This window comes from Euwallacea fornicatus, chromosome 28 (assembly GCF_040115645.1).
Source record: "Euwallacea fornicatus isolate EFF26 chromosome 28, ASM4011564v1, whole genome shotgun sequence".
Lineage (NCBI taxonomy): Eukaryota > Metazoa > Arthropoda > Insecta > Coleoptera > Curculionidae > Euwallacea > Euwallacea fornicatus.
The window spans coordinates 948,341-1,000,992 of NC_089568.1; the positions used below are offsets into that span (position 1 = coordinate 948,341).

At 37.2% G+C, this 52,652-nt stretch overlaps 1 protein-coding gene and 1 pseudogene across 3 annotated transcripts; one reads left to right on the forward strand and one right to left on the reverse strand.

The window, feature by feature from the left end:
* Positions 1–3,612: 3,612 nt before the first annotated feature.
* RunxB (Runt related B) lies at positions 3,613–39,997 on the reverse strand. 3 transcript variants are annotated; one of them, XM_066297271.1, is made up of 5 exons: positions 39,866–39,997; positions 32,779–33,629; positions 19,999–20,199; positions 5,062–5,241; positions 3,613–4,488 (listed from the first exon to the last, which is right to left on the reverse strand). In XM_066297271.1, exons 2-5 carry the CDS (start codon positions 33,143–33,145, stop codon positions 3,869–3,871), a joined length of 1,368 nt encoding a protein of 455 aa, XP_066153368.1. In that variant the 5' UTR covers positions 33,146–33,629; positions 39,866–39,997; the 3' UTR covers positions 3,613–3,868. The 3 variants fall into 3 exon arrangements, with proteins under 3 accessions (XP_066153368.1, XP_066153366.1, XP_066153367.1); XM_066297269.1 differs by having other exon boundaries at positions 32,773–33,629; XM_066297270.1 differs by lacking the exon at positions 39,866–39,997 and adding an exon at positions 39,678–39,753 and having other exon boundaries at positions 32,773–33,629.
* LOC136347369 (histone-lysine N-methyltransferase SETMAR-like) lies at positions 15,598–16,612 on the forward strand (annotated as a pseudogene).
* Positions 39,998–52,652: the final 12,655 nt, after the last annotated feature.

Sequence of the window (52,652 nt, forward strand, 5' to 3'; positions counted from 1 at the left end):
CCGCAGTTGCCACAAATTTGTGAATTGACAAATGTATTTGTTGGCCGCAAAACTAGATTGTTTTTCACACGTTTTTATTGCACTATGGATAATTACTTAAATTAATGCTATTCGCCGAGGTTTATAAAACCCTGGTGTATGGGGCAATTACAAAATCACTGCAGGTGAACCCAAACAGAACGTTCTAAAAAAAAACATACTTTACTTTTTATGATTTTTACTGATTTTTGTTCAAACGTTCTTTGCAAAAATGGAAGTTTTCTTCATACTAATCCCACACCGTAACTTGTGATCCGATTTTATTCTGCCGGCAACTTTTCCATTTTTGCCGTGCAAAATAATGACGTTAGTGAGATTGAGCAATGTTCTTACAATGTATGCGTCGCGCTTCTCAAAATTGCGGAATTTTTTACTAAAAGAAAATGTATATCATACACATCACGATGATGTAAGATCTTGCTTACGTAATAAATGAACTGAATAAATAGTACAAAATGAATGAATGAGTTACACATACTGTTAGTGAGCATCTACAGTCTCAGAAATTTAGTAGAATATTTATTTAATACGTACACGAGGTGTCCGCTTCTTGAGCTCAACCATGAAAATTTCGGTAAATAATAAAAGTTACGAGGTCAGTTGCTAATAAATTGAAAGTTCTTTATTTATTCGTTTCTAATTTTGTTCTTTGCAAAAACAGATTTTGTTTATATTTTGTATCTATACAAAAACGACGACACAGAGTAGATCTCACTCTCTTACTGTATCTGGTTTCAGGGAAAAACCCAGAAAATCAGTGCTGGTTCAGCGTATTGTAAACGTGGAAACGTGTCTCGGAGTAGATGAATTCTGGCCGTATCTTAATTTATCAGATTAGAAAAGGACGCTGCTTCATAAATTCAAAACTAATCAGAAGTCAGCTTCATAGTCGTGGTCGATAGCGCGGCAAATCAAATTTCCAAGTAACAAATGTCCCGTTTCTGAAGTTGTTTGTTGGCGAACCAAACTGGGCCCAGAATGTGACCGAGTGGGGTCGCACTGCGGCTGACCAGACCTACTGTCGGAACATTCTCAGCGGTCAGCCCAGCCAAACTTTAGGCGAGCAGAAAACATCACCCCTAAACACTATTTTCTGAATAATATTTATTTAGTTGCAATCGCGGAATAAAGAAAAAATTCTAACAATTTTCCTAGAGATTTCAGTCATTTTATTTTGCAGTCTTACGTTCATGCTGCCTCATCAACGCTTTCAAGAAAAACCGGCTCATCTAATGATGGATCTATGGCTACAGGATTTGCGATATCGGTTCAACCCTTGACACGATTTTCACCCCAATTACATCCAGCAAATTCTTAGAATCCATAATGGCGTGTATGGGTAGAAAATACGAAGTTTTCCGAGACGTTACCCTGAAACCTTGCCTGGAAATTCCAATCGAAATTGGGAAAATAATTCACAGCGAGTGCCTCGGCCGAAAACAATAAGAGCCCCGCTGGGGGCCTAATCAAGAAATTGAAGTTTCAATAAAGGCGATCATTAATTCTGAATTTGGGGTCTCTAAACATGACGATACTTGGCGCAGTCGGCCACGAACAGTGCTGCGCCTTCTTTTCGTAACAAATGAAGGTCGGGTCTTGGCCTAGCCCGCTGGGACCGAAACGGTCGTCTCTGCGTAATTTGAACAAATGAACGCAGGCATACTAAGCAAATTAGATTCACACATGGGTGTCCATTTGGGGCCTTCCTATCAACCTCTTTCCTTTCTTTCACTTTGTTTTAGGGGATTAGACGACTATGGCAGTGATTCGATAAGCGGAAAATGTGTTGTGTTTAACTTGGAAACACGCCGGAAATTCGTTATTTTCCTACGGCCACGATGAAAGACACTAAAAAGACTAAAAGACATTAACTAACTGGACACAGTGTTAGTTAATATCGGTTCTCGTACGTCCTCTAAATCGCAGAGAAATAAGACACTTTAGATTTTAGTTTTTCTCGATCTGTCTAGCCCAAATTTTTAACATCGTCATAATAAATCCTGATTAAAGCGATGAATTCTACTTCTAATTCATTTATCTAACAATTTACCATGGAAATGTGGGAAAAATGTTCTCCCATCATACCTCGATAAATGTTTTGATACTGATTTACTCGAATATCCACCTTCAAGCTGGATGGCAAGAACAGGAATGTCATAAATTGGTTAGTGAGGTGGGATATTAATATGAAATATTCCTGGCGAGAAATCTTCGTCAACTGCCAAATTGATGAGAAAAAAGAAACCAGCAAAGAAAACCTTTATGTGTCTACATAATCCACACGTTATCAATTTTTATATATCTAATCTAATCTCTTGACGAGATTTTCCCAGGAAGATGGATTGGTAGAAGAGGCGCGATAGAATGGCCGCCCCGCTCTCCAGATTTGTCCTCAATTTATTTTTTGAGGTATCACTTAAAAAATTTCGTTTACAAAAATAGACCACAAAATTCAAATGATTTACGTGTTAGAATTCTGAGATAGAATTGATAATAGAAACAACACTAAATAATTGCATAAAAGCATTCCGGTCATTGTCAAATACATATTGGAGTCTATCGACTACGCATTTTGAACCAAGTTGAGCATTTATGGTAGAAATTTCAATTTTACTTGATATAATAGTGAGTTACTTTATTTTGTATGTAGTAAATGTAGAAAACTGTTGATCCAATTTCAGTTCTGAGTCCATCGTTGTATTGACTTTCATTTGACATACTACAATGGGTACGTTTCCATTTGAAAATGAAAACTTGGAAAGAGTAGCTTGACAGGGGTGAAAATTTTTAGCATTGAAAATAATGCGTTAAATGCTTTTTAGAAATAAAATTATACGTGTTTAAGAATTTCTTTTTTAATATCGGGATGATGAAAATTATAAACGTGTTGCAATGCTTTTTACAAGCATTCTACGCTGGGAAGTATACCCAGCACAATGTCCGACATGTTCTTTTTAAGAAACCAATTTATTTGGGCCATGCAGTCGCAGTCAGAATGCGGTAAACAATCACTTTCGGGGCTTGTTAGGTAAGTAACCATTATCTTCTCTACTAGATTTTACACAACAAAGGTTACGCGTTGCGGTCGCCTTAAGCCTGAACTAGCTGGCGTCATCTAACTAAATTACTTACTGATTTGTTTGCTGACTGCGCCTGATATTTATTTGAGTAATTACATTGAGGGCCATCTAAGCATTCCCAATATTCAGGGAAAAATTCGAAACAAAGCAATTCCCGAAGAAAATTTAATAATATACAATCTTGCAGGAACGAACATAAATCTCGGGGGCAAGGCGTCTCAGCTGAATATTTAAACCGCACGCACCATTTAAGAATTTAAAAATCCGTCTGCATTTAAAGTTTACTGCGTGACTGTATTCCTTTAGGGGAGCCTGATGACAGTCGTTTGTTTTTATTATGCGAGAAGACAACCAAGAAAAAATATTGCAGTTTGGATATTAAAAGTCCCCCCCGTTGGGAATGAGTTCTGATTCGATTACTCTTGAAACAATACCTTAGAAATAACATTCCATGAAAGGTTGTCGGAACAGTGTTTATTTACAAAAAGTAGGCTATAACAAAGAAAAACAAACGATAGATATTATTTACATAACACTCAGTACATACATAGATATACATTTCTTTAAGTATAGGTTATTAACTATACAAGGTGATTTATAATGCACAATTCCCCGGATATACGTGTTTAATACGCTACACTTAGTACAGTGGTGCCTGAACCAAAAATAAAAACAGCCAAACTCAAAGGTTGGCGGCTTCAATGTGGTTTTGCAACAAAATGTGCTCAAATGGTAAACCTCGAGTAGAATTAATAGGGCCTCCACACATCTGAGTTCTTCACCGCTCCGTTTTTAACAACCTTGCCAGTTTCCTTGCCCAATTCCTCCTTCTGTTTGATCAAAGTTATGGCTGCTTTTCGCGCTTTAACGTCGCTCTTCTTCACGGACTTTCCCTCCCCGTCACTGCTGCTCTTGTCTTTGTCATCGTCCACCTCCGTAACATCCACCTTCTCACTTGAGCTGTCAGGGTGAGATCCGACCTCGTCAGGAGGCGACAGAATCGACGACACTAAAGAAGGATGTCTCAGATTCATCCAATTCCACTCCCCGGGATAAAACTGGGAGTAAAGCCACTGACTCGGAGGAGGAAGGAGTGGGGTATTCAAGAAGAGACTAGCGGCCAATGCGTTGTTAAAGAGCTGTTGCTGGTTAGCTTGTTGGCTGGTAGCCGCTCCAGCTACGGGGAACGTGGAAATAGCTTGAGGACTTGGGGTCGGAGACGCAGTGACTGATATGTCATCTTCTTGTGTAGATTTAGAGCTTTCGGCTGTTGTCAGCAGTCCTGCGTTAGGTGACGTTTTCGGGGATGTAGTGCTATGGGCGGAGCTGCAGTTTATTGATATGGGTCCAAGGGACGTTGAGGACGGGTCTGAAAACGCAGTTAACTGTTAGTCATTCGATAGATATTTGGATAGATCGATTTGACAAGAGTTTACCTTCAAACTCGGCATACTTATCAAAGGTTTCCTGCAATTTTTTACAGTAAATCGAGTTTAGAGTTGAACTCGCGCCAAATGTCACGAGGGCGATCACCGTTTGGGGGATAAAGCTAAACTTTACAAATTTCCTAGAAAAGAGGTGCCGCAATATGGCCAAAATGATAAAGGGCGGACGTTAGAAATGATTCAAGCAAGAGTTTCAATATCAAAGACACTTCTTGGATAGATCCGTGTGTTATGATCATTTGTCCGATAAACAATAAATAGATTAATCAACGCTCTGCGATTGAGATTTGCCGCATGTTGGGAGTTCTTTGCTTATTTACCACCCGTTACGTTGCAACATAAATCTCGGTCTTGTAAAAAAAACCGCACGAGTATGAAGTGCATGGGCAACCTTGAATATAGAACCACGTAAATATCGAAATATATGGATAACATTGAATATAAAATGCATGGACAGCTATTATTACGGCACCACTTTTAGCTTTATACAATATTACCATTTGCTATCCTCGGTGAGTTTAGCGGACGGTCTAAGGCGGCGAAAACGTGGGAGGGAAAGTGAGGCGGGTGATGGTGGTGGTGCGGTAAGAGTGGACCATGAGGGTATGGATGTCTGCCTCCCAGAAAAGCCCATTCGTGGGGATGGCCGGGCAAACCAGCGAGGTGATGGGCGATGCCTGGAAATAAAAAAGGAAACACGTGAAAATAATTCAGTTTTTTTTTTTATTTTGAGTAAGCCGTGGAAAATCTGAAACTTCAGATGGAAAATCTGATTCCACCGCCGTATTAAACAGAAACGGAAACAGGAAAAATCGTCTAAGATGATCAAATTTGTTTTGAAGAAAGATCATCATATCAGCATGGTAAAAAACCATCAATCCATCATCTTTTTTATTTTTGACATTTTGGCTGATTATTTTAATGTTTTCTATCGATCGGCGATGTTTTGCTAACATAGATCGATACACTGTGCACTCTTCAGTGAATCCAAACTAATCCTCCAGAAACTCTAAAAATGTTCTAAACCTTAAACTCAAACTAAGGCATTATCCTCAGCATTCTGCGTCCCAAAGTTCTTCTTCTTAAATCCCTTCAAAACTGCAGAAACAATCAATTTTGCCCATTGTCTGCGCATGTTTCAAATCTTTATTTCATTGGAAACTAACATCTCGACATTTTAATATTATATTTTTAGCAAGTCAACAGTTGATTCCACATACCTCGCATACCACCCAACATCGAGCTTTCCGTTCCGCTTTCCAAAGGCAAAGCTTGACTTTGCCGGAGCTTAATCCCCATATTTCCTGGGAACAATAACCGGAAAGTTCGCAGTTTCCTAGAAACCATCCACGCCGTCGGATAAGAATAGACAGTTTCGTTAGCCCGAGATCAAATCCCGAAATTCTAAATTACATTGTTTTCGGGTCACTTTGGGAAAGTAAGGCAATAAACTGAATTTCGTCGAATATATTAAATACAAATTGATTTAAGAGCCGGTTTGGACCTGTCATTAGGGTAACCAATTAAAAATGTAAAAGTCAACCTTTAAATAGTTAAACTAATTATTCGTAAACTGAATTTATATAACTGATAAATTACCGGCGAAAACCTGCACAATCCGCATAATTAATGGAAGATATGCATGCTGGGTCTTTATTAAAATCGGGAACTTCACTTGGTCCCGCACTATTTGCCGGCATAGATCTTGATGGTGGCAGTGCTGTGGGCCTCCAATGGCGTTGCGGCTCTCCCTACCCTAACCAATGAGGCATCTTAGGCAACCCGTGTTACGTTGCTCGGTTTCGGGCCACGAAAAAAGGTCAACAAGCAAACTAGACGGGATAAAGTTTTAACGCCATTAATTATTTTTAGAGGCCCGGAATTTGCTGCGCGAATGGGAGGCATTAGAGAGGACCATTTCCATTAGCAGTATTAATTTCAAGCGTCTTTTTCTACACGTCCTTAGGGCATGAGTTATTAACGAAATGATTAGGGTCTCTTGTCTTGTTCGCACCAGAGAAATTCGCGTATGAATTTCCTGGAATATAGACTTAATAACTGCCGAAGGAAATAATCCAACTAAGACTAACGAACCGCGTCGATCTTAACATTTCGCTGAAGACGCCGCCCATCAGAGCACCCTTTAATACCAGAGTGGCATTACTCGGTTCCGTTTTAAAGGGTTTGAATAATCGCCTTCGGACGGGCACAGCTTATTCTGCCTTGCCAAGATAAATGTCACCCGGTCGTTCTAATTAAATCCATAAGAAGGCTAAAAAAATCTTTAGGGCGTTTGTTAACACGGAGTAACGGTTTTATAGGGGGATTAAAAAGTTCTTAGAGCCAAAGTAGTAAGATGGCTGTAATTCTTTTGTCTTTTTCTGGAGAATTAATCCTGCCAGGGGCAGCTGGAAGTTGAGATTGCACAAAAAATTACGAAAGGAACTTCCGTTAGTTTCAATAGCTCTTTTAAGAATGTTTTGGTGATATGCGAAAATTTTGCACAGATGGAGATTTGTTTCGACTTGACGAGGGCTTCGGATTGAGTCCAGATCATATTTGAACAGAAGACAAAGGGATGCTCAAGTGCCTTGTTTAACGAATAAGTCGGTTTCTTATTCAGAATATTTTCTACAGGCCCTGCAACTTGGGAATATTAAAATTCATTTTTCTTGGAATTTTTAAATGGGACACCCTGTATTTACGAATCCTATATTGAGCATCCCTTTGTCTTCTGTTGTGTCAATTTTTGTGAAAATAATTAACGTGCTTTGAAAGTTATAGCGCATGTTATGGAACCATGTTTTGCTTCAAATTTAAACATTTTTCGACATAAGCAGACAACGTTCCAATTTAATTTAAAACTAATTATCCTACCATGGAGAGAATTTTACGAGGAATCCAAATATACAATAATATATAGGGGGTTCTGTTAAATAAAATGCATAAATATTTTGACCTGTCTTTTTGCAACACCCTATATGATAAAAAATATTTTTAAAATGTAGGCTGTATGTTCACGTATAACTTTTATACGAACAGTTTTTTTTAATTTTGTAGAATAAGGAAGATATGGTACTTTGTCACACTATTGCGCCACCCTGTATGTACACGTACGTATAATTTTCCGTTTTTTATTTTTTATTTTTTTCATTTTGTTATCAAACCCATCGAAAAGTCATGTTATCAAAAACAAAACTATTACATCAATACATTTTGTCCCAACCACATTTCCAGAAACAATAAATAAAAAAAAGAATAGTTGGAGTCCATAAGCTGTTTTTGAAAGAGTACTGAATTTTATTCATATTTATTGTTTAAAATGTGTAACCACTTTTCAGAGAAATTAACAGGAAATTCGAATTTACAGGTCGCTAATTAATCTATAATAGAAGGAGGGTAGTGTTATATCCATAAAAGTATGTGTGCTGTTGAATATCATTTTTCCTCGATTTTCTGCAAATGTACAAAGGCTTCAAATAACCTAAATTATTTCCCGACACAAGTGGATTTTGTCCATATTTTATTTAGCTTCGATTCAAGCTTTGAGGAATTTACAGAGTCTCTAAATATTTTGAAAGTAAGAAATTAGTGTTTTCTTCACCCATTTTACTCTACATTTTGACCACTTTTCCAGATAAATAAAATGGAGGTGAGAGACGCAAAAGAAAAGAAGTTTATATAGAAAAAATTGGATAAATTTAAAACATAAATATAATATAAAAATAAAATTTACTATTTTTTTCAATTTTAAAACATCGAATAAAGCAACAATTGTTAAACTCATTGGCATGGTATTAGGGAGTTGGGATCCACATCACTTTAACCCCCCAAAAACGAATTATTTCTTGTTTAAAAAAATGGTTTCCTTTTTACTTTTCATACACGTACCCATAAGCTTTTGGGACCGTAAAGCGGATAGGAATCCTGGGTGAGGTAAAATAAAATGAAACAAGAGTCGAAAAATATAATAAATAATATAATGAAACTTAACCTAATACTACCTAACCGCAGTCAAATCCATCAAAATCTAAACTACCCTAGTAAGACCATTTTAACCCAAATAAAAACAAACATAATTCAAAAATAATTAAAATAAATATGGCGGGTGTGGCTATGGCGAGGTTAGGTTTCGTTATATTATTTATCATATTTTTCAACAGCTCTTTTTATTCTATTTCACCCCACCTTCGTACCTCCATCCACTGCACGGTTCCGAAAGTTTGCGAATGCTTATATGAAAGATAAGTAAAAAATCAGCATTTTTTTCTGAAGAATCACGTATTACAACATCGAAAAAATAATTTTTTCAATGCATAAACCATTAATTTTTGGTGGGTTAAAGTGATATGACGACGGGAATTACGATAAAAACTAGGCCCAAGGGTGAAACTACCCTTCCATGATATGCAGGCGCCACCTACATTCAGGAAGCCGAAATTATCACGTTCTGTTTCGATCAAAGCGTAAATTACGAACATATGCACAATGTACAGAGAAAGGGTTGAAATTCAGATATCTAGAGCAAAATCAATACTCGAAATCACCCTGTCTTTGTTATCTACGAACAGAAGTCGCAAGAAAAGAATCGGTACAATGATTATATTTGTCGTTCGATATGTGAACATGTGAGAATTCAAATAAACGTCATCTAAAAGCATATTATCTTTAATTAGAGAACGATATTCTCTCCGCTCTCTGTACTTTTTGAAATCCCCCAAAAAACATCCATTAATCACCTCTGTTATCACAAATAGGACTATAATGATTGCAAAATATAAAAATCATTATCTAACACTAACAGAGACTACAAATGGGTGTTATAGCCAACGCGGCCTTTTGGGGGGTGAAATCGGTACACGTATTACAGGAAATTTCGTAAATGAACTTTTAATAGACTTTTTGAATGTTGGACATGTAATAAATGGACGGCGAAAATCCGATTTTCCCATTTTTTTGGGTGAGGTCAAAAGTCCCTAAAGTGTCACAGGAAATAACGCTGCGGTATTTTTTTCCATAAATCCAAGTTTTTTCTTCGTCCGACTCATTCACAAAAAGGTCCGTCGTGGCAGGTGGATATTCAATATCCAGCTCTTTTCGATTCAAGCAGAAAATTAGGAAAATACGCCGAACGTTTCAAGTTCCAAAAGACCCTTTCCCTTCTTAAATTATCCCTTAAAGGGTCCTAAAAAGGGCTTCAAGTAATTAAACTGCACCTATACCGTTCAATTTACTTTTACAGCTCGTATGGCTTAAGTCATAAAATCTTCGGCTGTAACATATCGGCCATTATACGGGGCTTAAGATAAGAATAATAGACGATGGAATTACCCATTTGTATTTTAGCCAATAAAGCAGGTATTATTACCCTATAGCAGCATTAGAGTGTAGGGCCAATAATGTTTATGGGAATCCGTGGATACTGTAGATGTATTTCTATACTTTCAGCGATATATGGAATTGGTCGGGAGCTAGTTCACGCCCCAAGCGGACAGTCCAGTCTCTACTTAAGCTCGGGGAAGTTGCTGTAAGGTGAATTGTGAGTTATTCAAACGTCCGGCAAAATCGATAAGATATTTACGTTGTACTGGTCAACGCTCACTGTGAAGCCAATTTTTTACACTTTATAATAAAATTAAAAACCATATGTTAAATTGGCGTTTCACGTTATTTTTTTTCGCTTATAATTCGATAAGGGGATTAACGTTCCGGCTGGAAATAAAATTAAAGTTGAAAATAAATTTAATAATTGGCCCGTGTAAAAATGCTGCGAGTTTTACGGTTATAATTTAGTTCGCAACATTTACAATAATTACAAGAATTATCTGGGAATACTCAGTGTTTTGAAGTTTGGCTCTTCCATCATTGATAATTCCACGAATTTAAATTAGTTTGAATATGTGTTTGTTTCATCGGTAAAAAATACATAACCTATTGTAAATACAGCGCGAGCAACAATGATTGACGTGTCCAATTCGTCCTATCGTCGGAATCATAAAAACTTCCTTCGTCCACCATCAAACACCAATCATTAATCAGATGCGTGGAGATCGTTTTTTACTCACATTTGACTTGGACGTCCATCATTCTTGTGCCAACTTACGATAGTTTTTTTGTTTATTATAATCATAATTTGGGGTTGTAAACAACGAAGAGCCAACCTCATCCGGGTTTGTTTGAACAACTTCCAATTTGCATTTGATTTGTAAAAGCGTTCGATCAAAATTTATCTCCCTACGCACCAATATTGTTTAAACGAAAATAGAAGAGTCGAAAATGTAGCGAGTACGCCACTGGAGGGCGTCTTAGTTATTGACCTTGGGAAGTAGTGGAAAAGAGTGTTGAAGACGAATTTCAATCATTGCCCCTCACGCTACATAGGTTTCAACTCAACTTTAACTCCCAAGGTAAATTATCCTCCCCGCCATTCTGGCGGTTTGAACATGAACTTTTTTCAATGTATTCATCTTTGTTCTGAGTTTCAAATGAAAAAGTTCCTTCGATTTAGACTAACCCCCATATTCTCCGCAGGTCCGCAAGCCGAGCTTAAATCCAAACGTAATTTCTAAATGTCGCCTGTACATGAAAAACTACCAATTTAAGCCATACTCAGATTTAAGCTCGACTTGTGGACCTACGGAAAACGTAGGCGCTTAAAAGCAATTTACTACATAGCAGATCACTTATTCATGACTTGTGTGTGCTTTGATATAAGTTTTGACGTAGGTTCACTTCAACAGAGCTTACAAGAGATCTCCTTAGAGACCAACATACAAAACTAGATTTTCCTTATTAAGTATAATCCGTTTGCTTTTTATTTGCCCCGTAATAAGCCATGGATGTTTTGTGTATGACCCACTGTGTCCTACGACCGGCATTGGCATTCATCTTAAGGTTATATTTCGGCGGGCACAGCGTTGTTAGTCCGGTTAATTTAAGAGTGATTTAAAGAAATAAATTGTGATTTAGTTTTTACATTTGTGAATGTTCACATCGATCTTAGGAGCCTTGACTACCGTCGACTTCGAAATTTAAGCACAACAAATCACAGGAAAAGGGCAAGTTTTAAATCGGTGATATACAGGGTATTAATTAAGTACATGAACTTATTTCAAGGAATAAACCTTTAACTGATTTTATCAACAAAATTCCTATGAATGTACATATGCAATGAATAGAAATGCAACGGCTGCGTTCATGAATTCGAAGGTGTTGGACTTTTTTTTCTTTTTTTGGGGTATTTTCGGAGAAATGTAATAATCAGACACAATTTGGTACGCAGTTTTCTTTGTGACGCAAAATCCAAATTTTTTTTTTTTATCACTGGTAGAGGAGGCCGCGTACATGGTTTCATCGCATTTAGTTGGGCGTAACTTGTTTGCATTACACTGTATGCAACATTTGTGCTAAAAGGCTTATTCTACATCTACTTCTATTGAAAAATGGCTCTCTTCGAAATGTGCATAGAGGTAACTGCTTCGGAGAGAAAAGGGGTTTGCAATTACAATGACTCGGGCAAAGTGGATTTAATAATAATTTTCGATGTCATTAAAAATGAATTATATTATAATAACAGTTGAAAATGGCCACACGAGAACTCTACGCATTTATTCTTTTATTATATACAGGGTGTTTCCAAAGTACGGTTCATAACTTCGGGAGCGTATTCTACAGCTAAAGTAAAGGTAATTTTGTTATATGAGCTATATCTCAAAAATGCTTCGTTGCGGAAATACAGGGTGTGAATTTTTTTTTTTATTACAATTTTTTTAAGTATTTCCAAAACTACTTGAGGCATTTTAATGAAATTTTAATAAAACAGGCAGGTACGCAACAAAAAAAATTCATATCTTCATACAGGTATTTCTTCTCTTAAGAATAATAAAAAAGAATGGAAAAATTTACCTGCAATGTTTTTATTTACTTACTCGAAAACGATGCGTCCTACGAAAAAAAGTCAAGAGACATTTTTCCTTCCAAATCGAACACAGTTAAAAAAGGAACAAAATATTGGAAAAGAACAGTGGCTTACCACATTTTTCCTTTAGAATATCCAGCAATTATCCTGCCCGCACACCACTGGTTACACAACAGCCACTGTTTTTAGCGTAAAATACGCACCGTTGCTAACTCTCAAACCCCGCAAAATTTCATTAAAGCGTGTCAAGTAGTTTCGGAAATGTTTAAAAATTGTAATTTTTTAAAGAAATTTTCACACCCTGTATTTCCGCAATGAAGCATTTTTGGGCAATAGTTTATATAACAAAATTACCTTTATTTTAGCTGTAGAATACGCTCCTGAAATTACGTACCGTACTTAGGAAACACCCTGTATTACATCTCTGTCTGAAAATTAAAAAAAAAAAAAAATTAATTAAAAATGAAATTTGAACACCCCTCAATTCTTAAACGAAGACGTTGCGGACTTGCATTCGTAGAGACTTCGCGTGATAAAACCAGTTACAGAATCATCCTTTCAAATAAGTGCAGGCACTTAATTAACACCCTATACAGGGTGAGTCGGGAGGATCGTGCCAAACTTCAGGAGCGTGTTGTACATGAAAAATAAATGTAAAAAAACTCAAATGTTGTTATCCGATTTTCGTTTGTTTACAAGTTGTAGCGTAAATAAAATTAAACCATAAAGGTTAAGCAACATTTAGACGAAACGTTTCCTGGACGTTGGATTGGTCGTGATGGCCCTATTAGTTGGCCTCCAAAATCTCCAGACCTCACACCACTAGACTATTATTTGTGGGGTTGGTTTAAAACTGAAGTGTACAGAGTAAAAGTGGACACTCAAGATGCACTAATTCAACGCAATAGAAATGCTGCAGCTGCTATTGAAGAAAGACATGAAACAATCAGGAGCGCAAGGAATGCTCTTCATAGACGAAGCCGAAAATGTTTAGAAGTTAATAGCAATATTTTTCAACATTTACTTATGATAACTAAACGTTAATTTATGGAATTTCTTATAAAATTTATAAATTTTTTTAATTTTGTGTTTTAATTTTATTTACGCTATAACTTGTAAACAAACGAAAATCGGACAACAACATTTGAGTTTTTTTACATTTATTTTTCATGTACAACACGCTCCTGAAGTTTGGCACGATCCTCCCGACTCACCCAGTATAACGCAACTCAAATTTACGCGGTGAGCATCTTGGACGCCACGAGGGCTATAAGACTGATTAAACGACGAAAGTTGAAAGGACGTCGCTTTCAAAACGATTTTTAGTGGTTTTTAGTGTTTAAAAATCACCAAAAACATTTTAAAAAAACCTGTAATTTCGCGGTAATTACGTATTTTTCATATCTGTAAAAAAAAAAAAACTGTGACAGTTCGTTCCGAACTATGCACAGCAACAACTTGTCTCTTGTTCACTTGTTGATATGCTATGCCGGCCTGCGGTTCTTCGGAACTTTCCCATATCTAAGGCTAATTACAAGCTCCCAGAGTAATCTCGCAACTGAGTGCGACCATTCAGGATAAAATTCCGCCTAAGAATTGCACGGCAGTACACAATCGCCCCTAAAAAATATATATAAGTTGAAACAGAACTAAAGTGGAGAGACGGATGGATAATGCATTGTGAAACAGGTGCGAGTCGCGTGATGGACATCAAGAGTTCAAAAACCAACTGAAATTTTTAACACTCTTTTATATCCATCAAATTAACAGCTGAAAATATTTTTAATTAAACCCTGTAAAGTCCTCAAAAGCTTAAATACTCCGGTCATCCTGCAGCTCGTAAAATGCTAGATTTACACACAAAAAAATTGGAGCTCTAACATCGAGTGCCAGTAATACCGGGCCGAATTAAATAACGTTTCATTTTCAAGTAGTGAATGTTTTATTTTGGACGTTCAAACACAAATGAAAAGTGCACGGGGAAATGAAGTCGGTTTATTTGGCCAAGTTGGCTGGCGAATATTTTCCGTTTTTGCATTTATTGAGGCCATTATTCAATTTAATCTGAGCCTAAGCGGATTTCACTGCCAGTCCTGTTGACCACGTTCGGCGGGTGCATTTCCGTGTAGGTAGAAAAATAATTCGAAAAATCTTTGGGCCCTTTATTCCTCTTTGAATTTTAGTTCCATTTTTGAAGCTCGATCAATCCAGTCACTTCACATGGTTCGGGCAACTTCCCAGCGGCGGACGTGCCGCCATTCGGACAACACGCGAAATCTGAGAAAGCTCAGGGGGAATCAGAAATCTAACAAGACACCAGGCGTGCCGGTATGAGGCGAGCGTCAGGATATACAGCGGCGGTCATTGAAATAGAGCCAGCTGATTCTACTTTTGGTAGATTTCAACTTTTTAGAAACACTTTGGTGAACCCCCAAATGATTCCTGAGCATGTTCCATAGGGATTGTTTGAGATGTGCACAGCAGCAAAAAAATATAAATAAACACGATCAAAATTTCAACTCGTTAAAGAAACAAACAAATGTTTGCGTGGTCATTAAAATAGAGACGTGATTTATTCGTTAACGTTTAGTGAGGTACTGAAGAATAAGTTAGGTAAAAATGGGCCGCGGCGGTCACTGCACGACAGAGGAAGAGGTGGCAATTTTAACATTACCGAAAGAGGGAAAGTCGCTGAAAGAAATTGCAAGACTTGGGTGCTCAAAGAAAACGGTTGAAAATGCTTTAAAAAAAACACCAAAACTGGAAAATCGTGGAGCTAGAAGGAAAACAAGTGCTCACGCAGACACACAAATCGTTCGGATCTCCCAAGAAGATCCTTTCAAGACATCTACCAGTATTAAAACTCAACTAGGTTTGGAAATAAGTACAAGAACTCTTCGAAGAAGGCTTCAGACGAATAATTTATTAGGTCGTGTAGTATGAAATGAGTAGATTCTCGAAACGCCACATTCAACTGCGAATAACTTCACTCTAAATCTATATTTGGACTTTTTTATGTGGAAAAGGCACATTCTTCCTCTTTCGATCAGAGTTTAAAGTGTTAAAAATGATTGAAAACTCTTATTTTTATAAAAATTTTTGTGCAGCCGTGCAAAATAATGAAATTCGTGTGTTAATGAAATATGAGTACCACCGTGGAACCACGACAGCTCAGACGGCTCGCAATATTAATGATGTGTTTGGTACTGAAGTCGCTTCACTGCAAACAGTATCTCGTTGGTTCATGAAATTTCGTTCTGGCAATTTTGACCTAACAAATGAACCACGTGGACGACCTGAAACTCAAGTGGACAACGATCATCTGAAAGCCGTGGTGGAAGCGAATCCACGTCAAAGTGCGTTCGAATTTTCGTTAATGTTCACTGTAACCAAAAAAACAATATTGACTCATTTGGCTGAAATTGGTGAGGTGAAGAAGCTGGACAAGTGGGTACCGCATGAGTTGAGCGACATACAGAAAGAACGACGTCTCGAAGCTTGTGTCTCTTTGTTGTGCCGGTACAGTAACGATCCATTTTTGAATCGGATTGTTGCTTGTGATGAGAAATGGATCCTATACGACAATACCAGACGTTCATCGCAGTGGTTGGATCAAGATGAACCACCAAAACATTGCGCGAAAAAAAAATCTTCATCAAAAGAAGTTTATGGTGTCCGTTTGGTGGTCCGACGCAGGTGTCATCCATCACAGCCTCATGACACCTGGTGAGTCGATTACGGCTGATGTCTACTGCCGACAACTGACCGAAATGACGAGGCAACTGACGGTTAAGCAGCCAAGATTAGTCAATCGAAGCGCACCGCTATTGTTGCACGACAACGCTCGGCCACACACCGCACAAGTCACCTCGGCCAAGCTACAGGAGTTGGAATTGGAAACTCTTCGTCATCCACCGTATTCACCCGACTTAGCACCCACTGATTACCACTTCTTTCAAAATTTGGATAACTTCTTGGTAGGGAGAACATTAAACTCCGACGAGGCTGTCAAAGCTGCCTTCCACGAGTTTATCGACTCCCGGCCTGCAGGCTTTTACAGCAGGGGAATCAAGGAACTTCCCGTTAAATGGCAGAAGTGCATTGATAATGGCGGTGCATATTTCGATTGACGATAAAAACATTTCATATGAAAAAAAATGACTAAAATTTCAATTCAATTCTACTCATTTCATACTACACGACCTAATACATGGTAGAATAGCAAGAAAAGTTCCCCTGTTATCCTCTAAGAACATTAAGCAACGTTTAAAATTTGCCCAAGACCATTTGAATTGGGATGGTGAAGGAGGAATAAAAAAATGGCGCCATATTTTATGGAGCGATGAAACAAAAATAAATCTGATAGGATCTGATGGGAGACACTATGTCAGAAGACCACCTAACCAGGAATTATTACCAAAGCACACCATTAAAACAATTAAATTTGGAGGTGGTAATATAAAACTTTGGGGAGCCTTTTCATGGTGTGGTGTCGGAGCAATTTACTGGATCAAAGAAACCATGGATCAACATGAATATGTCCACATTCTTAGGGATATTATGTTGCCTTTTGCAGAGGAGAGCATGCCGCTAATATGGAAGTATCAGCAAGACAACGACCCAAAGCACACGTCTAGGAGAGCGAAGACATTTTTAAATGATAATAATGTAGATTTATTGACTTGGCCCTCTCAATCGCCGGACCTCAATCCTATTGAGAACATATGGACTGTCCTCTAGAATGCTGTTGGCAAGCATAAAACGAAAAACAAGGATGAATTTTTGGAGGTAATCAAGACAGAATGGGAAGCAATACCACTAGGTCTGTGTCAAAGGCTTGTAAACTCTATGCCCAAAAGATGCATCCAAGTTATTAAACATAACGGTCATACAACAAAGTATTAAGAGTTTAAAAAGAGTTTAAAGGTTATTTCATAACTTTTAAAATGTAAATTATTACTATATTATGCCTCTATCTTGGTTGGCTCTATTTTTATGACCAACTGCTCCTGTTGATTTGTTCCGTTTATTTGTTAAATATTATGTTTATGCAGTTTTTTAAAATTAAGTTTGTTGTTAAACTTTTCTTTTCTTATTACATATTTACAATATACAATTATTACACTAATTCGGTGTGATATTAAAACTTTATTTCCCAAGAAATATATTTTTTTGAACTGGCTCTATTTCAATGACCACCACTGCAAATGTCCCGATATAGGGCATTTGTTGTAAACAAACCTTTTTCGTTATTTGCTTGGTTGGTGTGCAAACTGACAAACATATTTAGTACAAATCAAGTCCTTGGACAAATAACAATATATTATTACACTGTGCCGAAAATGTCGAATTTTGTGCCACAAAATGGTGATTTGCGGAAAGCTTTAATTTTTTGCTTTCATTTGAAGAAAAGTGCTCCAGAGTCGCATCGAGTGCCTATCGAAGCGTATGGTGATCATGATTTATCGGAAGCAACACGCAAAAGATGGTCTCAACGATTCGGAAATGACAATTTTGATCTGCAAAATGAAGAACGTGGCAGACCACCAAAAAAAGTTGGAGACACCGAACTGCAATCGATATTGGATGAAGATGACACTTTAAGCCAAAAGCAAATGGCAAAAATGTTAAATGTTGCACAACGAACAATTCCTGATCGTTTAAAAGCTGTGGGAAAGATCCGAAAGTGTGGAAAATGGGTGCCGCACGAATTGGATGAAAGGCAGATAAAGAACCGAAAAAACACCTGTGAAATTTTGCCTCAAAGGCACGAAAGAAAATCAGTTTTGCATCGAATTGCTACTGGAGATGGAAAATGGATTTATTTTCAAAATCCTAAACGGAAAAAATCACGGGTTGATCCGGGACTACCATCAACATCGACTGCAAAACCTGATCGATTCGGCAAGAAGGCAACGTTGTGTATCAGGGCTAAGGGTAATTGCTCATAAGCCTACATGTTGGTGGACTTGGTCAATTTCCCACCCGTTCTATGTTATATGCGTGGGTTGTCAGCTTTCATCTAGTTTATGAGACTTGAGGGCTGTATGGACGCCACCGCAAAGGGGCTGTAGGCAGATTTCGCACATGGCCCCGGTGCGTGAGAAATCTTTGTAACATTGGCCAGGCCTCACGCGAATCACTAATTCTGGATGATGATTGCAAAAACCTTTTGAGATTTTGTATTTCCATCATTTTGTATAAAACAGACACACCGGACCGTGGGAACCGGTCTACGGCAGTTCTGATTGGCGCGTACGTAGGCGGAGGGAGGCTGAAAATTATGAACTTGGTCGCCACCACCGCCGAAACCAAAAGTCTCAAGAATTTTTCCAGTCAGTTTTTTTTCCGAATTCTCTTTACAACCACACGCAGATAACCTCACTCCATTCTTTTTTTCGTTATATTCTTCAGTTTTTACAAGCCAGTGCGGTTCTGAGCAATATCCAGTTAACAAAATAAAGTGTATATATTACCAAATTACAAGGCCTTTGTTTTGTGAACCTTTGCTGCAGAGTATAAACGGGTAGTTGTATTCCGGGGCAAAACACTGTGTGTTTGGTGGGATCAAAAAAGTGTGGTTCACCACGAGCTTTTAAAGCCTGGTGAAACCGTTAATACTGTTCGCTACCGACAACATTTGATTAATTTAAACAATGCATTGATCGAAAAACGATCAGAACTGGCCAGAAGACACGGGAAGATAATTTTGCTCCATGACAACGCACCTGCACACAAGGCAACGCCGGTTCAGGATACCATCAAAACACTTGGCTGGGAGTTGCTACCCCATCCGCCGTATTCACCAGACTTGGCTCCTTCGGACTACCATTTGTTTTCATGGATGGGACACGCATTGGCTGAGCAGCACTACGATTCCTACGAAGAAGTAGATAATTGGGTGTCTAATTGGTTTGATGCCAAAGGGGCACATTTCTATTGGCGTGGTATCCATAAATTGCCAGGGAGGTGGTCAAAATGTGTAGAAAGCAATGGTCAATATTTTGAATAATTTTTTTTCTTTCCTTGTTAAAATTGGTGTTTTATTTTCACAATATAGCGCTCATTTCATACCGGTAGACCTGGTAAATCAGGAATCGGAAGGGAAAACTGCGCCTAATCGAAATCTTTCAAAAATACCGAAATCAAGTTAGTAATTCACAAAATTCCCGCCAGTTCACGTTTCAATTGTCCAGGACAGCTCTATTTTCTGGATATCCAGTGTGAAGACCAAGAACCTAAGAGAAGCGGACGTAGCAAAGATCGACATTTTTTGGACGAAAGGTCGCCACGTATTAGTGTCCCCATGATGTTATTTGCGCAGGCACAATCTGCGCATATAAGATGTAAGAAGGAACCGTGACGTCATTTCCTCTGATTTAGCTGCACTGATATCATAAATCAAAAAGTGAGGAGAAACCTACAAAACTTTTAAGCCATCCATTGACGTAAAGTTTTAGGACGTCGCCAAAGACAAACACATATGAGCTAAAAATGTTTAAATGTAGAAACTTACCACTAAGTTTAAAAGGTAAAGTCCCAGACAAAGGATCAGGATGAAATGGTCTGGGCCCAAATGGAAAATGATGAAATCCAGCTTGCCGAGTTTTAGATCTCGGTTCTCTCGGTCCATCCACTGTAACCTTAATGGCTTTGTTGTAGGTGGCTACCTGAGGTGGTGAGGTCGACACGATGATGGTCAGAGTGAAGCTTTTACCTACAACAAGAAATTTTCGATAAATATCACGAAAGGCAATGGATCATTTAGCAGTCAATAACCTAATGATTTGGGTAAAGCCTTCTGGAGAACGGGGATATAATCCCCATAAATTGCGTCAAAACGTCCTCACCGCGTAAAATATGTCGGCCACCGTGTAGCCCCGGCCTTAATTAAATGCCAACATTGCTAAGCTAACACGAGTATTTAAGTTGTTTGCGAGCACGCTCGCCCATTCTCTAATCTATGAATTATATCTGAAAGTTAACAAATCCCTAATTTATCGACAGGACAGTCATAATTTGTCGTATTATTACTTACACGTATTTCGGACGTCCCTCGGGACATGCCAGACCTCTATTTCATATCGAGGCAGATTGAATAGATGGGATGTTTGGTTTATTAAAGATCAGTTAGGGTCGCTCAGGTCGATTACCTTTGGAACTTTGACTGATGTGTGACTGGGTTTTTGATCATATGAATAATTTGTTATATATCAGGGAGTTTCAATGAAAGTTTAGTATTGAGACTTAAGAACAATTGGGAACCGTAAGAATCCTGCAGGGAATCCATTAATACATTTCTAGACTGTCTTAAGGAAAAAATACCAAAGCATTGTTGAGGAAATGGAATATCATCTAAGTCCAGGTGACGACGCATCTGAGACAATCTTCAACATATTCTATACACCTGTTTATGGGAACAGCTTTATTTCAAAGCTGGTTTGACATCTAAATGGTACATGAATAAAGATTCATGATCCGATGTTAAATATTTGATAAACGTCCGTTGTCGTTCAAACCAAGGGACTTTCTGACAATCTAATAGAACCTGATAATTGAGGCCTGAAATGTGTTGGTTTCGAGAAATGGTTTATTTTGAGAAAGCTGGGTTTCAGTTACTAAGGACTTCAAGAAATACTGCTTAAAAATCCACTAAAAATTTTCAAAAAATTAAGGATCACGAACCAACACCAAAATAAAGATGGGAATATACAGATTTGTTCATCTTATTCTGAAAATCCCAAAACTGATGTTCGTTCAAAATCTTTATGAAAGGAGCTTTGATAGATACGTGTGTCGACTTTAATTTTCGGATTTTATAATTATTGGTGCAATAGCTATTTAAGCCTTTGACCCAGTTAGCAGCGTGTTATTGCTATTTCGGGGTTTGACTGGTTCCAGCATACTCGCCTCCAAGGTAACGAACACTCCCAACCAATAAACCTAACTACATTTCACCAACTAATACTTAACCAATAAATCACTATTTTACTACTAAACATTTAAATTATAATTGCGTCTTATTACAATCGCTTCGTTTTTATAGCTGTACCAGTCTTAGATTGTCATACTCAACAACGATCTCTTCAGTCTTGTTGCATAGCTGGGGGGCCTATAGCTATAGTTCATGCAAATATTGAAAAATTTAGCCTTCGCCATAGGCCACGCAAGAAAAAAGCATCAAGAAATGCTTAAACGTCTGATTAAAGATCCAACACTTCAATATATCGAAAATATCTCATAAATCGTAATTTTCAATGTGGTTTAAAGAGGTCTACGCCTTTATTATGTCAAAATCTAATAAAATGCGTTTAAAGAAGAGAAACGAATGTGGAGCATGGATAATTTTATTGATATGATAATAGAGCTTCTGATTATCCAAGCCAGCAGTGATAATAGCAAAAATGATGTTTCTGAATTTGATATCAGTGATTCTGATCAAATTTAGCAGGACTAGCCTCAGTGAATAAATAAAAAAAATAATACATACCACATACATATATATATATATATATGTAGGTTTTTCTTTTGTTGCCTAGGGATCTTTAGGGACTTTGAAATAATAGTCACGTGAACTTAACGATACGGATATACTATTCAAATTTACAAAGCGCGGGCACGACCCTTAAGTCTCGAGTCACCACCAGGAAGGACCGATCAAAGAAAGAGACCATCCGCGTTCTCCCAAGACTTAGGTATCGACACCCATGGTCGTAAACCATGGACGTACCGTGACTAGACAATACTTGAAGGTATCGGGACTGCTCTCCACATGGAACCGTTACGTCCGCCACTGGCACCCAGCCCTTGGCGAGAATTTCGCCAAAGGGAACCAGCGTTTCACTTCCCATGATATAAAAGCATCGTGGAAAAAACCCAGGGTACCGGGTAACGCCAACCATAGGCGTAACCTGAGGGCAAATCGCTCTCGTGCCCCATTCCCTAAACCTAACTTACAGAATATTTACAAGCTATGTACAATTAAGCGATCTGACAAGCGAATCCCTCATATACAGGGTGTCCCACAAGTGTTTCATTATATTTCAGTGGGTAATAGTACATTGAAAAATAATATGACTTCCTATATAAACCATATTCCAATAATGCTTCATTAAGAAGATACAGGGTGTTAAACTTTATTTAAAAAATCTAACTTTTATTGATATATTCAAAACCGTTTGAGGTATGTAAGTGAAATTTGGCATGTTTTGAGAGTTAATGTAGACGCATTTATTTATACAAAAGGGCTATTTTTCGTTTCACCAGTGACGTGCGTACGGACACCTCTCAGCACATTTTTAAAGAAAAACATGGTGCGCCACTGCTTTTTATCAAAATAAAAATTATTTTTAGAAGTTTAATTTCATTTAGAAGAAAAATGCTCACTTGACTCTTTTTCGTCCGACGTATCGTTTGCCAGTAAAAAATTGAATACCGTCTATATGCACGATATTCTGTAAATGGTTTTAATAATATTAAGTTTGTTTTAAATATTATTTATTTGCTATGACATTATAGAAATTGTTCAAATTGGTGGCCATTTTGTTCAATACATAATTGAGCTCGCCTGTTCATTGATACTCTGATACGTTGAAATATTCCAGGTGTGTTTTGAATTTGTGTGCAGGCGGCCAACACTCTTGCTAGCAACTCCTCTTCACTGTCAATAGGTCTTTCATATACTAAACTTTTTACATGACCCCAAAAAAAGAAATCCAGAGGGTTTAGATCAGGGGATCGCGCCGGCCAATTTACTGGTCCGCCTCGGCCAATCCAGTGATTAGAAAAAACCTGATCAAGATGTTGCAATCAAGTAAAGTTTAACACCCTGTATCTTCTTAATGAAGCATTATTGGAATATGGTTTATATAGGAAGTCATATTATTTTTCAATGTACTATTACCCACTGAAATATAATGAAACACTTGTGGGACACCCTGTATATATATAGTTAATGTGGTTTTGATTTTACGCATTCAACAACATTTTGAACCGCTGTAATCGCGATGTATGTTTATCCCTGACTCATTTTTTTTGTTTTACCTACGGTGATGATTAATGTCTTCAGTATTTAAATGAACTATAGAAGATTTCAGTTTTCTTCCACACGTGCGAACATTGACATGAACATACATGCCAGAATATTCGACGCATATAAAAGGGGGCAGTAAATCACTCGGCCGAGCGCCCTCGTAAACCCTTTCTTGTTTCTATTTGTTACCTGTGGTGGCCGCATGCCAGACGTAACAATATCATAACACCCAAAAATCAAACAATTTGGGTTTATATGCCGCGCTTCTTGAAAATTATGGAATTGTTCAAGTGAAAGTTGAAGAGTCATCAATTACTTTCTTAATAAACACGGAAATCAACAGTTAGTTAATTACGATGGTAGTTTTAGAAGTACCCGTCCTAACATTTGAAAAAAAAAATAAAAAACAAAACTCAACATAATTTCCTTTGAGATCGACACACTTTCTTCGGTGATGTTCTATGGGTTCAATACTCTGTTAATAGGCAGAACTTCAAATTTTTTAGAGTAGGAATCAATCTCGGACTCCACCTCTTTATTAATCGCGAATCTCTTTCCACCAAACCACTTTTTCAAATTTGAAAATAGGATATAATCTAAGGAGGTTAAATCTGGCGAATAGGATGGCTGAGGAGAAAGTTCGTAACAAGTTGATTGATTTTCGCCATCGCGATGACGGATGTGTGGACTGGTGCGTTATCTTGATGAAACAAGACTTTCTTTTTTACCAAATGCGGTCGTTTGTTCTTAATTTCTTCGCTCAAACGCTGGAATAAATATGTATAATATTCTTCGTTTATTGTTTTTTTAGGGAGATAGTCAATGTAAATGATTCTACATGCATTACAAAAAACTAAGGCCATCACCTTTCCTGCAGATGGAACGGTTTTAGCCTTTTTTGGAGCCGATTCCCCCGTTCAGTCCATTCTTTTGATTGCTCTTTCGTCTCAAGTGTGATATGATAGAGCCGTATTACATCATATGAAACGACGCAAGAACTCGGCGTTTTTGTTGTGAAACTTTGCCAAACACTCCATTGAAACATCTTCACGGTTCTGTTTTTGTTCAACTCTAAAGTAATCGCGCCCCATCTCATCTTGCGCACAGCTTTTTCATATCTAATTGTTCGGTCAAAATGCGATGACCAGTACTTTTTGAAATGTCTATCATTTCTGTTAACTCATGCAATTTTAGCCGACGGTTTTCGAATGGAGTTGGGTTGATTTTCACCACAATTTCTGGAGTGGTCAGATCTGGAGGGTCATCGGGCCGACCACTGCGACGTTCGTCTTGGCAGCTGATGCGACCGCGTTTAAACTCTACCACCCAATATTTTATAGTTGTTAATGAAGGACCAGATTCCTTCAAAGTAGAGTCTAATTCTGTTTTGATGTTTGATAGACCAAAACGCTTCAAATGAAAGTATTAAATCACACATAAAGCGTTCACTGAGAACGACTCCAAAACAAACACAAATCAACCAAACACCCTCAAACTTTAGACGTAAGTTTTTAAAGATTAAGTCTCTGCAACATAAACAGATTTTAAAGAAATAGCTATCTGTATATCAGGTCGAGTACTTCTGGGACTATCCTCGTATGCTGATGATTTGCAGAAACAGAAATTGCTATTGGATGTAACGGATTCCCTACAAAATTCTATAAGTGCATTTGAACAAATCCAGAGATATTTGGATAGATTTGGAATATTCGAATAATAAACGTCTAAAATCGAGGAAAAAGAGTTTATGAAACATACGAAATTACCTAGAAGTTCATCGGGTTTAGATTGGAATTTGAAACATCACCGAGCAGATCTGAGCAATTAAATAATTTATCACGTCCTTTTGAATTATTTCTAATTATACAGGGTGGCTTATTTAAAACAGTCCACGTAAAATATCATGGATGGAATTTTTTTCTTCGGAAAACCCGGACACAACTTAATTTTACTTTTAAGGGGGTATTTTTAGATCATAAATTCGTAGATGTAGAGTCATCCCCTTAAACGAGGTGGCAACCCCCTTAAGAATCTTGAATAGCACAGAGGTGAAGCGGCACATTAAATCAAAGATATTTCAATTCTCTTTACTAGTATTCAGAACATTTTTTGCTCCGCTCTTAAATATTGTAAAAAAATCGTTTCAAATCATCGATGAAATAAATTGAAGAAAATTAATTGTTAAATAACGTTTTATTTAATTAAATGTTCGAACTGCGGCCGATTTACTTCCATACAATAATAGAACTTTTACTCAATCTCTTCCCCAGCATTTTGAAGCATTTCAAGAGTTATTTCACCCCACGCTGTCACTATTCGGCGGCGAAGATCTTCTAAAGAGCAAGATTTCGTTTTATAAACCACTTTTTTAAATAACCCCATAAGAAAAAGTCTAATGGTGTTAATTCGGGCGATCTTGGGAGCCATTCGATTCATTTTTTTTCTATCTGATAACCTGACCGGTGAATCTAACCTCAATCTGCTTCTAGACTTCATCTACCTTCACATTTTTCATGTGAGGATAGATGATTGCGGATATCCTTGAAAACGACGACAAGATCCTAGAGAATGATACATTTGTCCAACAGGATGGCGCTCCGCCACCCTATGCAATTCCCGTATGTAACTTTTTGGATCAACATTTTCACAAACACTGGATGGAGGTTTCATTGAATTGTCCCCAACACCACGTGATTTAACACCGTTGGACTTGTTTTTATGGGTCCATTTTAAAAGTGTTGTTTCTGAAACTAAATCTGCTTCTTTAGGTGATCTTCTCCACCGAATAGTGATAGCATGGGGAGAAATAACTCCCGAAATGTTGCAAAATGTTGGGGAAGAGGTTGTACAGTAGTTTTATTAATGTATGGAAGTAACTCTGACGCAATTTAAACATTTAATTAAATAAAACATTATTTAACAATTAATTATTTTCTATTTATTTCGTCGACGATTTTAAACGGTTTTTTGCAATATTTAAGACCGGACCAAAAAACGTTCTGCATACCCGTAAAGAGAATTGAAATATCTTTGATTTAATGTGCCACTTGACCCCTGTGCTATTCAAGATTCTTAAAGGGGTTGTCACCTCGTTTAAGGGGATGACTCTACATCTACGAATTCATAATCGAAAAATGCCCCCTTAAAAGTAAAATTGGGGGGTCTCCAAGCTTTCCGAAGAAAGAAATTCATTCAAGATATTTGAGGTGGTCCGTTCTAAATGGGCCACCGTGTATAACTGCAGTATACGGAATGAACTGAAGATTTTTGATATTATATTTCATATCCATTTCATTCAAAGTTAATGGTTCGCTTTCGATGAATGGGATAAGATGTAGATAAGGGTATCAACTGTGATGTGAAGGAAATCTCGAAACTAAAAGAAAAAACTTGAATCAATTGAATTTGCGTTACTTTCTTTGCGCATCTGATTCATAGTTAATGTTGATCGACTTACAGTAAGTCAAAAAAGTAATCATACATCCAGGCGAATGACGTTTATTTACATTTTTTTACTAACTTAAAAACAATTAAGATAAAAAAATAATTAATCCACACAAATGAGGCACTATTACACTGATTTCTAAAAAAAAATGATCAAAAAACTGTTTCTTTGTACAAGAAAATCAAAGGAAAATGTCTTCAGGTGTGCCCAAAAAAGTATTCATACACAAACATTCTGGTCCTTTTTTTATTAAGTTTCTTGTATATAAATTCCATTTAATTGCGATAAGTATTTACTAGTTCATTTTAAACCAAGTTAGGGCAAAGTGGATTTAAAAATAATAACTGTGGGCCGAAGAGGAAAAGAAATTAGTGGAGATATCAAAAAGTTAATAATCAAATATCATCAGGAAGGAAAATCTTATAGAAAAATAGGAAAATCTGTTGGAATAAGCTATCCTACTATTCAGTACATGATACAAAAATCTAAATCAACTGGGTCGGTGGCAAATTTAAGACGTTGTGGAAGGTCAAAAAAAATAACTCAATGAAAGGAGAACTACATTCTCCATCAAATTAAAAAGAATCCCAGTGTAAGCGCACCATCCCTCCCTTCACAACTAGAAGAGATCACTGGACAACAAATCCATCCTGAAACTATTAGGTATCACATAAGGAGAATGGGATTCCATGGGAGAAGAGTAGCCAAAAAGCCGTGGATAAATAAAGTGGATGGAAAGAAAAGAGTTGCGTTCGATTTAGAACATATTAATAAGCCAATGGAGTTTTGAAAACAAGTGATATTCTCTGATGAGAGTAAAGTCAACATATTCGGATCATATGGTGCCAAGATGGGATGGAGAAAACCTGGTGAAAGATTGAATAAGTGCAATTTGAAAGCGACAGTGAAACATGGCGGTGGAAACATAATGATCTGGGGATGTATGGCAGCAAATGGTGTGGGTAATTTGGCTTTTATTGAAGGAAACATGGATAGATTCATGTATAAAGATATCTTGGAGGCCAATTTAAAAAACAGTGCTGAAAAGCTTGGACTTGCTGAAGGATTCTACTTCCAGCAAGACAATGATCCGAAGCATTCATCGAAATTAGTTCGGGAATGGTTGCTATATAACACTCCTCATTTATCAAAAACACCTCCCCAATCTCCCGATCTCACTCCTATTGAGCATTTATAGGAACATTTGGAAAGGCAGATTAGGAAAATGGAAATTTCGAGTAAAGAACAACTAAAAAATATTATTTTAAACGAATGGTCCACAATACCTGAAAGTATTACTTGTAATTTGGTGGAATCAGTGAATCGTCGTTTGCAAGCTGTGATTGATGTTAAGGGTTATCCCACAAAATATTGATGATTTCATTGTATTGGTGTTTGAAGTTAGAAATGTTCATTTTCAGTAGTGTATGAATACTTTTTTGGGCATACCTGAAGACATTTTCCTTTGATTTTCTTGTACAAAGAAACAGTTTTTTGATTATTTTTTTTTTAATCATTGTAATAGTGCCTTATTTGTGTGGATTAATTATTTTTTTATCTCAATTGTTTTTAAGTTAAGAAAAAAATGTAAATAAACGTCATTCGCCTGGGTGTATGAATACTTTTTTGACCTACTGTAAGTGTAAGTTTTAGGTGCAATGTGCAGGATTCAAAATATTGATCAAGCTTCTTCTCGTCATTCGTCTGTCTTATGGGGCTCTCCTAGCCCTTTTTTAAGGGTTACAATGAACGCATATTTATGAAAAAAACTTTAAGCCCAAATCAAAATGAGGATGTTTTGGGTTTACACCTGAGAACTATCAATCAAATTGTCCGTCCACTATTTCGATGATTTGGCTAGGTTTTGTTTGATTGATTCCTCGCTTTCGCGCTAGCCTGTTTATGTTTTCCGATATTTTTTTCTCGCATATGTTCGAAAATTTGTTAGTCGGATTTACTTTTTATTTATCACCGCCTGTTTTGGTGATTTCCTCTAATTTATGGTTGGATTTGTTTGGCCAGTTGCATAAATTGAAATAAATAATACTTTTTCCGTTCCAGCCATCGTTACCCATTGTTTTTACGGGCCACGAATTTAATTAAATTCGAAAACATATTTTAGTAAATATTACCGAACTGACCAAAAATGTACCGTGAAAAATATGGAATGCCTCTCATTGTGAAAAATGTTTCGGCCTCGCAAATGGATTTGTCGAAATTCGGACGTGATGCTTTCGGTATTTACGTTTGACTGGAATTTTTGTGTATTTGATAAACATGTTTTTTATTAAAAATGTTTTCCTTCTAATGCTTGTCATCTCTGCCGACACCCTGCACGTTGACAATTACCGCTTATTTTATTTCCATCGATTTTTACCACCATCACAAAGATAAATGGATGAATATCGTGTTGAAAAAATCAGCGAAAATCAAAAGAAAAAATATATACAGGTGAATTTGAAGAAAATAAATGCATTTGTTAGGGCTTTTGCCTGTTACAACGCAACTGACTGATTGACGTAACTTTAGTAGCCACGCGAGACACTGCATACGGTTTTTGTCCATTAGTAAATTGGACTCAATTGCTATAAGCTAACCAAAATTACGAGTAAATAAATGAAATGAAAAATAAAATCATAAAGTACGCGTTGAATCGCGACCTCGACGATAGCATTTCGTTCGGCAGTCATTTTTCTGATAACCATCTGCATTGGCTCCCTAAGCAAATAATGAACCTTATAAGCGCCATTATAAGCCTGTTTTAGAAGCGGAGCAAAAAACGCATTTCGTAGCTATCCAACACACCCAATAATTTTAAAGTTAGTAACGAAAATAATATCGTACCTACATATCACGGTGGAGAATAATGTTGCTTCTCTCACTGCGCTCGACGGAAAAGAAGTGCTTTCCACCCGTATTAGTAATCTCCTATTCACCTGTTATCAGTTTTTACTCAATATGGACTATTCCCTTTGAGCATTATTATAAATAAATGATTTTCCCTAAAAGCTCGCTCTTTATATACCACTATAGGTTCCAAAGCGAAAAAAGAAAAAAACGAATGTAAAAACAAAGTATTTGTTAAAAAAACTTTCGTAAACAACCTGAAGCAGGAGAGGCAAATGCAGTTTTTAAACATATTATAACTTCATTGCAATAACACGGGGAAATGAATGCGAAAATTCCGAAAAACTCCGAACAACCATCTTAGCGAATAGAAATGTGGAAGTTACTAAATTTTTCAAGTCTTTGCGGATCGTAAAGCCATATTTCGAGGTTTGCAATAAAAATTTTAATGCTTCGGGTATAATGTTGTGGCTCCCCGAATATCTTCATCCCCAAGGTGCTCGGAACGCTCCGAACAAAATTACAAATGGAAATATTAATGCTTTAGTTGGTATTTGGCCTTTTTCGTATCTCGCTAGTCAAAATTACACTGCAATTTTTCTACAGGTTAAGCTGCGAGTGGGGCAATCGTAATAAAGTCAACATTTGATATCTCGGGTAGAAAATATCGATGTTATAGTGTCAAAAGTTGCTAACACATATTACCGCATTGGCTTCACTTAAATGGTTTAATGAAACCTTACACTACTTAAAGCAGCCGGCAACCGCAAGCTTTAGTGTTCACAAACAGGAATGTTCCGTGCAATTGTGAATTTTCAATATGAGCAACTTTTCATGTACTAATTGCAATATCTGGAAATTGACGTGAAACTTTATGTTTCGCTATATTGCTGGAGTCAAAGCAGAGGAAAACCCTAAATGGCAATAATAGTATAAGAAAAAGTCAATAGAATATTCCGGCCAGAAACTTTATTATTAAAATCCAGCGGCAATCGGAACGGATTCCATATTTGGCGGATAAAGACATTTTCTATATGGACTGGTAATCGATAGTGGCACAAAGAGAGGATTTCGGAAAGAAATTCATAAAGTGTCAGGGAAAACGACTATCTGGTTGCATATCTCGGGATTTTCGTTTAGTAATTGCTGGCAGCAAAATGAATTTTTTTTAAAACGCTTTTTGGTCATCTTTGTAATAAAGCTTTTCAGCTTTTAATAGACAGATTATCCAATTTCCTGAACAAAATATTGAACAATGTTTGAAATATTTTTAATTTCCTAGTCAAATAGTAAATTAAATTTCACTTTTTTTCGGTTTCAAATTCAACAAGTGTAACAGAAGTAATATCAATCATGATCGAAATTCAGAAATTCAGACCTAGATATATTTGTTCACATGGAAAATTATTCAAAAATTATTCCAAATATCCCTCAAATTTGACTGGAATATCTAGTGGGGTCTCAAGAACTAAGAGATTCGGTTGACTTCGATCGTTTACCAATTGTTAAGTATTTCCACCAATATAATTGATCAATAGAATGACTTGATACTCACATATTATGTCCTTTGGACCTCATTTTGCATCCCTGACATCTACTTTTATAATGAAACGCTTCAGTTATCCATCACTTACAGATCGATGGAAAAATGAAACGGACAAAAATGAAAAATTATTAAGATTCAACTCGTTAGTATTGATCCAAAATATGTGTTCACTCTTAGAGTCTTCGCTCAGTTTCGCCCTCCTGTATTGCAGGTTGACCATTACACGATCGCACCAAAATACCAAAAGAGGGGAAAATGCGTTTAATATATTTGAAGTATATTTGTCATATTTCCTTTTTTTGACACCAACGCCTCACGCACATACATGCTTTGGGGCGCAATTTAACCGCTCAAAACACCCCAACGCATAAACCTAATGCCAATCTCATAAATGATAAAGACGCAGATGTACCAACCAAGACGTGCAAGTTCAAAGATAAATCGATGAACTGATAAGATTAATGAAAATCTTTTGATAGTTCTGGTTCTGATCTGAACTATGACTGACTAATTCATTCAACTTAACGTCACTGGAACAGGCGCAAAGTAATAAAACAGTATGCAGCTAATGCTCATTCACCATTTTGGTAGGAACTCGGTTAGAAAACGGTGCTAAACCCGGTCTGATGACTAGTAACGGCGACTTACACTGAACACACTCCGTGTGGTAAAGGATCTCTTTCCAAACTCAAATGAGTGCTGTAAAATGCGCTATTCCTAACGAGACTAGAATCCCTCTAAATGTGGAAATCTTTCACCATCAGTTCAATGCTCATTTCTTAAAAGAACGTTTGGTATTGAAGATGCTTTTTCCACTTTTATTATTTAACTGTTTTTCGATCTCTTGTAGATCTCGAGGTCCCATACATTTACGTCCAATTTAGGCCACAGTGCAAGTGAAACAACAGAAAGCGTTGTTGCTTCCGGTCTTAATTGTCGATCGAGCTGGTCAACGAAGGGACTCACTTTATTGTTATGACGATAAGTTATCAAATGAAAATTAACAAATGTTAAACGTCTTTTTCCCTGTTCAAAGTTAGTGAAGCCCAGTGAATTCTTTCTTCCTCAGTTAGGACACATTATCATCACATTCGTGCTAGGACGTGCATGTCCGAGTTGCTTTCCATGTGCCTTAGACACATTTGTTTCCGCTTAAACTTACGCCAGCCAATCGCTAAGCCCTTTCACTGACTGAAGGAAGTGCAAGGTAGAAATAACCGATATCTGGATTTCTGTGTAATGCAACTGAATGGCGTTAAACCTGGTATTTTCTATAGTCTTGCATAATATCAACGCTGTCGAATTTCCCACGATACACACAGGTTGCATAATGTCAAAGGGTTGAAACTTACTGTAAGTATCTCGAAAAGCTGGAAACTTAACATTCTAAATATGTAATATTAACTTAAAAAGTTCTTACCCTTACCTCTGCCACTTCTGCCAACGAACCGCAGGTCATTGAATTTGGCCACCTGATTCTTCATAATCGCAGTGGCGTTCCTCAATTCTGCACAGTAGTTCTCGTCATTGCCGGCTCTCACAGTCACCGCGGTACCGTCTCCGACTTCCCCCAACGCCACCACTTTAAACGCAACCGGTAACGTCTTGTTCGACCTCCAATGAGGAGGCAACACCGTACAAACCACATGAGGACTTCCGGTCCTTACCAGTTCCCCCGGATGTTCCGCCAAGAGGCCGTCGATTGTCCTTTCGGCCAGCATTTCCGCGGTCAAGTTCCCGTAGTTTCGGTCGTAGTGACCGGTGGTGGAACTCACTTCACTTCCTAGATGCATTATTGTGGCTTTTGATTTTAATTTCCCGGGCGGCTACGATCGCATCGTTTTGCGCGAAAACATCGCTCAGTAGTGCATATTATTCGCGGGGATTTTTCAAGAGAGTGATACAAATGACTGCCCGAGTCGACGCGCAAATGTGATGAAAAATCACGCGTTGCTGTGGTAGTAAGTGTGGACCGCAGCCGTTGGAAAAGTGCGCGCGATAACTCCCATCCTTTACATTCTTTCTCTTCGCGACTGTTTTTCTGATATGTCGTCGACCCTCTCTTTCCCTCTTTCGCTTCCGCCGATTGTTTTTAATTAGCCCTGGGTGGCTGCGATTGTTTCACTCTACGTGTTGCTAGTTTGTCGCTTGTTAAGCTCGATGATTATCTGTTTCGTTTAGGATTAAAAGTCAATTTTCTGGCCTGGTCTTCTGTGGAGGAAACGTCCGCTGATGGTCGTCACCTCTTTTTTTTGCTCTATTTCTTTTCCCTATTCGCTGAAAAGAAAATAATGACGTTAGTTAGATGGAGCATTCTGCATATAACGTGGACATCATACATCTCACAATTGTGCAATTTTTTTACTTAAACGAAAATGTATTTCATACAAATCGCGATTATGCGACGGTGGCATTCTGTAATAAATACAAATTAAACTAGCGAATGACATGAAATGAAGAAGTGAACGGACGCATTTGTCAGTCAACTTTTGCAATCTTAGAAACGTAGTCGAATGCATCTGTGAAATAAACTGCTCCGCAAAAGTTAGGGATGTGGCCGAGTCTCAATTAATAACAAATACCATGTTAGTAAATACATAATCTCTTTCGATTCTATGTACGCCAAGGTTTAGTGAACGGCAATCAGGCGATTGATAAGTGCAAGGGAGACAGACTACCGCTTCCCCTACTATCGTCAACGATCGGCTAGCATCGTTGACTCGCAAGCAGTACCAGAGAACAGAGACGGGGAAACTAAAACACGGAATAGGGTCGCTTTTGACAATCGCTGTTGTCCTTGTTTCGCATATCGTTGTTGCTGCATAGGCATCTACGTTGGACGGTTGGAACTCCTAGAGGGCGCTTTAATCGGATCTCGAAAGTTTCATTTTAACATTCTGTCATCTTTGTCTGACAATGACATTGGTTGGCCGTTGGCCTCGGGTGGCCTAACAATTGACATTTCTCGTTGCTGCCTTCGCAATTTTGATTTTGAGCTCGGGCAGCGTCATTTTAATATATTTTTTGCGTACGACGCCTCGGAGCTTGTGCCTTATGTGCGGATATTCCGTTAACGATGTGGAAAAATGTCGAATGTAGGAAACAGAAAGTATTTGGAACCTATACTTTACAACATAACTACAAAAGCACAAATAGCCACAATTAGCTATTAACGGGAACTGACCACACTGAACTGTTGACACGCTGTTGGTGATTTGCCTTGTTTCAGTCTTCAGGAACGTTCGGTAAATAATAGTTTTTTTCGCAATTGGAATTCTGTTACCGTCAATTTTCAATTAGAAAACTAATAAAAAGGACTTACAAAAGACATTTTCTGATCGCGCATGCTCAATGATTCGGCATTTGCAAAACATTTTATATTGCTGTTTCAATCTTCATCTCTTTCTATTCTTCCGAAAAAATTCCTTTTGTCCTTCCTCACTCTCGAATTTATGAGTATATTTATATTATAATTTGACGTATTTAGGAAAGAAAGAATATCAACATCTACTATTATCTATCCAGACGGCTTTTGATTACCAAAATAATTGCACTGACAAATTACCCAACAGTAGCAGACCATTTGTGAACGAAGATTTCATCATCACATCACCAAATATTGTGAAATTACATTTCTTCAGCTGTTATATATTTTATTATGCAGTACTTTTTATAAAATGTGTCAAATATATGGTATTTTACCTAAATGGGTTTCATTTCGCCATTAAAATGCAAAAATGAAGAAATATTACAGGAGGTATCCTTACGCGCGCGTTTCCGCTACCAGCGCCCTCTTCGCCCAGAGCCCGATGGCAGCGGACCAGTAGAGTAGTGCGAACTCTAATTTGACACTTAAATGCCCGTCTCGTGTGTATCTGGTAATATGTCTAAATCCGAGGATGGATTACGTCACAAAAAGAGCGTATTTTTCAATTGATGCGTTCTAAAATACCAATGCTACCGTGGTGTTTGTAGAGGGAAGGCTATATTAAAGTCTATTATAGAATTTGTCCTCGAAAAACGCATTTAAATTTGCACCGTCTATTTTGGGGGTAATTCCTTAGCGAATGTTCAACGGGAACTAACTTGAAAATTTCCCGATCGGACTGCGCCTGCGATGAGCACTATCAGGAGCATTGCTGCAAATTAAAAAAAATATGGATGTATGAAATCCTCTTACTTTGTGAAGATGAATCCAGACGACCATAATCGATCAAACGTTTGTTGGGAAAAGAAATTGGATATTTGTCTTGCTGTTCAAGAATTACTTCACAGTTCTATTGAAACCATAGCAATTAGGGTTGGCGTACCTAATTTAACGCTATGCAGTACACTTAAAAATAGTATATCAATCATACAAACTGCATAAGTCAAATGAGATTTTAGACACCATCAACAACATTCTATGAAATTTCCATGCTGCTCTAGGAAAAACTCCCGATTTTTGGACGATAATGTCCGACCGTATCGTGCAGCAATCTATGTTAATGCGATTAAAAATGTAGGTATCAAAAATTAACCGCTTTCGTCAAACTTGCCTAACCTTAACACTATTAAAGATGTGTTGGACATGCTGCAAGAAAGTGTTGAACAACATCGGCCACGTCTCCGAATAATGCCACAGCTTCGAGCACTTCCTCCACAATTATAGGAAAATATACCACAAGACAAGATAAGCCATCTTACTGAAAGCGTGCTAAAACGATGTGAAGCAATTATAGACATTAGGAGAAGCCATACTTTATACTGAATTTTCGAGATATATAGTTTTTATGTTACTTTCGATTTTTTAAACATTTTTTATTGTTTTTTTGGTTTTCTTAAATTAATAAAAAAAATATCATCAAAAATAATTTTTTTTAACAAGAATTACAAAAAAACATTCTTGTTGCTAGCTCTAAACAATATACAATTTCTCTAACTTTTTCGGAACAGTTTATATACAGGGTGTTTGCTTCTGGAGCTTGACTATTCAAATCTCGGTAGCGATAAAAGACATGAGGTGGGTTTAATTCAAGAAAGTTATACGATTTGAAGTCATGCAATATAACGTTGTGAAATTTGAAAAACTTCGAAAATGTTTATAGGATCTCGAAAAAAACTAAAGTTATAAAAGAAAATCTTTCCTCAGCTCATTTGGATAGGCAATTCAAAATTATTGGCAGTTTATCATTACAACTTTCAATCTAGGACAAAGTGGCGTTGTTTTATTTGAAATTTAACATTTCAACTTTCGGGAACTATCATGAACTTCCTGTTTTCTTATGAGCGTCAATAGTTAATGGCTGTTGTCGCTGATGGGGGTCTCTACAATTCGCCCGTCTAGTCGTCGGTTCTTTTAATAGACCATACAATTTCTCACAAATCAACGGATTTCTGACTTACAAAAAAATAATATTACTGAAAAATGATACATAATTGACAAGTATCTTACCAAAAATTCTCAACCATTTATAAAGTAAAGAAACATTACGTATTCGTTGTATCAGTAAGTTGATGAAGTTTTAGATCGACTGCCTGCGTGATATCTCAAACTCCTTTTTTTTACTCAAATTCTGTAAAATCTCGTTTTGTTTAGTATTCTAATAGCGCGATCCTGTAGCTTTACATTGCATGTTAACGATTTCCATTAGCTTAAGTTTGAAAGAAAAAAAAACGTTAATTACAGCAGTACATCGGATGTCGATTTGCTACAATAGAAGTAAGATCATAATCTTATCATAAGTATACATTAGTAAGACGATGATAACCCACTACGTATTATGACTCTAGCACGTCTTACATTAATCACATCAAACACATGCCGCCCCGTCTGAGACAAGTGGTGCAAAACGTTCCTCTATCACGTAATTAGCTTTTTTATGTCGCTTTGCGCCCCCTGCGAAAGCCACCCTCGGGTTTATATCATGGGGGTGAGAATATACACTGCTTACAACAGGAAACTGTTCTAGTTTCTGAACTACAAATATTTGACTTTTAGTGCCAGTTGGCTTGAACACTTTCAGGATATGATTTATTTGATTGAATAGACGATTTATTTTTCACGAGAAATATTAATTATAATTGAAATATTTTATAAAGCATACTCAATACCTATTATGAAAACAGGAGTGTGTTTGATATTTGCATCATGTTATTTCGACATTATTGACAGCTGCGCCGTTTGAAAAAGCAGAGTCATTGCTTAAACCTTGTCAATATCTATATTAATTCATCATTGGAAAACTTTGATAGATCGCAAAACCTCGCTTTTCCTTGGTCCTACAAAACAGAAGTCCTCGACAACCAAAGTTTGGGAGCAGGCCCCATTTCTCCAAATAGTGACGTCAGAAAGACATATGACATTTGCACGATTCAGGATTACTCCACGTTCAATACATATCTAAACATGCTTAAGCTTAGAATTTCTAGCGTTTACGCAGCAATAAAAAGTTCCATACTTTAAAGACTCGTTTGGTCCAACCATTGCATTATTTTTAATAAAAAATAATGAAACGCTACCTCTAAATGCTATACCGTGTGTTTCTGGCAGAAAGCCCACTTTAAATTTATCCATAACTTGTATAACAAAAATTTTGTTTTTCCGTTATTACAGTTTAGTCAAACCTTTGCACTAAATACTTCAATGAATTCCCATTTAATACGTACCCGTTTGTCAAAATAATAAATATTGTTAAAGAGTTATAAATAAAACAGTTAATTTACCTAACGAGTGCTGAAAGCGACGTTAAAATTAAAAAGATTTCCGCACTCCAGCTGCACACCGATTGCAAAGCGAAACCCGATCATCAATTGAGTGCAGTAAGAACACTTCCCTAGATGTTTCGTACAATATTTATTAACGTAATCATGCCAATTAACGCCCTCGGATATTGGCCACAAAGATTTTTTCCTACGAGGATGCGGTAAAATTACTTACCGGACGCTTTTGCAAGCGTAAAGTAACAATTTACCACATGTTTGCTGTTGAAAGTTTGGTGCCACGCAAATCAGACTGCCACGTGCAGTGTTAAAGCTTTTTGTGGGCATTTGATAATGACATGCGTGCAAGAAAACTTTTTATCACACGTGTGTGTGTAGAGGCTTCACCGCATGCTAATATTTAATTGAGCCTAGAGAAGATAATAAAGTTAACAGACATGTACTCTTAGGAAGAATTTTGTATCTAATATATGTGAAAGTGTCTTTACCACATCCGATTATTAACGAACTTCGTTTCCCATCATTCGATCAACTCCAACTGATACGGTATCACTTTCTGCATTTTATTGCCAGATAATTATTAAAACCGATGCATACTACTTGATATTGATTTAAAAGAAAATTTCCCCACACGTGTAATGAAGTGCTGCATTTACCTCACCAACGCGTGCACTCTGCCACTTTACCGCACGCTTGTAGGAAAGATCTCATTTTTTTTTTAATGTGCCCATCTATGGAGAAGCTTTTATTTTAAATTTTTAGAATTTTGTCGCTACTGCTAAAACGACACCATCCATCAAAAGAACTTACACATTTCTAGTTTGCTTTAGGAATATATAAGCAATCAAGCGAAAAGTCAATGGAACAAGTCTTATCAGTGATCGTCCTAATTTGTCAACCCGAAAACCCATAGCCCCATGATTAAATACGAATTTGTAAAAAAAACTCCCATCTATACATTTCATTGCCACTCTGATGATCTACAAACTGTGTACCAGTGAAGGAGTTGGAATATAATAACTCCAAGACTATCAGCGGGAGCTCTCATTCATGTTAAGCATATACCCTCATCACCTTGGTCAAGTTAATACAACTTAATCTCAATCAATAGATTAACCAAGGTCTTAATCAAGTCTTTAATCAAGACATTATCTTAATCAAGTTAATCAAAATTGATTAAGATTACGGCCGGTCATTCAAACTTCTGCTAACATTGCCAACAGGATAATTCTTGTTCACTGACAGATATTGTTGTTTTTATTGGATTTATCTTTCTACCAGGTGTGTAAAAATATCGGACCTTATAAGGAAAGTTGGCAGACATTCGCTACTTAAAAAAATCAATTATAAGTATTAACAGCACTTGTTCTTGAAGACAATTTAAATGAAATTGTCACAGTTTTCTGTCTGACCATCAATAAACTCTATCACCATCATCCAATGCAACGAAAGGATCAAAGATGAATCATAAATCAGCTGATTTTCGCACCCCTGTTTCGGCTACTAACTGGACCGAAACGTGCACAAATTGTCAAATCCTAGCCCGCTATTTCTTCCCCTTTAATATATTCCCTTAGAAAAAAGACCAGATCATTAATTCCACCTTTATCAATTCATACACACCTGCTTTACGTAAATAACCCGAGATGGATCACATCTCTTTGGCTAAATGGTAATTGAAGGAGATTGTCTTTTTCTTCATTTTAGATTCATATGATAGTCCCTTTATTGTTGATTGATAATCTTGAGCAGTACGACGCACACCATTTCATTAAATTACTTTGAAAAAAAACTAATTTATTGATACCTACTATTTCGTCGTCTTTGGAACACCACACCACCACAACAACCCCAATATCTCAAAAAATGGATGCACAAAAGGGATTATTTTCCCGTCGGAAAACGTCAAGCCGAAAGAAGAAAATAACCGGGCCTGGCGCGTTCTTTTCTGTCGCGAAATATTCTGACATTAAGAAAGAGTATAAAAGTAGTTGAGGGGGTCGTTGTGGGTGGCCAAAGGGTGGCAAGTAGGCGGGGCGTGTTGAGGTAGACCGCCACCGCCGCCGATGCCACCAACCAGGAAAGACGGCGGATTTTTGCCCTCAGACCGACGTCGTTTCTTAGAGGTTTACCGACGCCCGAGACGCAAGCGCGCAACACTTATAAACGTCTTTTCGTCTTTTTTATGAGACGCTGCCTCTGTCACACGCTTACGGAACTCTTCACCCCTCTTTCTCGCTCTTTTCTTGAAAGAATCTTTCTAGCTGCGTCCTTTTTCACTCGGTTTTCTTGGTCCCGCTCTAATTCCTCGCATACTTGGGTGATGTAAAGGTGTTTTGATGATATATTTACGGGACAATTCGGGGCTGAGAGAAGCGCTCGTAGGCAGGGACGGCTTTAGGGTAATACCAATTTCATTAATGAGATGGATAATTTTTACGTTTTTCAATGGACTGCTCAGCTCGAATTGAGTCGTACGTTTGAACGATTAATTATACTATTGTGAGACGCGAAGCAATACTGAAAAGTTTGATCCGAAAAATGCAATATCTGAAGAGTAAATCAGAGTCCTGGGGAAACTATAGCAATAGAGGCATAATTAATTAATAAAGGGGGGACATTCTGGAATGCTGAATTTATCCAAATAACGGTCGGTTCTTCTTAACTCTTTCCCCTTCTAAAGCTCTAAAATTCCTTTTGATGTGTTTCGACACTAAAACTGATGTACATAAGTTGACTGAATTAAATACAAAGAGTCCGTCACTGCCGCCGTTCGATTCACAATAGGGGGTGATACGGGTATGAAAAAGATAGGACAATAAACCTGCGCTTATTAAACGTTGCACCGTTGAATCTGTTACAATTTGTTGATTTCAGCTCTACTTCGTCAAGAAACGGATAAAATTAGATTTTTGCTGGCAACTTTATGTTGCTAAATATTAAAACGGAATAGAAAATTTATTCCGAATGAGACATTAGTGCATTTAAGTAGCTCCGGCTGGATTCGGGCTCCGTCTTGTTTTCTATCACTATAAAAGATATTACAGGCAAGTGCTACTTAGTGCCTCTCTCACTTTCAGTAATCAGATCGATCCCGAATTATTAGCAAGTGAAACTAGCTCCACATCATACATGTGCGTCATTTGAGAATATGGAATCCAAAAATTTTTCATAATTAATTAGGGGAGGAAGTTATAGAAGAGATATATGAAACGCAAAGCAACTCTATTCCGACTGATTTTAGCCAGCAAAAACTATTCGTCACCTTTCACCTAACCCAAACAATCCATCTTACTAAAAGAAGGTATAAAATTAAGAGTACAATAATCTTGTAGAATAAACTGTACAGCTACGTATTTCGACTAATTCTAATTACGTCACACTGTTTTATCTTCACGAAAGGCTAAAAAGACCGTTGGTCGGTTATCAGATAATTCTGTTTGTTGCTTAATATTGTCCAGCAATCCAATCCGTTTTTACTGAGTAACTATAAATTTCAGTCATTATTAAAAACTGCCAGAGTAATAATATCGGCAGCTGATAAAAACATACAGGAAGATGATACATACGTAGTATATGGTCCCCAGCTTCCAGTGTGTCTGACTCAGGAATTGATAAAAAAGAAATTCTTTTTGCAATGTTATATGCACCCAAAATAGAAGCTGCTATGGTGAGTACCGGCTTTAATTAACAAATTAAGGTGATTCAATACACTTTTAAGATCGATACTTTCACTGGAGAAAAACTCTTTTCTCCGGGTTATTGCAAAAATCTGTGAACTTAACAAAGACCCTTCAAACCCTAACCCATAAAGGTCAAAACGCCGTTATCGCCGTCTGTAGCGAAAACTTCTTGGATCATTTTATCCCTATGATAGCGGCTTTGCTCAATGGTTCCGTTACAGTCCCGGTGGGCCATTTTTATACGACATAGGAATCGGAATATATCCTTACCATCAACCCTCCAAATTTAATATTTTGTTAAAAATAACATTGGAGGAAATCTTCCTTCCGAAGAACAACAAGTGGCCTTTTATCGAACATGTAACATCATTGGTCAGTATTCCCCTTAAAATTAGAAATGATCATGGTAACCTACCTCTGATGTTAGGGCAAAAAACCCTCAAATTCTGATTGTCTAGATAATGAAATCGTATATTTGAATGAATTTGTTGATATTGCTCTAAAAGATAGGAATGTCTCCAAAGTCCTTCAAATCAGCAAGAGAGGATTCCAAAAAGAGAGTGGCTCCCGTTATGAATTCTTCCGATACCACCGAATTGTCCAAAAGCATAGCTCTCACCCACCAACGTTTGAACGTCAGAATGCCCCAAGTTAAAGGAGATTTCAGTAAAATCACAACTTTGATAACTTCCTAGGATTAATGCCCTTTCGCAATTCTGATGGCAATCTTCCAGCCTTTGATATTCTCTTCAATGGCAGGACCACAGCCGTGTTAAAAAGGTTCAATAAGGATTCCTGTGAATCTATATATTGCTAAAAACAATCCAGGAATACACAATTAAGTATTTAGCAGTTTCGCTCCCAGTAGTTTTGTCTTTGGTCAAATCCGACAAAGTGTTACATTATGATTTAAGTTACGTTAAAAGCGTAAGAAGTGGCGTGGCGCATTTGAGTAAGGATGTTGAAGAAACTCTCTCTTCAAGATGAAACACTCTCTAAATGTATTCTCACATACAGAAAAGCGTTCTTGAAGACTAAAGGACGTTATAACAAGCCAAGGATATGGTTTCCTGAAAATTATTTTAGCAGTTACCAGCGTCCCTTTAGGCAAACCACCATCGATATTTTGTGGGAAGTTAGTGAATTTAGTACAGATATTAAATTCGCACTTAATTTCGGAAAAAATCAGGGATCTCCGAAGTAGACAATTTTTGGGTGCAAATGAAGTTGAAGAATTCTGCTGAAAGGTAAATCATTAACTCTTCAGTCGAAAACCTTATAAAATCAAAGTTCTCAGGTAGACAAACTAATGATAGGCTACTACAAATATAAACAAGTCACCAAAGAGTGGTTTACTTCAGATGGGTGATTTAGGAATGGTGAACTCTAATACTACGATAAGAATTAACATTTCTACATGATGGACAGAATGAAGGAGGTAAGTAAATATAAAGGGTTCTAGGTAACTTCAGTTGAACTTGAAGCTATATTAATCCATCCATCCTAAAATAAGTGAAGCTAAAGGCGTGGAGTTGCCTAATAAACTTTCTAAAGAACTGCCCCTTGCTTATGGGGTGAAGGAGAAGGAAGAGTTGTCTGAGGCAGACGTTCAAGATTATGTTAAGGGTATAACCATAAGTCAAGTTTTTACTATTGGAAATTATATTATGATATTTTTAGGATTCTTGTCGCTCCACAAGCTCCTTACAGTGGGGGTGATTTTTGTTGAGCCTATTTTCAGGAATCTTATAAAGAAAATAGTCAGGAGGGAACGAAGGAAGATGTTGCAGAACATTTATAAGTCCAAGTTGTAATACATATAATGACATTTGTTGTGCGAATTTCAGGACGTAGCATCATTACTAACTCAAAAAAGATATCAAAAGACCAACGATTTCACGCGCAACAATAAGCAAATAAGGACTTTCTACTGGCATCCATAGCAACAAAACCAAAACGAAAAAACCTCAACTGCCTGATGGATATTTTAGTGACAACTGTATTGATTTTAAAGTTTCAAGCAGTAAAAGCGTTTCGTTTTCCACAAATTCGTAGAAAAATTATCTGATATTTCACACTCGTTGCATAATCTGCTATTTTATATTTAGTACAACGTGTAGTTTTTGAAGGTAGCTTACTATTATTCAAGCTTCAACAGTGTCGTAGGATCTCATTTATGTCTTACCTAATGCTAATTTAATAAATAAATAAATTTCGCACAAAAATAATCGAAAAGGGACATTTTTCAGTCATTTTTGCTAACTTGACATAAAACATTTCGTTTTTGGTATCTTCATAAACGTTTGACGTTCGCATTGACATTTCACATTTTGACATTTCACATTTTGACATTTCACATTTTGACATTTCACATTTTAATATTTTACCTTTTGACATTTGGTGACATAACACAACCTACAAATTAAAACGTTTAAATGTTAAAACGAGAAACTATTTTTTATATATTTTAATCCAAGTTATTAGTCAAACAGCTTGAAGGTATCGTTTTTTCACTTTTTTTTTTAAATCAGTCCAAATGGACTTGGAAGGTTAACACTTTAGACAAACGATTTCTAGAACCAAAAAAGTCCAAAGAGACAAATGTTGGAAATCCGTCAGGCAAATAAAGAGACAAGAGGTGTTGCCAACCGAACATCGGAAATCACGCTGTTTTCCCTGACGAATCGTTCATGCAAAATAAATAACGCGGCAACAACTCACACACACCCCAATGCTCGTGCCACATGCAATTCCAGAAAAGGAAAACAACAATCATGGCATAACAAAACGTCAAATCTATCGAAAGTAGACGACGACGTCGGTAAACATTTGCCGCCTTGATTGCGCCCCGTCAACGGATCCGGCAGTCCCTGTGTTTGATGCGTTTTTTTTCCTTTGCATTCGACGTTCATATGTTTTCGGTTTTTTAGATTTTAGAACGGGAGAAAATCCCCTTTTTTCCATTGAAAAGCAGTAGGTCATGGAACATTCATATCCACCTCACTTTTGGAGGATTTGACTGACTGGGAGCGCCCGCAGTTTATTTTTTACGTGTCCCCAAATTATTTTTCTCGCGCACTCAGTTCATTTCTATGTGCCCGTATTTGATTTTTTACGTGACCCCATATAATTTCTCACGCGCCCGTGAGTTCGTTCTATGTACCCTAGTTTATTTATCATGTGCTCATAGCTTGTTTTGTACTTGCCCTCATGTTAGTTTTCACGTACCCGTAGTTTATTTTTCAGGTGCCTGCACTTTATTTTTTACGAGCCTTCAGATCGCGTGTGTGATCAATGGGCAACTGATTTACAATTAAATGAAAGCGGTTAGATATTACTTACGAAATTACAGGTAGAAAACTTAATAAACTAAGTATTCTCACAAGTACCTAATTTTACTGCCCAATATTCATGTCAACAATTTAAGACCTCGGAAATAATTGAAATAAAAGTAGTGATGCACTTAAATAGATACGGTACCTATCAAATAAATCTTATTGGCATATCATATTTATAACGATGAATTAGCTGGGAAAGCTGCTTGCGTTAATTTCATGACTATGTGACGAGGTTAGGTACTAAGTTAGCCCTTTCAAAATGCTTCTAGCATGGCTCGTGTCCAGTTAATCATACTAAATGCCCGTACTAAAAACCCACTGTAAAACGGTTCTCTGCAATTGTGCTGCAAAACACACAGTACCGGTAGTGCCAGACAGATGGAGTGCCGCACCAGTAACATGCGCATGCACTAGTATCGTCGAGAATGTATAAATACGACCGCGGAGCGCAGCACGCAGCATCTATTGAGAGCGTTCCGTGCTCCAAGAAGACTCGGTTCCAGCGAGAAGGTTCTAATATAAATTGCAGGAACCGAAGGCAAGACGGATTAACCGCATTCGAATAAAACATGGCAGTTGCGATGTGGATTTGTGTCTGTTTGGTAATAGAATTTCAAACGCCACCATGTAACTCGTTGCGGAATATGACATGATAATTGTAACCCGCCTGCGCTCAGATATTGCAAGACAGTTCTGAGCGGCATTTGTGTACTACCGATGACTTTCTGACTCTCTTCGTTAGTTGCATTTCACCAAAGATAATAAAATATTTGATTACGCCTATTGTGAAGCATTCTAATATTTATTCGATAATTACATATGTACGTCTAAAATGGAAGTTGCTGAGGAATAGCCAGACAGATATAACGAAACATATTTCTTCCCCAAAAGAAAGCCGCCACATGCCCTTAGGTCCTCTAAATCCTAATCACGTACTATTCAGTGTAAGTTACAAAGTCTTGAAATTTTCCGGTGTAACAAACCGGAGTTAACAAGGGGAGCAAATGCACCCCGGAGGCCCTGGAGACACACAGTGGCGCAGGATTCTGCTTTTCGGGTCACTGGGGCCGTTGCGAGGTGAAAAGCATTCTTTAGATAAGTAAAATACCTGCCGTTCTATAGACGCAAATAGTAGATTTAATGATGGTTTGAATACTTACATCAATATATTGTGAACATTGCAGTTCTTGAGGTTGTTAGTCGAATATTAGTCTGCCAGTGCGGCTCTGTTCGTAAAAAGTTACCAGCCGGGCAACCCAGCTGCGATTGTCCAATTGTCTATTTTCTGGCACATAGCTGACACTATTTCGAAATATTCAATTCAACCTGTGAATGTATTTCCTAACAAATAAAACAATTAACCATGCCCTGAGTTTTTTCGTAATTTTAATTGATTTTTTCTATGATAACAAGGGATAACAGGAAGGATCCAGCACGTCCTGAATTCATGGACAATAATGAATCCGACAACCAAGAATATCTAAATTCGGGTGACGGTATTTGCCATAGCTTTCCATCACAGCTGAAGACTGACAATGAATCATTAATTATGTCAGGGAGGGCAATGTTTAACAAAAATCTTTATCACTTTGTTTTCTGCTGTTTCGTTGTCGGTGTCAATTTTGCATTATCGATTCAGGTTTTATTTAGAACGGCTCAATAAGTATTTCATTAGTGAGTTAACAGTAAACTTCCGAATTAGTATAAAAAGTTTTAGGCTTAAATTCTATCCGGAGCTACGTAGTGTCGCTATAATGTGGAATAAGATGCTGAGACTCGTATATAGTCTTGCCAAAAGCCTTTTAGAGCTGATCATTTGGTATTAGGAGAACATTAATTAAATACCTCTGAAACCGTAAAATGAATGCGAAATGCACATAAATCGATCAAATTGATGACATTAAGTTTTCAGTATGTTGAAAGCGCGGAAATTATCTTGGTGTTCTAAAAATACTAGATGTCGAAGATTTGCCTGGATCCATGAAAAGAGAGCGCGAAACTCAACTAATTCGACCAAATCTATCAAACCGAACTTCGTATAAGTTCAAGCACGGAATATTTGATTTACTACCGTGATAAAAAAAATAAGATTTTTATAAAATGATTTTTTTTTAATGCTTTCAAATAAATTTCAAAGTAGCTCTATCCAACGCAATGCACTTATGCAATCTTTTTCCCAAACCTAGAAATGGTCCGAGAAGTTTTTTTTCCGGAATGGCCTGCAGTAATTTCTTCAATTCGGCTTTTATCTCCTCAATCGAGTCCCCAAAACGGTCTTTGGTGTTTGTTGAAAAACTAGAAGTCGAACGGTGCTAAATCATATGAAATGTGGTTGTAGAGTGATTATGAGTAGAGTTTTCGTTAAAGTGTTCTCTGCAGTGTGGAACGGTGCATTGTCGTTGTACAAAAACCAGGAATTATTTGCTCATAATTCTGGGCTCTTGAGGCGAATATCTTCACGCAAACGGCGCATAACGCTCAAATAATATTTCTGATTAACCGTCTGGCTTGCCGGAAGAAACTCGTAATGCAAAACATCTGCGATGATTGAAGAAAACTGGCAACAGGACATTGATTTTTTGAGCGACTTTAGCGTAAATTTGTCGATCTTTTTTCCATCTCTTGCACAAAAAAACCGTTTTTTTCTGGAAAACGGTCTATCCTAACGAGATGAAATAAGAGAATACTTTAACTTAAAAACATTTGCGATTTAGCAATTTGATTTAAAGAATTAATAAATGTTGCAAACAAAAAAATAAGTCAAAAGTTATGTAGAAAACTGGCTCTATGTGCCCCCGATTAAAATCTACGGTTATTAACACAAAAAAATGTTTCCAAATATACCAAATTTCATAATTTTTTGCGCAAAGATGTTTCGAAAATATCGAGAAAAAAGACATCTTGAGAATTCCCAGAGGAGTTCTCGCCCCTTTAAGCGGCAATTTTTTTTGGTATTATTTTCATTTCTAGAAAACCTTCCCAAATATTTCAACGTTATTTCTTGATACTCTGTATGACCCAGAATTAAACAATATATATATTTCTAGATTAAACGTAAATCTAACGTCATAAAATGATCCAATAAAAGCACTTCTATTCAGACTTCCATGAATCCTCTATATGACATTTAAAGTTGACGAGACATGAGGGAGCTGTTTACTACACCAATCTTACCCCGAGCCAGGCCAGAGGGGACCCGAAAGCAAATTTAAGGGTAAATAAATTGAAAAGTGACATCTTTTATGATAGTGCGCCCTCAGGGTATTATCGCTAAAATCAAATGTACCGGAGGTATTGGAGCGACCTCTATTAGTTTGCTTCCGTGCCCTCTCCGTGGTTCCCTGAGATAGCGTGCCACAGAACTAAGTTTTGCTAATTACAAGGCCAAAATGCATGAAAATATCAAGCAAAATCCGAACACAATTGTTAAAATTTTAACGAGACTTATTAAGCTCCAAATCCCCTTTGGAAAAATGCTCTGCTAAGTGTGTCGTGGCCCAAACTGGAATTGGAAAATCTTAACGAGAGCAATTTTTAAATTTCCTGGAATGTCTTTCGTCGGCGGCATCTTGAAGGAATTGCCTCGAATTAGCCAATTTTATATCTTGGGGCTTCTGCTATTTCCTGCTACTCGACAGAGACAGCAGAAGCGTATAAAGAAAATTAAATTTTACAGTTCCGAGGCAAAATTGGACAAACTCAGATTTCGATTTAGGACAATAGGTGTCTTAAAATAGTATCAGTCAGAGGTTAACGGGCTGAAACGGTTCGAAATAAGGATTCGTTAAGTCGTGATACTTGATTTGAATTTTCAATAGAAATACTTGCCTCGATATCAAGTTTTTCCGAAGGTCTAATCGCTTGAACGTCTTCTCAAGTTAGAGGTTTTCGCACACCAAACACCCTTCTTCATGAATAACTAAAGCCTAAAAATTTATCTAGGGTGGTATGTAGATCGTACTTAGCGCTTTAATTCTCTTTCCTTGCACATCCCTCACACCACTGCTTTCAACCCTCTCAACCCCCATCAACGTCTATTAAAGCCCTCTCGAAAAACTGAAGAAAAATCGCCCTTGAATTAATAATCACCCATTAGGAAGTTTTTCCACTGTGCGGCAAGAGTGTGTGAACACCCAGGGAGAAATCTCGCTTAATGTTTAATTACTTCCTGAAAATTTTATCGTATTTTAATCTCAAAATCCATAAAGTTTAATCACGTTCCTCTAAAAGGTTCTATTGTGACGAGCTACGTCTTTACGCGGCATTTCGGAGTGCCACATTTCACCCTCTAATCGACCCCTGCGACAACTAAAACAATCACCCCTTTAAGCAAATGAGTTTAAAACGGGCGTAAGTGAAAACTTCAGAATCCCTTTTATTTCTCTAAATACTCCATTTTACACCTCTTTTCTTACAGGGCCCCAAGTTGCGTCGTCCCGATTTATAAAGCCTACCGCTGCGATCCTTCGTCATTTCAATGATGTGCAATTTGTCACATAATATCTCACCCCCTTGTTTCACCCTTTAAACGACGGATCTCGGTGACGACAGTGGAAATATGGGCCAAGTTAAACAGTGACGGAATCTGAATATGGAAATCCACAGAATCTGGACCAACTGCCCTATAGGAAACTACGTAAAAATAAAGAGGCTCCAAAATATGGCTAAAAGACATGCCTCGGTTGGCGAATGAGTAATTAATGCGAAGATATCGTTGTGCCCTCAAGAAAATTTGACCTGATCCGAAGTAATGAGCCCAGCCCTGGAGCGTTCTTATTCTTAGAGCCAGGCGTTGTTGGTGTTATCCTTTTCTGACTTTAATCCTTTCCCTATTTTAATCCTGACTTAAAAGCTCTCTTGTTCCTTTCAACCCTTTTCCTGCTACCGGGCAAGTTAAGGACGCAGTTTCGATATTGTGTTTCACATTTTGATTAAACATCTTTCCGAATGTGCGGCAAGAACGTCTGCTTACTGAACTACGCGTAAAGGATTCACGGTGCAATATTATTCAATAACGTATAGTAATTGCAAGCATCGAAACGCTCCCTTCGGGGATTTAGCAAGGCCATAAAACGTAGTCCGCACTCAGCGCTTTTCTAAAAGGACAGGACAAACTGTAAATTGAGCAAGACGATAAAAAATCGGGAAATACGTGCTTTCAATATGAAGCGATGAAGTAGAGGTCGGGCAACTTTAGGGCAACTAACATACCGCCAATTTACCGGCTTCCAACCCCCCAGGACCATAAAAAGCCAGAGATCTGTTTCCTTTGAGATGTAGCCCTCGGGCTGGAGGCGAAATGAAAAATGAAGTTTACTCAAAATGTTTGAAGTAATGCCGGATTATAATAAAGGACTTTGTGTGCCGATGTTTAGGGGCTGTCTGTGATTACCCGAGTTTAAACAGAGTAAAAGCTGGGAAAAGTTGTAAAGGCGACCAATTCACTTCAGTCTGGTGTTTTAGTGCTAGGTTGTTACCCGTCTTGAGATCACAAGGAATTTAACACATATTTAAATATTTCATGTAGGGTAAAAGTGAAATACGTAAATATCCTTGTCACCGGTTGTGCACATTCTCAATTCAATTTTAAAATTGTACGAATACATGAAACATCAAATATTCAGAAGGTGTCCTACCCCGACTTCACCATTTTTCATTTTTAGTCCCTCAGCTCCTCCGAGTTCCTACATTTTAAAGAAAATAAATACACTCCTGCATACTGTAAAAGAACAAAAGGGAATATTTTATCAGCCTCCTTTTATTTCCTATAATATTTTACAGGATGGCCCAAAAATATACCGATAATCTTTAAGTGGTGGTGGGGGATATCAATACAAACTTTTTTCCTTTAATAAACATATGTCCGCAAAAGCACTTTTAAGGTTGTCGAGCAAATAAAATATTTCAAGTTATATCAAATAACTAAATTAGTTCTTCATTTAGTTGAACACGACTGTCTTTAATTGAACATTTTTTTTAGTGTTTGTTGGGAAACACAAACATTTCTTTATCACAGTTAGACATTCCAAAGATGCCAATATTAAGACCGTAATACGAATTATATGTACATTATGATTACGCATAATAAATTGGCATGAAAATAGTCATTTTGTTGATTTTTAAACGAAAATGAACGTTAATATCTTATTTGAAGAACTTACCGATATGCACCGATAGATTGGAAGAAGTGATCCTATACCCTGGCCCACGTGTTCTTCTAATCTTAACACCCTGGATTTTTTCCTTTGGTTTACTCAAATCTCTGGTCTATGAAACACCTATTCGTAATAAAAATCTCCTGGCGAGAGTAATGGCGAGTTTCACACATCCAGAAGCTATTCTCTGAATATTCCATAAAGTCCGTAAGGCAATGAGTCAACGGTGCAATATTTATATTTAAGAAAATGATAAACATTTTGAATAATTACTGTAAGCCATCGTTTATTTATCAATAAAACAACATCTAACATGAACAAGTCATGATAATAACCACAACCATGTTATCATGTTTCTGCTCAAACGGCTCATTCCTGAACATACGTTTATTTAAGAAAAAAGTTTGTATTGATGTCTCCCATTATCCTCTAAAATTTGTCAGTATATTTTTAAAACACCCTATGTATCCTCTACAGTGTGTTTCCTAAATGTTGGACAAAAATTTAGGAGGCTATTTTCAAAGTAATTTTAAGAATTATTTGTCCCTTCGCGAATTTAGGAAAAATGCTTTGTCCGTTAGATAGATAGTGATAAATGTTTTTCATAAAATTTATTAAAAACAACAATAATTGTTTAAAATGACTGGCGCCAGCTTGGATGCGTGCTTCTAGTCACCTCATTGGCGGCCGAACTCTTCCAAAAAAGCCAGGACTGTTTTTTATTGAATTGCACCCATCAATTATGCGATTTTTCAAATCTTCCATATTTCCCACTGGATTAGTATAAACTAATGAATTTAAATAACCCCATAAGAAGTAGTCCAGAGGGTTCAAGTCTGGGGATCTAGCTGGCTATAAGTGAGGCCCACCACTACCAATTCAGCGATCTTCAAATTTTCCTTAAAAATTCGCGAGCAATCCCACTAAAATGCATTGGTGCACCATCGTGCATAAACCACATTGCATTTCTGGTTGCCAACAGTACATCTTCAAGAAATTCAGAAAGCGATTGTTCCAACAAGTTACAATAAACTGCGGCTGTAAGTCTTTATGGTAAAAATATTGGTCCAATTAGCCAACCACCCACAATTCCAACCCAAACGTTTATCGATAATTGGTGTTGAAAATGAACTTTTAACTATTTTAATAGAAAAGAAAAAAATAGTCAAACATTTATTACCTCGTATCTAGAGAACAAAGAATTTTTCCTAAAATCATGAAAGAAGGAAAAATTCTTAAAATTACTCAAAAAATAGCTTTTTAAATTTGCCCTAAAATTTAGGAAACATCCAGTATATGCGTTTTTACATGACGAGTGCCATTTTAGTAATTCAAATGCCCACTCATAAATATCTACATACACATACGTATGTATATTTATTCAAATAGAGCACAAAGAAAGTAAAAATGTTTTGACTATAT

Excerpts from the sequence above, each read along its gene's own strand:
- RunxB (XM_066297269.1), bottom strand. The coding sequence starts at position 33,145 with ATGCATCTAGGAAGTGAAGTGAGTTCCACCACCGGTCACTACGACCGA. Across the intron at positions 20,200-32,772 it reads CAGAAGTGGCAGAGGTAAGG|GTAAAAGCTTCACTCTGACC; the intron begins GTAAGAACTTTT and ends TTCTTGTTGTAG. Across the intron at positions 4,489-5,061 it reads CTCACCGAGGATAGCAAATG|ACCCGTCCTCAACGTCCCTT; the intron begins GTAATATTGTAT and ends CTGCGTTTTCAG.